Source organism: Nannobrachium achirus (genome assembly GCF_963921795.1).
Source record: "Nannobrachium achirus genome assembly, chromosome: 14".
NCBI lineage: Eukaryota > Metazoa > Chordata > Actinopteri > Myctophiformes > Myctophidae > Nannobrachium > Nannobrachium achirus.
This window is the reverse complement of record NC_137821.1, coordinates 31544897-31616985: the sequence shown is the minus strand read 5'-3', so window position 1 is coordinate 31616985 and position 72089 is coordinate 31544897. Positions and strand designations below refer to the sequence as shown.

At 43.0% G+C, this 72089-nt stretch overlaps 2 protein-coding genes across 5 annotated transcripts; both read left to right on the top strand.

Moving 5' to 3' along the window:
• Positions 1-20682: 20682 nt before the first annotated feature.
• Positions 20683-47737, top strand: per1b (period circadian clock 1b). Of its 4 annotated transcripts, XM_080741972.1 has the most exons (20): positions 20683-20901; positions 30147-30950; positions 32374-32627; positions 33675-33796; positions 35613-35814; positions 36071-36265; positions 36828-36906; positions 37008-37114; positions 37436-37589; positions 37737-38001; positions 38142-38250; positions 38579-38738; positions 39202-39314; positions 40612-40755; positions 41139-41504; positions 41664-42424; positions 42763-42964; positions 44216-44438; positions 45394-45544; positions 46087-47737. In XM_080741972.1, the coding sequence occupies exons 2-20, from the start codon at positions 30523-30525 to the stop codon at positions 46381-46383; spliced, it is 4332 nt and encodes a 1443-aa protein (XP_080598098.1). In that variant the 5' UTR covers positions 20683-20901; positions 30147-30522; the 3' UTR covers positions 46384-47737. The 4 variants fall into 4 exon arrangements, with proteins under 4 accessions (XP_080598098.1, XP_080598095.1, XP_080598097.1 ...); XM_080741969.1 differs by having other exon boundaries at positions 41139-42424; XM_080741970.1 differs by lacking the exon at positions 20683-20901 and adding an exon at positions 27002-27058 and having other exon boundaries at positions 41139-42424.
• A 2433-nt stretch (positions 47738-50170) lies between these two features.
• Positions 50171-69633, top strand: pcolceb (procollagen C-endopeptidase enhancer b; the record flags this gene model as incomplete). Its single annotated transcript, XM_080742137.1, has 9 exons — positions 50171-50262; positions 56874-56982; positions 59794-60052; positions 62879-63003; positions 64540-64676; positions 65306-65967; positions 66974-67057; positions 68489-68659; positions 69503-69633. 9 exons carry the CDS (start codon positions 50171-50173, stop codon positions 69631-69633), a joined length of 1770 nt encoding a protein of 589 aa, XP_080598263.1.
• Positions 69634-72089: the final 2456 nt, after the last annotated feature.

Genomic DNA, 72089 nt, shown 5'->3' with positions numbered 1-72089 from the left:
ATCCAATGCAATCCGCCAACTTTAAAGCCCCTTTTCTCTGAACCTATGCCTTTCTGGAAGCGAACAGCCTCTATTTACGGCCGGAACGGTGCTTTTAACTGACGTTAGCTTAGCTGTAAGCTAGACGCATGGATTACTATGGAGTTGGCGCCATCTGTTGGTGAGTAGAAGATGTTGTTTGTGGAACTATCTGCTGTCTCGCGGAAGTTTTATAGGCAATAATGATTGTAACTTAAGATCCTTGCAAGTTACAACTATGTGTTTTCTTTCATGTATACGGGAAAAAGTGGTAGAAAAGCTATTTACCACTCGGGGTCTGCGCCGAGTCCGATAACACCCGCACTCAGGACATTATGAGAGCATAATGTCCTCTCACTCGGGGTAAATTGCTTACATATCCCTGCCGGCGGAGATATATCTCACACTCCTCCTTTTCCGCTCTCTCTCAGTATAGTATCTCTCTCTCTGACCAACGGCCATCTTGCTACTGCCCTCTCGCTTCAGAAGACAACACAGAAGTGATATTATTATAAAGGTTTTAGAAACCCTGCAGTCATACATTTTACCCAGGCTCAACACAATTCACGGTCAATTAAAAAATAAAGGTCTGCACACTGTGGGCTTAAACATGCTCCCAGTTATGCTTTTCAAATAAAGCTTTGTCTGGCAGCATTTAAGCCAAAGAACTTGGCATTGACTGTGTCATGGTGCCACCCAAGGGAGATGAGTTTAATTATTTACTTCTTAAGAGGTAAGCATTTTATTGTTCATATAGTTTATTTATATAGACAATTAAGTGGCCTTAAAGGACAACTTTGTTTTTTTACAACAAGGGTTCATATTTTAGATTGTAATTAAAGAATATAAAATATGAGAGTTAAAATGTTTTCTATCGTTTTAGAGATTTTAATTATTTTGATTTCAGTGGCTGGGGGCATGTGTACAAGTGGCTAAATATGTCTTTTTACACATGATAAGCCCATTCCCAAGATGCACCACAATCTTTCATGGGCAGATGTGACTTCTGGGGTTACTGTAAATAGCAATAAAGAAATTGCCGGCTTATTGTGTCTAAAAATACATATTTAGCCACTTGTACACGCTAAATGTGCTAAAACGATATAAATGAAGTAAATGAAAACATAAGTTCTGTTCAGATTCACTTAGAAAAGAGATGCCAGCACTCACTTTAGAATGAAATCTTTCTTTTTTTATTTCAAGATGCCCCAGCAGCAGCAACAATCGAACGTTTCGACCCGGGCGTTTCGACCCGATTTCATTCTAAAGTGAGTGCTGGCATCTCTTTTCTAAGTTCATTCGTTCCACGAGCCGTGCACCCAAGACAACTATTTGATGGAACTGTGTTTGACGAGTGCTCCTCTCTCTCTCTTCTAAACTGTTCAGATTCACTACACCTTCGTTCTGTTCGGGTCATTTTGACCCGGGGGATATTTGGTTTAAAAAAAACAACACTAATATAAATTTTAACTTAACAAATCATCATGATACATTGACTCAATACCAAACAATTCATATGATATATATGGTAAATGTTTGCATTTCTGCTTTGCTATATCATATTAAACACTGAAAGAGCTAGGCGGGTGAGGGTGAGGAGGGGAGGGGTGAGGGGGTGTAGGGTGAGGGGGTGTAGGTGTGTGTGTGTGTGTGTGTGTGTGTGTGTGTGTGTGTGTGTGTGTGTGTGTGTGTGTGTGTGTGTGTGTGTGTGTGTGTGTGAGGGGGGCGTGAGGGAGATAGGAGGAAGGGGGTGGAAGGAGGTGACTGTGTTTGTGTTAGTATACATGCTTTCTTTTATTTCTGTGCATCTGGGGTGGCGGGGGGGGGGGAGGGGGTAGTGGGAGGGAGGTGGGGTTGGGTTGGGGGGGTTAGAGGGGAGGGGGTAAGGGTGAGGTGAGGGGGGTTGGAGGGGGGAGGGGTCGAAGGGGTTAGGGGGTGATTGTGTATCTGTGTTTGTACATGATTCCTTGTATTTCTGTGCATCAGGGGAGGGGGGGTTAGTTGTGGGGAGGGGGGGGGGGGGGTGGGGGAGGGGGGGAGGGTTCGGAATGGGGCTTTGGAAGGGGGGTGTTAGAAGTGGGGGTGACTGTGTGTCTGTGTTTTGGCATAATACTGTGTATTTCTGTGCATCTGTGCTTCCGGGTCAAAATGACCCGAACAGCACTAAAGGTTCAAAAAATATGAGGGGGGTGTAGCATGGGTGTAGTGCAAAAATATTTTTGTTACATGTTCATCTCAGAAGAATCTTTAAGGCCAGTGAGTTTCAGGTGGAAAAAAATTAAACTTCTACCTTTTCCAAATGAAAATGTAAAACGGGTCAAAATGACCCGAACAGCACTTAAGGGTTACTCACTTTTTCTTTTCTCTATAATTACAATCTAAAACATGAACCCTTGTAAAAAAACAAAGTTGTCCTTTAAAGGAGTAGTTCCCCAAAATGACTTTTTTCCCTATTGATTACTCTTGCCATTAAGACTTGAGTTCAATAATATATATATATATATTTGTATTTGTCTTAAGTCAAAGATGTGATTAATAGTAAATTTACCCCCACTGATTCCGGATGGGGACACAAATGCATGGCCCTGAATGGAGACCCAAATGCATGGCACTGGATGGAGACCCAAATGCATGGCACTGGATGGGGAAAGGGTAAGTTTACTATAATCAATGTTTTGTCTTAGGAATGCAAAAAACTAAAAATATTATTGAACTGAAGTCTCTATGGCGTGAGTAATCAATGGAAAAAGTCATTTGGGCGGTGAACTACTCCTTTAAAGAGATATTTCACTTTCAAAAAAATGTTTGGTCATTTTATCATCTAATCAGGCTTTTGTGAACACCCTGGACAGATTTTAAATTGCTTGATTCAATATTTAGATATTTGATATTCATTTTATCACTCAGACACACTCCCCGCCTAGGGCCCCTATACAAACCCATTCTAACTTCAAACGTCAAACCATGATAGATTCATTAAAAACACCCGTTATTTTTTTTCTGGTGACTCATACTACCCTCCTATTACGTGATCTGACCGAGATCTGAGTGAACCTTTTTTCATTTATTTATTTAGGGGAGTGGAAATTAACACGAAATATCTAAATATTGAATCAAGCAAATTAAAATCTGTCCAGGGTGTTCACAAAAGAGTAGACGATACAATAAGAAAACTTTTTTTTAACTGAAATATCCGTTAAATTCATCTTTTCATATCAGTTCTGCACTACCTTGCCAGTGCAGTAAGTGCATGCGAAAAAGAAAATCACTGATAAATGCGTTTAAAAGTTGCTGATAGCTAGAAAAATGATCACCCTAGCCTGGATGAGATCATTACCACCTACAATTGATCAATGGCACGCGAGACTGATTCAAGTGTACACTATGGAAAAGATCACTGCTAAGCTCCAGATGAAGTTCGATGTTTTCCTTAAGAACTGGGCCCCGGTAATATGTTATCTGAACCTCCCTGTATGAATGTAAATGTAGTTGCCATGCTATTGTGAGATTTTGAGTGTGTGTTGTTCTGATTCCAAGTTTATGTCCTGTTTGATTGATTGATTGAAGAATTTATTAGAAGTTTGCAATAGAAAAAAGTACAGTTTCATGACAGTACAAATCACTGGTACAAGGTCAACTAAAAGGAGATCCTAGAAAGCCGAGGCTTATTTCCACAGGAACCACACTTTAAGTATCTCATATAACATTGAAAGACAGACGGATAGAACATAGTACTTTATCTAGGATAATATCAGTTTCAAAAGCATAACATCAAATACAAAAGGCAGAATACAAAGAAAAAGGGGGGGGGGGGAGCATGGGGGCTTAGTCTATTTACAAGTCACGGGTAGCTGCTGTCTGAAGGTGACTTTTCATACCAATTTTGAAGGAGGCTAGGGATTTGCTCTCCTTTAGGGCTTGTGGAAGGGCGTTCCACATGTTGATGGTATAGCAGGAGAACGAGTTAGCGCCTTGTTTAGTGTTAAATCTACGCTGATGATGATTAGTGGAGCTGCCTCTGGTGTTATGATCGTGAACATCCTTGACCTTTAAGAAGTAGTTTGTCAGGTACATGGGAATCTTGGAGGTGTAGTGTATCTTGTACACCAGGCCCATTGCAAGATGCTGTACTCTGTCAGCTACTTTGAGCCACCCCACGCTTTCGTGGTGGTGCTCGGTAAGGTGGGTCAGAGGAGGGAGACCAAGCACAACCCTAATTAGTTTGTTTTGGGCTGTTTGGAGCTTTAGCTTTAAGGCAGCTGGGGCGTCGCGATACCAGACAAGGACTCCGTAATCAATGAGGGGCCCAATAAGAGCACCTCCTAGTGTCTTTCGGGATTTAATATTGATCAGTGGGGCAACTCTTTGCAAGAAGCGAATTCGTTGATTGACTTTATTGATTACCTTGGTGGTCATTTTTTCACTGGATAGGTTAGCCTCCAGGATGCAACCCAGGTAGCAGATGTGGTTTTTTCTTTCTATCACAGTGTCACCTACTTTAATTGTGAAGTTCTCAACTAGGCTAAGTTTCTGACTAGATCCAAAGAGGATACATTCAGTTTTGCCTAGGTGAATTGAGAGTCTGTTGTCATTGAGCCAGGTGCAGATCTTGTTAAGTTCACAGTTAAGGGCCTTTTCAACCTGCAAAATGTCTCTGCCTGAGACTAGGAGAGCCGAGTCATCCGCGAACAGAAACAGATTGCAGTCACAAGCAGATGACATGTCGTTTACGTATATTAAGAACAACAGTGGTCCTAGTATACTCCCTTGAGGTACTCCACAGTTTACTGGGAGGGGGGGGGACAGGGTTCCGTTGACTTCCACCATCTGTTCCCTCCCCACCAAGTAAGAGTGCATCCATCTCACTGCTGTGCTATCAAGACCAATAGCTTTGAGTTTTTCAATCAGAATAGAATGATCGACGGTGTCAAATGCCTTCTGGAGGTCCAGCATGACCATGCCGCAATATTTGCCATCGTGAATTTCACGTTTGATGTAATCATTCAAATAGATGAGGCATGTATCTGTGGAATGGGACTCTCTGAAGCCAGACTGGAACTCGTAGATCAGTTTATTCTCTTCAAGATATTTAGCCACCTGTTCATAGACAATTTTTTCCATTACCTTAGAGATGGAACTAAGGATTGAGATTGGCCTGTAGTTGCCAGGGTCAAGTTTACTGCCTTTTTGTGCAGGGGGGTTACCTTGGCTAATTTGAAGTCCTGGGGGACATAACCCTGCTTGATAGATAGATTAATAATATGGGTAATGATTGGGGCAATGGTGGCAGCTGAGTCTATGAGAAATTTGGGGGCAATTTTATCATGGCCAGCGGCCTTGAATTGAGGTAGGGTGCGCAGTTTTTTAAACACTTCATCAGTTGACACCGTGGCAAGTTTAAAGTTGTCTTTGCATACCCCAAGGTTCCTGTAGAATTTCAAGATGTGCCTAACACCAAACAGCCCAGATGGAGCGGGCAGTTTATTGACCAGATTTTTGGCCATGGAGGTGAAGTAGATGTTGAGATTTTTGGCTACATCAAGACTATCAGTGAGGAGGGTTATGGGAGTTTGGATGGATATGTTGCTGGCTATGGATCTGAGTTTAGCACCACAGCCTAGCTGGGTTTTAAATAGCTTCCATAGGTCTCGTGGTTTGTGGATGTTTTCCTCAACTTTCTCATCCAAGTAGTTTTTTTTGGCAGAAAGGATTAAGGAGGTTGTCCGATTTCTCAGTTTATTAGCCTCTAAACTGACTATTTCTAATTTGGCTTTAAGGTGTTTATCGGGGCCTTTTTTGAGTTTGTGATTATATTTGCGTTTCTCAGAGTATTTTTTGTCTCTGAGTTTCATTGATTCACAGATTTCCGAATTCCACCATGGCTGTGAGCGGGCTTTAACCCTGACCCTACGCAAAGGAGCCACTTCGTCTAGGGTAGTGTTGAAAATGGATTTAAAGCCTAGCCAGGCTTCATCGACCTGAGTGCTAGCTAGTACTGGGGACCAGTCAGATTTCTCCAGTTTGTGGTTAAAGGCTTCGCTAGAGTAGGTTTTGAGGTTTCTAGCTTCAACTGTTTTGTGGCCGTCAGCTTTGGACTTATGTATTTTGCGGGTGCAGTAAATGATATCATGGTCGCTTAGACCACCACATTCAATAGTCCCCCTCGCGGAGACTTTAGATTTGTCTGTGGTTACAATGAGATCTATGGTGGTTTGAGAGTTATCTGTAACCCTAGTTGGCTTGGTGATGAGCTGAGTGAAACCCTGTTGATTACATAGCTTATTGAACTTTTTGAATAGAGGAGCTTCTTTACGAAGCATGTCTATGTTCCAATCGCAAATAATGTATTTTTCAACATTGTCCACCGGTGCAAGGCTCTCCTCCAGTAACTCACAGAAATCATTTTGGTCGGGCGGTCTATAGATGGCACCGATTAGTATGTTTTTAGCTTTCTTAAGAATCACTTCCACCCATACAGTTTCTAAAGAGCTGTGTTGTAGGTCAGGGCGGGGGATATACTTAATACAGTTATGAACATACATGCATACACCACCACCAAATCTGTTTCTATCAGATTTGGTGGTGTCCATGTTATTTCTTCCAAATTCCGAAATTGTTTTATTTAATGTTTGCCGATGTGTGTGTTTTGTGTTTATCTTTATTTTTATTTTGCTTTTATGTTATTATTATTATTTGTGGATTATTTGCTGATAACTTGCTGATAACTTTGTGAATGTTTATGGAGACAGAATGGCAAATAAACACCTTTTGTTCAAAAAAAAAAAAAAGAAACTTTGGCTTTGTAGGGCAGAGTTTCTGTGACCTAATATTTATGTAAGTATTTCAAGGGTTGTCTTGTATAGACATCCGGCTTTGTTTTGGTTTTCAGAGGGCATCAATGACGGAATACTTCCTGCTTCCTATTACTCAGATATATCACTGGTTTCCCAAACACTGACTCGGGACTCGGGTCTCGGACACATTTTTATGGATGCCTTCATTCTTTTGTTTCCTACATTTTGTTTTTGAAGCGGTGAAGGCCGCTTCCAAGGAGTGGCTTTGTGTGTCCCGTTCATGTCCATGTATGGTCATTTCAGTCCAGAATGAACAGGTTTTATCTGTCCGTAAATGTGTGTCCCATGTGTGTCCCCTCATGTCCATATATGGTCATTTCAGTCCAGAATGAACAGGTTTTATCTGTCCGTAAATGTGTGTCCCATGTGTGTCCCCTCATGTCCATATATGGTCATTTCAGTCCAGAATGAACAGGTTTTATCTGTCCCGTACGTCCAGAATATGTGTGTAGTGTCCGTCCCGGTCTGATGATTGGATGATTAAAACTGTCCAATGAGACCATACTTTGAGGATTGGTCAAGCGGCTTCACATGACAATCCAGCCCTCCAGATATTTCATTCATTCATTCAGAATTCTGAAGCTCTAGAACACAAAGAATAAAAGTTCACCACTTCACTTCGAACCGAATGTACAGAGTTCATAGCTCTAGAACACATTGAATATATTAGGACTACTACAGTAGTCCTAATATAGTCAAGCTTCACATGACAATTTGGCTCTCCAGACAATTTTATAACAGATTCACCGCTTCACTTCGAACCGAGGTTTGATTTTTAATTATTTGCACCAGCAGAGCGCACAGTACTACCAAGGAGTTTTTAATATATCAAGACAGGACATCCTGGTTGGGGCCACTAGAGAGCGACATGGTACACAAAGCCTACAAATAGCCTCATAAGTGGGCGCTGGCGCAAATCTCTGGAACGCTGTGTTTACTGGTGCTATAGATCCTGTGAGTGTTGCTGGGACATGAGAACGGTCATTAATAAAGTAGATGTTCTCCTTATTCGTAGTCTCTGAAAAAAGCCAGCATGAACATTTTGGGAATATTTTGTGGCTTGTTACGATCGGGTGCAATATTTAGGAGGCGGAAGCAGGTTGGAGTCCATTAATTTGTTCTAATGGGAGAGTGAATGTGAACACAGCTTCTGAGGCGCCATTCTTTATCCAAGAGTGCCTCTCTCAATACATAATTCTAACCTCTCCATCGGCAATAGTCAGTGGTGTGTTACTGTGTTCTAGAATTCCCCACACTCCCGCGCCCCCACCGTTGCGCTCAGGCTGGGTCACCGGGAAAACCGCAGTCATGGTGATGACAGTGGTGAGCGCCATGGTGCGCTCTGCTGGCGCACAAGTAGGCCTTGTATGGCCTACTTGTGCACAAGATGCAAGTTAGCACCTCAACAGACTGCAGTTCTAGTTATTACTGCAGTATTTTTGTGATTTATGCAAATGTAGTTTTTAGGATGTACTACTATATTAAAGTGTGTATTAAAGCAGAATTATTTTATGCAGTCTTTACTCTGTATACAGTATGTATAGACTAGCCTTACTTATTTACTTAAGGCTATACTTACAGTATTCTTTCTTTCTTTCTTTCTTTCTTTCTTTCTTTCTTTCTTTCTTTCTTTCTTTCTTTCTTTTGTGACCAACTGACCATTAAACTTTTGAACCAGCAACAATGGGAACATGTAGAGATGCAATAGCTAGACTGAGCCTGCAGATGGTGCTACTGGTCAAGCCAAAAGAAGAATAAACAAAAGTAGAAAATCATGACTCCAAAGCCATTTCCATATTATTTACCCTGAAAAGTGAAAAGACACGTGTTGTAGTAATTCAGCTCTAAATGCACCTATTGATATAGCCTAATCTTTCATATATACTTTGAACTTCCTTTTCCTTTTTCAAACTGAGAATAGGACATTTTATGTTGCTCTGCTGTACAATGTCTAATAATACCACAGCACTCATGAATGTGTGTGTGTGTGTGTGTGTGTGTGTGTGTGTGTGTGTGTGTGTGTGTGTGTGTGTGTGTGTGTGTGTGTGTGTGTGTGTGTGTTTCCTCTCCATCCTCCTCTATCTCTCTTACTCTGTCTCTCTTTCTTTTCCTCCATGCAATGACAATGACATTCCAGAGTGCATGTCACTCTGGAATCTCACAATGTGTCTCACATGAAGTAAGACAGGACATTATTGACATTCACTATCTAGCAAGAGATGACGCAAAGAAGACACACACATATGCACACACACAAACACAGCTTCCACTGTCTACTCTTCATCAACAGTTTCCACCCACTATCCTTTAACTCACTGACTGCCAGACTTTTTAATTCCTCAAGAACACTTGGTGCTTGTCAGGGTGGGAGGGGTCCCCAGTTAAAATATGATTATTTTGGGGTCGCGCCCCGAAAATGAGAACCACTGTGCTAGAATGGGAAAATAATCCTTGTCCATACACGACCATCCATTTGAAAGATATAGAGGCTCCCGCATCAACCTCGCGTCCAGCCCCTCACCACGTTTACTTTACTCATCAACAGAATGTTTCGGGTAATTCTTCATTATAGTGCAGACATCTGCCATCTCTAATAGGTACTTACCATTTGTAATCTAAATGATCCATACTTGTTGGTAGGGCAGCTCTGTGGCTTCAACACTTTCTGAATAACCTAGCATCACCAGACTCTCCACCTCGGAGGAAAGCCTGGTATAACAGGCCATGTGATCCGGTCTAGGTGTGGCCTAAACCGAAAAGAGGAAGACCCGACGCCTTATGACTACAACAAGCTACAACATGACGTAACATTATTTTCGCAATAATACAAATCAATTTGTTTATTCTCGCTAGTCGCGGTACGAGTTAAAATAAAAGATCTAAGGAAGGAAAATGAGCCTATTTGTTATAGTGTGGAGTTGTCAGGCACCAGCAGTACAGACATAATGGTTTCAGGAAGGACATCATGAACTATACCTGTAAAACATGCATAGTAAGCAGTGGGCAGACCCGGCAGGCCGCGCTCACACATGTGCGTCACGCATCATCATCTTATCGTCTGAGAATGGCCACTGGGGACGCCGTACTAATGCATTGTCAATGGAAGGTTGTTTGGTTTTTTGTCGTTGCCGTGTCTCTAGCTCAACCGCAGCCTGTACGCTCTTGAAGAGACACGGCAACGACAAAACACCAAACAACCTTGCATTGAGAATGCATTAGTACGGCGCCCCCAGTGGCCATTCTCAGACGATAAGATGATGATGCGTGACGCAGATGTCTGTACGGCGCCGCAGAGCCTATAGACGGGTTTCTTGTTTACAAACATTGAGACTAAATGCACAGGTGACTGTATCATGTAATCAGTCCGTCCAATCCCCAAACCTGTTGTTTTGGGGAGCGCTGGTTAAGCCTGGTTTCATTGGCTAATTTTGGTACCGAATCAAACGTGACGTGGACCAGAAACCCGTCTATAGCTGGCAAACTTAGGTGTTCTGCAGTAATACAGTCCAAGCCACTTGTTATTGTCAAGCCTTGTTATTGCCGGCTTGATGGCAGCAGAAACATCAGCTGACTTGACTACCATGTTTGCAGAAAGGTCATTATCGATTACCACTGCCTTGCTTTTAACACAATTTAAGAGATTACAGTGACGCTCGCGCCACAATCTAGCAACCTTGTCTTGACAACAAACACCCTCAATATCAAATGGTAAGGTTTTATTGTTATTCATACCCTGGCCCTGACCTCTTTCCACCAACAAGTAGTTGCTTTTTGCAGCATTCACAAAGCGAATCAGCGCTCATTGTGTTCTCCTTTGTCTTAATAAAACAAGCATAAAAAGAGCATGAATACATTTAGCATTTGTTTGTTTTTACACTAATTCCACCCCGTGTCTAGGCCTACCTGCCTCAGAGTTTAAAAATCACACTGGTGTGAACTGAGCGGTGGAGGCTGCGTGTGTGTGTGTGCGTGTGTGCGTGTGTGCGTGCGTGCGTGCGTGCGTGCGTGCGTGCGTGCGTGCGTGCGTGTGTGTGTGTGTGTGTGTGAATGTGAGTGTGAGTGTGCCTGGCCTGAGGCTGAACAACAGCGCCCCTCCCTTAACATGTGTGGTCAGAAAGGGTATTGCAGGCTACATACAGACAGACAGACAGACAGACAGACAGACAGACAGACACGCACGCATACACACACGGCCACGTATAGGAGACGGTGTGACCACCGCTCAAAAACCTCCCTGGCTTCAGAGTGTTGCTCAGAAAACCTTGTTCTGATATTTATAGAAGGGCTCACTAGAGGCAATTAAAGCTGACACAGTGTTATCATACATGCATGGCACACAGTTTAGTAGCACAATGTGGGTTTGTACAGTTCATATTTAAGCACATTAGGGAATCGGAATCCCTAGGCAGGTCTATATTATTTAATATATTGTCTGACTATTGTCTTTGGTCAGTTTTGTCCAATCCAGCTTCCCTGTGTTAACAGCACTACCACTAGTCAGATGGGGGACATTCTTAATTAATCAACTGAACTGGATCAGAAGTGGCTAGCCCGTACATGATCTCTAAATGAACCAGGCAGGGAGGCATGAGCATCCGCTGTAGACATACAATGATCTATCGCCAAGAAGTTGTATGCCACGCTTTAGCTCTGGTCCATAGCGTTAGAAGGAGATCTCCTTAACTCCTATAATGCTATGGACCAGAGCTAGCCACGATTCACTTACATAAGTAAAGCTGTTATCAGGCAATAATGCTTTACTAGATCAAATTAAACTGCTGTCATTACAAACTCTATCAGATGTTTTGCAAATATAGAATTACTGTCAGATTATATCAGCAGTATAGTCTCCAATGACATAGACACTTGAGTTGTCCTCAATAAAAAGAACGAATAAAAGCTAACCTATGCAAGAATTCATCCTCAGACTTATAAGACTCACAAGTTGTGTAAATATTTAAAATGGTGTAAAAGAAAACTGTATCTCTACACTAACCCAATGGCCCGGTCAACATTAAGTCTTACCACCTTCACCAGTGGGTCATATTTGATATTCCAAAGGATAGCCACTCCACCTGCTATCCTACCTTGTACTATTTTTGTGCTGAGGTCAGTGGTATTTGGGAAAGTTCACGTTATGATATTACTAGTAAGACGCCTCAGGGCGACAGGGCGCGCCAATTGTTGTCCATCTGGCCAGTGATGTATATCGCACCAGTTACCCATATATGGAGACCCCTGCATGATAGTCAACAATGTTATGTCAAAACATGCCCATATATTATGGGCATTCCCAGATATGTCCTTAATATTGATAACATTGGGACAGGGATCTCCATATATGTGACAAGGGAACCAACCAATAGACTGTAAAAATGTGTACTTACTGACTGACTGACTGACTGACTGACTGACTGACTGACTGACTGACTGACTGACTGACTGACAAAGACAGACAGAGACAAGCTGCAACATTTCTCATGGTAAACTGTGAACTTCGGTCGCAATCATGATAACAGTGTGACTGACACACTGGCCTCCTCTGTGCAGATGACTGTTAGCCATCTTCATTATAGGCAAAACATTTCATATTTTCAAGAATAGCTAAAATAGACAATATATAAGCTTTATAAGTTGTGCATTTGCGGTGCATTATTATTTGTTATCTTTTTTCTTGTTTTTATCTTTTGTCTGTTTGTTTGTTGACTCCTCTTACTCTTAGCTGTTCTTTTGTGTTCATTCTCACTGCTGTTCCTGATATGATAGCTGCATTTCCCTCCAGGGAGCAATAAAGGTTTATCTTCATGGCAAAGGAAATGGCTCAGTTCAACACACCAGTTCTGGTCTGACAACTTGTTTTTGGATGTTTGGTTCCTTTGTTGAACCTTTCTGTAGGCTACATATTGCTCCTGTATCAGTTTCCATGGTGTCGTTCATCACTGAGGAATTTGTAATGAGAGGGGGAAAATGCACACATACATACATACATACTTACACATCTTATAAGAGGGTATTCAAACAATGTCAATCATGCATCAATGTACTGGTTTTGTTATTCATTTGATAAGGAGCTTACAAACGTTAAGTTCATAAACACAAGGACCATACAGGGCTCTGTTTTGGCTCAGCCTATACAGAGACGAGGCCAGGTCACTGACACGATGGTGTCAGGAGAATAATCTTGCTCTCAGCGTCGATAAAACCAAGGAGCTGATAGGATTCTGATGTGGAACCAGTCAGTGACTTTGAATTCCTGGGAATACGCCTCACCAGCAGGAACGTGCAGAGAACGTGAGAGAGGCAGGGGCTGAAATTTCTAAAAGGGCCTTTTGGTGAAAATATCGAGAAAATAATTTTGGTACTTGATAACACACTAAATGATTGATACACACTTTCAGGTATGGCATGGAAAGAGGGCATTTGCATTTCTTTCGCCATAGTGAAAACTGCATTCATGGTCTGGAGAGGGCACTTTTTAGACTGATAAAAGGACAGGGGCTCAAGCCCCCTTTTATGTCTATGTGTGCACGTGCCTGCTCACCAGTGGTGGAAAAAGTACTCACATTTCTGACGTACAGTAAGTAAAAGTATCAATACTGCAATATAGAAATACTCTGTTACAAGTGAAAGTCCAGAATTCAAAATGGACTTATGGACGTATTGGCATAGCCTATATACTTAAAAAATGTAGTTATAGTACCAAAAGTAAAAGTAGAAAATATCAGATCTACAAGATCACAATGCGTTGCGACGCGTTGTGAGCTTGTAGATCGTCTATTTTCAAATAGCGTAGGTATAAAATAGGGCTAAAGTGGATTAATGTATGTTTTATATTATCTGCTAGTAACTAGTAACTATTGGTTTTCAAATAATTGTAGTAGAGTAAAAGTATTTGGATCCGAGATGTAAAAGTATTGGAAATTGGAAATACTCAAGTAAAGTACAAATACTTCAAAATTAAGTAAAGTACTTAAGTAAATATACTTACTTACTTTACACCACTGAACCTCACATACATTGTCTCCATAACTTTACAAGATCATGTGTATTTCATCTTGCGTCTTGTCATTGTGGAATGGGCTGGCTGATGATATTCAACAAAGTATTAACATTTATCAATTTAAAAAGAAAATGAAAAATGTATTTGTTGACATCTACCAGTAAGACTCCCTAATCAGGAGATAAGCGACTGTCAGGTGAGGTTGCATACACAAACTTTAGAAGGCAATCGTAGCCAATCAGCAGGGAATATGGAAAATGGGACAGATCCATTGATGACATGATTTTAGAGATAGTGTACCGCTTTGTGTGATTTTAGGCCAAAATCTGTAGGAGCAGTGTCCAAAAATGTGTTTTTCAAAAGGTTGTGATTTGCCATCCAAGGAGTGTGTGTGCAAAGTTTGGCATTGATAGGGCTAACGGTGGCAGAGTTATGACTAGGGCAAAAGTGTGACGTGTCGGACAGACAGACAGACAGACAGACAGACTGACTGACAGACTGACAGCCGGTGGAGCTTTTCATAGTAACTGCGACCTGGCGGTCGCAACAAACCGGAGGAAACTCAATCAACTGATATCTACTGGACTGAACATTTATTTCCATACCTATTAGGCTATATGACATTAGTCATTATTTGTTATTATTATATTAACCCAAAATAATACATAAATAAAGTATTGACATGACATCATACATCCTTATACTACTGTCATTGATATCATGCAGCGTGGCTATAAATTAATGAAATAATACAATAATAATAAAGCAATGTTAATATCTATACTATAATTTTGTGAATGTCTGAGTGTCTGAAACAGCGTTTCTCATCAGTGGCTGGAGCAATTGATCTGAAATCGCATCACAATTAGCATATGAACACACCTGACATAACTGTGAAGCCCGTTTGTCACTTTCACAAATCGTATGCTGTATATTAGCATTTTTATGGTGTATCTACTATCTAACTAACTATTCTGCATCTAGCTTGAGGCTAATCTATTCTGCATCTAGCATGAGGCAACATGTTTAACCAGCTGTGTGTGTGTGTGTGTGTGTGTGTGTGTGTGTGTGTGTGTGTGTGTGTGTGTGTGTGTGTGTGTGTGTGTGTGTGTGTGTGTGTGTGTGTGTGTGCGCAGGCAGGCGGGTGTGTGCGCAGGCGGGTGGGCGGGCGGGCTGGGGGGGGGGGGGGGGGGGGTGGTAGCCATTAAACGAAATGGGTATTTCTTACATTGATGCTCCTACATATTATCATGCAAGCACCAGTTAAAGTTACTTTCCATCCCTCATATACTGTATGCACAGTGCACATCCCATAACCCACACACTGCACATCATTTTGGAGCTCATATCTTTGAACGGGTAAGGGCTAGTTGTTAATAAAACACCTAATAGACGTAATATGCCATTATTATCACTTACAGTATCTATACCTCATATTATAATACCTTATAGCTACAAAGAGAAAGAGAGAGAGTTGTGTGAGCGTGTCTGTGCAGAGAACCGAGAGACACATGTTGGGAGGGTATGCTGTATGAATGTAAACATCATTTAAATTCATGTATCCTTGGAGCGTGCTGTAAACACTGCGATCAGTGCAATGATGACTTCATTTATTTTTGCAACCTGAGCCAGCAGGGGTAGGGCTCGATAAGCATTATGCTTCTCCCTGTCCCCCTTCATCGAATGGACTTGGACTTATTTGAGATTGTACCACATTGGCACCAAATTGAAGTGTTCTTGTTCAAAATTGCACTGTTGTACACATATACTGTAGATATGTATTTGTTTGTGTTCAAGATGTATCAGTCAGATTTTTCATATTCAACTCTGATTGGCTGTGATTGACTTCCAAAATGTGCAGACTCTGTCTGGGTAGCCAACCCGGCCTGGCGAAGATTCAACAGAGCAATACTTTTCTACAGAAAAAAATCAATGACCATACATAAAGCTAGTTAGCATTTGTTTTTGTTTTTAGGTTTTTAGAACATTGATTATATTGTGTTTTTTCTAGATAGATATCCATTTGCTTTTGTTATATTGTTGATGATGTACTGACATATTATCTTGTTTATTATTGTGATGTTATCTGCTTATTGTAAGTCGCTTTGGATTAAAAGCGTCTGCTAAATGCCTAAACTGTAAACTGTAAACTGTGTCTATGTGGCACTATAATAGCCAGAATGTTATTCACAATACACAGCGACCAGATGGCTGCAACTAAATAGCATGATATAACCAGCAATTAGTTCAGCAACATTTCACTGAGTGAAAACAAACCAGCTCTCCCAAACACATGATGTGTGTCCTCCACCTGTGCTAGGAGCAACAACTATGTTGGCACCAGGGACGTGCTGGCCATTGGGAAAAGCGAGACAACTCCCGAACGGCCGGTTCATTCCCGGCCGGTCCAGGCCGGCCATTAGGAAAAAAAATTAAATAAAATGTCGGCCTTCGTTCCATTTTGGGGGCTGGGCGGCCAACAAAGTAAATCGTCACTGTCGGGCAGAAACCTTGTATCTCCAAGTTTCAAATTTGTACATGTTTTCGCAAAGCAAAGCCCTGCTTCATCATAGAAGGCCGTTGCACAAAAGTAGTGAAAACAGCAGATCTACAAGCACACAACGCCTCGCACCGCGAGGCGTTGTGTGCTTGTAGATCGGCTGTTTTCACTAGTTTAAATCATTTTTAAAATGAAATCTAACTCAAAAGAAAAATGAGGGCCTTAGACGCCTTAGAGCTTAACGTGACTGCAGACTGTTTGACCGTCGCTGGTATCGGGAGAGAATTTCCCATAAATGTTCTCATTTCAGGAAATCCTTAGTTGATCCTGAATTGTAAGGCTGGACCAGTCAAGCTCTGAAAAGCATGTGTTAGTAGTCCAGCCTGGCCCTGCATGAAGCTTCCCATTGCAGCATATTCATATTCTTTGACGCGTGTAGCTTTCAACACAACTGAACCTTGGAGTTCAACATTGACCTTTGACCAGGCATCAACCAACATCAAAGAAGTGCTGTGCCGTGGTTTGATCCCACTTGGTAGAAGTTCCGCTTGTAGTTTTCTTTTAGTGTACCAAACAAAAAGTGAAAAAATGACTACTAAGGTAATCAAAAAAAATTAACCAACGAATTTGTTTCTTTCAGAGGATTGACCTGCTGGTCAATAACAATAAAAACTCTAGGGCAGGGGTGGGCAACTTTGATGATGGCGAAGGCCACAATATTTCCACCTTCACTCCAGAGAGCCACATTACATATTGCTACGTCCTACTTTGTCATTCTAGTATCTCATACAAAAGAAGCAAAAATAGCAGATACAAGCTCAAAACGCATCGTATTTTTGCTTCTTTTGAATTGGAATCTATTATTATTTTTTGTTTAGTTTTTTTTGTTGTTTTTGAATTGGAATCCTGAAATGTAACATTTTTATCTAAATTCAAATGCATTTAGTTATATACTCATGTTAACTTTATGAACCTAAAATACAAATACATTGGACATAAAAAATAAAATAAAAAATACATTTTAATACTACTACACTAGTCATTAAGCTACTAATATTGACTGACGGAATTAAAGCAGGTCATGTTTGGAATTGTAATATATCAGTATTCCGGTATCAACCTGTAGGCCGCATTAAGTGAAGGTGGGGGCCGCATGTGGCCCCCAGGCCGCCAGTTGCCCATGTATACTCTAGGGCAGGGGTAGGCAACCTTAGGCACGGGTGCCAACATTGGCACAGGGGAGGGTGATCACTGGCACACTGGCAGTGGCAGAAGTGTGAGAGATAAGAGAGGATTTTTATCTTAAAATCATTGTTTTTTTTTGTTTGTTTTTTTACATTTACAGCAAATTACACCTGCACATAATTCTACATTCATTAAAACTCCGTCTGGGGAGGGAGTCGGGAAGATAGGTGGATTATTGCATTCAATGATCGTGATAACAATGTCCTGCCTATCAAAATATGTTGTTGTTTTGTTTGTTTTATAGCGTGTCATTAAAATGTATGTTGACATGGCACACTGACTATCTAGAAAAAAAAAAAACGTGGCACTTCATTTCAAAAAGATTGCTGACCCCTGCTCTAGGGGGTGCACTCATTCTGCCCCTCTATGACTTTGGAGTCCACTATGTTATCGTGATGCCCCGAATGCCTTAAAGACAAGTTTCCAAACAGCCCAAAACAAACTGATTAGGGTCCTGCTTGGCCTTCCTTCTCGGGCTCACTGCATGCCGTGGCTCAATGTAGCTGAAAGAGTACAGCATCTTGAAATGGGCCTACAAGATACACTACACTGTTAAGATACCCATGTACCTGACAAAATACTTCCTAAACATCAAGGATGCACACAATTACAACACCAGAGGCAGCGCCACAGATCACGTTCAACCCAAATTTGTCTCTAAAAAAGGATCAAATTCGTTCTCCTGCATGTGGAACACTTAGGCGGCTGCCTACAAAACAAAGCCTATACACTTTTTACCTCCCCTTTTCCACTAGAAAGATCTTTTATTTCTTTTCTTCATTTTTCTTTTTTTTTTTTTTCCCTTTTAGCTATTGGTGATATCCTCTGCATATACTGTGCATGTTCTATCTGTCTGTCATTCAATTTTATATGAGATACATAAAGGTTTCCTAAGCCGAAAGGCTTTCATGGATTTTAGTTGAACGTGTACCAGTGAACTGTACTGTCATGATGAAACTGTACCTTTTCTATGCAAACTTCAAATAAAGTCTTCAATCAATCAATCAAAACCACTCCAATGCCAAGTGAAATGAAATGCACACCAGAAAACTGGCGCTGCTGCAACAACCTGCAAGACAACATGGGAAATATACTTTAACATTACTAATATTACAGCACTACTCTCACTAAAACATCTGTAGAGTTTACATAGTTTGGAATATATTCATACAATTTTGCCTATCAATTGATGACACCTTGGTGAACTTTCTCTATTCCCTATAGGTCTATATGTTTTCAATGAGGTCTTGAGGCTCATTCACTATTCAGAGGGCAAATTTTCCATAGGCGGAGGTCTTTTTCAATCATCTTTTCCTAGCTAAATGATCACAGCAGGACAATTTGGTAAGAGAAATGTGATGTTTTACACTGCATTTGTGAATTTTCAGGGGTTAGCTGACATTTGGTGGGTTAAGAGTAGCCACAATCATTGTAGTTTTGTGTCCACAACTGTTCCAATTTGGGCATACATTTTAGGCGGATTTTTCCCCTGGACCCCCCTGGGGCTTAAGAGGTTAAGAGTCTGACACCTCAGCATGCCTGTTTAACTGATGCAGATGTTACCCTGCGCTGTCTATTAGTGTAGGTGCACTGCAGGGTCTTAGTCACTTAAAGTGACTAATTCTGCCACTGCTAACTAGGTCACCAAAGAGAATGTATCTCAGTTTAGCAACTTTAACAGTTATTTCCCCAACTCAGATTTTATTTTTATTTATGTTTTGCAGATTATGATTATGATTCATATTTTTCATGGGGAGTCTTAATTGTTTTTTCCATGAACAATAAGAAACAACAATATCCAAGCCAAGGGAGGATGCTTGGGATGCCTTGGCCCGGCCTGAATAAGCGGTGTACAGAATATGCACACAGGACACTGACAGTGCAGATTGAACTCATGGGCACATGCATCATGTTGGTGTTGGTGTTGCTCCTGTTCCCTACATATGAAGACCTCTGTTTACAGCGAACAACCACCCCGCAGAACACGTGCAGTCAGAAGATGACTGGCCTCTCCTCCTCCTCCTTGTGTGTTCTAGACATGGCACTCTGGTTGCGGCGGAGCGCCATGGGCGCACACGTTGAAACGTGCATGCATGCAGACCTTGCTGCCGCCGTAAATACGGGGATTAACACGCAGTATAATAATGTCACTACGATTTAAACGGGCCCGCTGACAACAATACTACAATATTAAATGCCATGTATTTAAATTTAAATTTCACGGGTCCGTTTAGTTGATTGTGCATTGTTAATTATATTGTTGGTTTAGGTTCTAACTGCTTGAGACTCCGGGTCGTTGTCGTTGCGTTGTTACACTGTTATTACGGTGCTCTCGCACACCACACCCACTGTCAGTGGTGGAAAAAATACTCAAATGTTTTACTTAAGTAAAAAGTATCAATACTGCACTATAGAAATAGCCTACTCAGTTGCAAGTAAAAGTCCGGAATTCCAAAATGACACATCTTTAGAAAATAGCAGATCTCACAATAGCAGAGCTCACAAATGCGTCCCATCGGGATGCATTAGATCGGCTATTTTCAAATGGCCGAATGTATGGAGCTGATTGAAGTAGGTAGGCTCTATGTTTTTTTTTTTTTTTTAAATCAAGGTAACTGTTTGGCTATCTAAAGTTTTCAAATAATTGTAGTGGAGTAAAAGTAAATTTGCCTCATAGATATATAGTGGAGTAGAAGTAAAAGTACAAGAAATTGTAAATACTCCAGTACCTCAACAAATTGTACGGTAGACTCAGGCTACGTAGTACTTGAGTAAATGTAATGCATTACTTGTTTACACGGTACACCACACCCACTGTGCTGCTGTAGTGTGTTTTGGGTTCAGGAACATTCACTGCACAACGTGACCTCCCAGCCGCGTGCTGTTTATAACCAGCCAATCAGAACGTCGTGGGCGCGGCTAGGGAAAACAAGTCTCTCGCCGCCGTCCAATCGGGTTCCTGGCGTCGCTCCGTTCTGGTTCGCACACATGCACACGTGTATCCCTGCGTGTACACTACTGTACTGACTATGTTCCGAACACACAATGTCTCCCCTGGAGTAGAACACGCACAGAACAGACCCACAGACCGACCGCAACATAGCTGTTGACACCATCGTGGACTCAAGACGTTACTGATGCACATTAACTTTATTAAGTGCTGGCTGATTACCTGATTTGCTTGTACTATATTATACATTTGACAATTTACTCAGGATTCTGAAGTTCAGAATCTGAACTTGGACTTGGGACATCAAAGTGGTTGATGGATGGTCACATCAAAGGTAAGGAACAATGTTTCGATCGGTGTTTGTGCTGTGCTGTGCTGTGCTGGCTTGGCGGGTGGGTGGGTGGGTGGGCTGCAGAGTATTAATGCTGCAGTGCAATGAAATACTTTTACAATACAATAATACCAACAAAAAAAAGTCCTGATTTCAAAATGTACTTCATAAATCAAATGCACTGTCTGTCCTGCCATGTCCAAAAACATATGTCCATTTTCCAAATAATAATCGCAGCATGTATTAGTCTACTATTTGTTTGTTTGATTGATTGATTGATTGATTGAAGACTTTATTAGAAGTTTGCATAGGAAAAGGTACAGTTTCATGACGGTACAGTTCACTGGTACAAGGTCTACTAAAAGGAGATCCATGAAAAGACTAAGCTTATTTCCACAGGAAACCATGTATCTCATATAACATTGAATGACAGACGAATATAACACAGTAGGCTACTATGCAGTAGATATAGAGTCTCGAGATGATTGCGTGTCCTGGAGATCTGGGTCGTGCTAGCCTTGGACCAAGGCTAATATCATAGATGTAGCCTATTTTTATCTGTCTGACTTTTACTTTCGTATCATAGATAGATGTGCAAAATGTCAGAATGATACTTTGATAAATGTATGATAATGTAGCATTGGGTCTATGATAGTCTTGATCCAAGGCTATAGAGCCGCAAGAGACTTTGACCAAAGGTTGCACTTGCAACATACCTAAGCTGTGCACAGGCCTATATGTCATGTGGTGTTGTTGTTAGGGTAGGACTATTTGTCACCCTTCATTTGCATATGAAATGTGTCAAATGTGGCAAACAACACATTGAAGAGCCATAACAGTTTTAATTATTCTGATTATTCATGATGATATTAAGTCCTACAGGCTACTAACAGTGCACATTCGTCCCCATACATGCATTTTAACACTGCATTGTTCCACTTCCATCCCTAGGCCTATTTGTTCTCATGAGTTGTCACAGGGCTATTAATAAAAGCACTGTGGGACATTTGTGGAGCGTTTTTTGCTGTTTAAAATGGCTTCTATGGTCTGGCCTATATCTTTTTCTATCCACTAGAGGCTGCACTTGTACTTGTACTTGTGACTGTGTGTGTGTGTGTGTGTGTGTGTGTGTGTGTGTGTGTGTGTGTGTGTGTGTGTGTGGTGTGTGTGTGTGTGTGTGTGTGTGTGTGTGTGTGTGTGTGTGTGTGTGTGTGTGTGTGTGTGTGTGTGTCAGCTTCTTTACTCCTAGTTAATTTCTAGCTATTTTCGTGAACACAGGATTTGTGCATCCTCCTGTTAGAGATGAAGATGCATTATTGCACCCTGGGCCAAGTAGGCCTAAACTTTCCTAGATATCCACGTGGAAACTTTTTGCAAGGATGCTCATTGTATTCTGGTGAATGACCCACATATTGTTATTGTTCTCGGGTATGTATTACTCTTTTACTTGTGCTGAATGCATGGGCATTTCACCAATCAGATATCGTCCTTTGAAATGTTGTTGTCACTGCACCTGAGAGGCTGCTACACTTTTTTCATAGTCACATGTCACATTGTATACAGGGCTTACAGGCTGTCCCTGTGGCCTATATTGAGAGTTGTCAACACTATACAAGATGCCATCCTTGAGTGTTGTATTTGCACACGCCAGGACAGCACATAGATGGTAAGCCCAGGGATTATTATGAGCTAATTGTTTGTGTATCAACAAATTAGCTACAGTATGAGCAATAGGCTATAGTAACACACACATGCAATAGAAACATCACCACACACTGTGCTTACTCCCCTAGGATATTAATGTTATGATCTGCAATACATAGGACCCCAATGGAAACAAGCCCTCAGGCCTTTTTGTGTTATTTTTCATATTTCTCACTCAATGCCTCGCTTATGCTAGATCACCCTGGCGTGATCACAGTAGCCTTGATTTTACACTTGGAGTTGGATGAAGGTCTCGAACCAGGCCACGACAGCAACCAGGCTACCACAAGAATTGAGTGGGAGAAAAGGCAAAGGTGCCACTGGGGTGTGCATGTACACTACACAGGTTTACATGTCTGGGACTGACTTTGACAGAGGAAACACTCGTTCCCAGTGGTATGTTGAAATGTGAGCATTGCGTTTGTTTGTGCAAAACGATGCCTTGGCCAGCCTTTGTTTGTTTACAGCCTTGACTCTTTACAGTACGGCTGGGTTATCTCCCAGCCGTTTTACAGTATAGCTACAAGAAAAGTGCTTGCATTTTTACTTGCTGCATAGAGGGACACAAGACATCCAACATAAGACTCCACTTCACTGCAAGCCAAAATTCAAGCTGACCTAATTTTCCCCAAGAGAGGATACTGAAAAGAAAACAAGGTTAGCTAGGGATAAAATAGGAGGAGCCAGGGGCTACAGTGAGTTCAGCAGAGGACAACTGTATGTGAGTGATTTACATTAGCGATTCAGGGTCTGGAACCAGGCTACCAGCCCTATCATGCTATACTGTTGCACTTAACAATATGTTTGTTTTTGTTTTTTGCCTTGCGGGCTATTATCTGTCATAGATACGGCTATTGGAGCGTATGTTTTAACATGGGACATGGGTCATTCAATAGAGTTTGATTCAGGTAAACACCCACAGAAGAGCTGATTTAATAAGCAATTCTTTGTGATGAGATGAGATGAGATGAGATATACTTTGTTATCCCTGAAGGGAAATCGAGGTGTTACAGCAGCATAATGTGCTAAAATAAATAAATAATCAGGCAAACAGACAAACAGAAACACATGGACATATAAACACATAAGACCAGGGCCGTCAAATTTAAATTCCAAGAGAGGATGCTGGAAAGAAAACAAGGTTAGCTAGGGATAAAAGAGGAGGAACCAGGGGCGACAGCCATAGAGTTCAGTAGAGGACACCGGTGTCTGACCCAGCCCTATATATTGAATGACCATATGGTCATTCAATGTGATGTATTATTCCCAGCTAAACACCCACAAAAGAGCTGACATGGCATTTTAAATGTTCAAATTCCACTCATTACTACTATGTCTTAAAATCCTGTGCTATAAATGAACAGTGGTGGTGTAGTTAGTTATGCATAGACCTATTTTCATACTGGGTTTAGTTTGTAGCCTAATCATGTTGCTTCATGAACCATGATGATTCAGCATATAAAACTCTCTCTTTGACGATAACTAAGAATCTAGGCTAATCACGGGCGACCCATTTCATCCAAGAGTAGGAGAACGATCTTATAACTTCTCTCATTGACACCAGAGCTCATTTTAGGTGTCGTCATGCTTTCTTGCAGATCTACATGCTCATAACACATCACATTGCAAGTCAACGCATTTTGAGCTTAATTGTAGATTTGCCATTTTCGCAAATGGTTGTAAAGTTAAGAAAATAGGACATAAGAGTGCTTAAGCTCATCTTCAGATTTATTTTTCTCTCTCAGGTTAACCACTTAAGCCCAACAGTATTATGTTTTGTCCTATGATGGTGCAATACAACCTAAAATTCGCAGCATCACAATGTGTTCAAGCTTGCAGATATGCTATGTTTGCTTTTTCTCGCCAATGTAGGCCAATGTGTGTGTTATCACTGCTGTCTCTACTGTCTCACCTGCCAGTGAGGTGCCCCCACCGGGAGGATGTAGAGCCTTCGCTCTACTCATCCCGCCTAACTCTCCCTGCTGACAGGTGCCGCAACACCCCGTAGGATTAATTTACGTGCAGTGATATCACCCTCCCCGCCTGTCTTCCCTACCCTGAACACGGGCCAATTGTCTTTGTATGTATAGATGCTTGATAGAGCCAGATGCACCATAGTGGATTTGAACCCACAAGCTCTGTGGTGGTGGGCAAAATACATTATTTCTGGAAAAGATTTGCTTACAATGACATGCCTGTAGTTAAACTGTAGTTATCACTCCCCACAAGTAATGAAATAACCTGACTTAAAGGGATATTTCACTTATAACATGTTTGGGGTAATTCTAACGTCTACTCAGGCATAAGGAGACCGTAGGTTTTCAATTCACTTTTTTCATTTCTTTTTTAGATTTTTGGGGGGAAATGAAAATAATAATAATAATAAAATATAAATATAATAAATAGGCCTATATAAAATAAATGAACCAAGAACAGGTGTTTTCGATTAATCATGGTTAAAATGGTTTGAAGTTTATCAAATATCTAACTACTGAATCAAGCAACTTAAAAACTATCTGGGGTGCTCTTTTATGCCAGAGTAAAACAACCAAATATGTTCAGTCAATCCAGTCAGACGTCCATTCACAAAAAATGTACTGGCATTACCCTGTGTCAACATCTCAACTTCACGTTTTTTAGCCTCGTAAACCAGACTCAGAATATGATATGTTTATTGTCATGATGAAGGTTTACACAGGACAGGCGTAAGAGTGTGAAATTATTTTCACCCTTTTTATTAGATAAAGAAAAAAAGGAAAAAGGCAGATACAGGACAGCAATATCAAATTAAATATACTGTATATTATGGTGTGTGTGCCATATATTACAGTCTTGTGGAAGTAAGGCAGGACTTGGCAGCAGATATCAGACATGTAATAGTATACGTATATACTGTACTGTACATATGTGTCAAGTCTTATTTTAGCCCCTGAAATGCACCCATACATTCTTGGAAAATCGTACCTCCGTGCTATTTGCAAACTGTTTATGAAGTATTCAACCAATCAGTCAATCAATCAATCAATCAATTGATGAAATGCATCCATTCATGTATAGTGCTAGGCTTTTTTTTATTTTATTATTAAAGCTTGGAACTAAACTGTAAACTGTGCCCAAAGGAATTCTATACTGAGTCATCCCATGGTAATTGGGTGGGAGCTTTGCCTTCATGTGTGATGCGTAGTACGTAGTAGAGTACATCATGTTCTGTTCTACATATAGGCACGCTGCACACATAGGATGTACACAGTAGGATCAGTACAGTCTATGGCTATGCCCTGGCCCCTGGGCGCACCCACACACACCACTGACACAATGTACACAGCAATGCATGTGGTCTCCTGCACTGCCTTGCGTTCCAGTGTTCTACTTTGTCATCCAATGGGAGCGGAGCATGGCTAAGCGCTTGTCATTGGCCAGTGGTGTAAAGTAGCTGAGTTACTGAAGTACTATACTTACGTACAGTTTTGAGTTACTTTTACTTTACTTGAGTAGGCCTATCTCCAATTTCCAATACTTTTACTTCGACGCCACCACATCTCAGAGGAGGCAAATTTTATACCTTTACTCCAATTATTTTAAAATGTGAATTACAGGTTACTTTTAGATTTTGATTTATCACCACAATACATTAACAACTCTGTATAATACATTTCTGACATTTGAAAATAGCAGATCTACAAGCTCAAGTGAGCTTGTAGATCTGCTATATTTTCAAAAGATGTGCACACATTTGAAAACTTGAAATGGGTGAGGAGTTCTGCATGAGGAGTACATTTACTTTTTTGGTAGGCTAGTACATTACTACAGTACCTGTACCTCTGGTACTTTAAGAACATGTTGATGTCAATACTTTTGCACTTTCACCCATAAGTAAATTGTGAATCCACTTCTACTTGTAACAGCAGTATGGATATACAAAGTGTGCCTACTTCTTCCCCACCACTGACACACAATGTACATACAGCATCAGCATGTGGTCTCCTGCACTGCCCTTGCGTTCCGGTGTTCCAATTCTCGCGTCCAATGGGAGCGGAGCATGGATACGCGCTCGTCATTGGTCCAGCGACGTCGGCCAATCGGCGGCGGGCGAGGCTTGCAGAAAGCACAGCCGCGTACACGTGCTGCCTGCCTTGTGTACGTTCTACGTAGTACATACAGTACCCAATGTGTGTGTGTGTGTGTGTCTGCTGCAGCTACAGCACCAGATGACATGTTCAAAGCAGTCGCAATCTCGCTCTCAGCGGCAATAGTGATCGAAACGGACATTCTTTTTTTGATTACCGAACGTATCGTTTAAAACCACGTAGAGCCGGAACAACCAAAGGGCCTTTCTTTTACGGAACCGAAGGGATACTAATAACGAGACAAAGTGGAGTAGTCTGTCCGCGTTTATGCTGCTGAAGCCGCGACACTTCACTACTACAGCCAGACAGACGCCCGTCTGCACACCGTGGTAGGGAATGATTGCTTAACACAAATGTAAAATTTTCGTGGCATTACGATTTGGCATTTGTGTGATCAGTGGTTCTCAAAGTGGGGTCCGGCCGACTCCGGCGGCGACCCTCGGGGGTCCTTGAGGGAGTTCCAGGGGGTCGACCCAGCTAAATGTTACTTAGGAACCAAACCAAATGGACGTACAGTTTGTACAATAACATCGATTTTACAATATAATCGGGGTCCCAGTCCCAGCTATTAGAAATTAAATGGGGGTCCGTAGCCTATTGCATGTCGAACTGTGTGTGTGTGTGTGTGTGTGTGTGTGTGTGTGTGTGTGTGTGTGTGTGTGTGTGTGTGTGTGTGTGTGTGTGTGTGTGTGTGTGTGTGTGTGTGTGTGTGTTCTCAACCATTAAAATCGACTCTTATAACATATCTTTTCAAATGGGGGTCCGCGGGCTACTAGGTGTCAATTTGGGGGTCCTTAACATGAAACAGTTTGAGAACCAGTGATGTACGGCTATGGTTGTGCAAATGGCCAGTGGGGGAAAGGAGCGATCCACTATGAAATGCCATTCTCACTGTCAATATCATTGTAATAATAATAATAATAATATATCCAATAATAGACTTAATTCTTATGAATTGACTGCTTGGTTTATGGGTTGATTTGTGTTAATCTTTCTTAATATTACGATCTTGCATTGGGATTTATTATAATAGATTACTAATACTCAATCTACGTCTCACACACACAGGAGTATAGCCTAGAATTCATTGTTTAGTTTAGGGTGGACTTAACCTTATGAAGCCTCATTTTGAATTCTTGGTTGCATGCTGGTGGTGTTCCATAAAGTAAATAGCAGATCTACAAGCTCACCATACATCACAATCGTGACAGGTGGTGAGCTTTAGATCTGCTATTTAGTGAGCACTACACCGGACAATGCAACTAGTATAAATGAGGCTTGAAGACAAGTAACAACATTGTCTGCCAGTGCACCTGCCATAAACCTGGCTGTTGCTGTTGAGTTAACAACCCTCAGCACTGCAGTGCTTTCAAGAAGCAAGTTGTAACTGTTGTAATTGCAAGTCATTACTCCCTTTATGCCTTCTCCAGCCAGTATGACAACAGATACAAGGTTTTTGATGCTCTGATCTATATATTCTTAATGGCCAGTAGACCTGCGGCAGTGTGCGCTCACCAGCAGCATTGGACCAGAGCCTAGATGTGCGTGTGTGTGTGTGTGCAGTGGATGAAACATTGACAGTGTTTAAACACGATAAGATAAAACTTTATTGATCCCCGTGCGGGAAATTCATGTGTCGTAAGTAACAACAGTAGGCGTGAAACGCTTCATAGGTGGGTAAGGGTAGAGAGATACGGTCAAATAAAATAAACAGACAGACGGCTAGACATTGCAATTTGCACTTGGTCTGGCTGAGTTGACATGTGTATATTATATAATGTTGACTGTGTTTTTTTTCCCCTGCAACACACAATGGCCCTCCTCTTAGTTCTTGATTAGAAGGCGACAGTGTGTTTGTATAGGACGTGTGGTTTTAGTGAGTGTGTTTCCTGTGGATGTGGGAGAGAGGGGCCATGTCTGGTCCATGCATGGGTGGCCCAGCGCAGGCCATAAGATGAATGTTCCGTGCATGGGTGGCTCAGTGCAGGCCATGACGTGGGTGGTTCACTGGGGCAAGGATGGCATATCCAGGTATTCTATTAGCATGAGCAGGCCTGTCTTCCATTGGCCCGGCCGGGTCTCTGGCGTGGCCCGTGGAAGTATGCATGGCTGGCAGTCTGTCGTGAATGATGCCCAGTCACAGCTTGCCTGCAGCCATTACTTGGCCATCTCTTTCACCCAGCTGCGCCTCGCACACAGGGCAAGCCATGTGCTAGCCTATCTGACTAAACGTTTATATACAGTATACTGTATATACAGTATATCATGATAGCAATTTTAAGTAATACTGCACAGCTCTACATTAAAATCAGGTGATCCAGGCTAGATGCTTGCCATCACAAAATTACATATACCATACATACATTAGTCAAAGCTGTAATGTACAGATGCTAAATGAACAACCTGGCAGGAAGGGGATACGTTGATCTGGCGTTATACTGTAGTAGTGGAGGCTGAGGCCTCGTCTCCTTCTGAAAGTGGCTCCTTGTAGGGCTTAAAAGCATTACAAGTGGATATATGTTGATTATGTTGTGCCAATTAATAAATAGCACTTGACATCTTGATATCTGTGTGTGTAGTCGCCAGATATACAACCTCTGGGGATTACGTTAAAAAATATATAGCCCCTTTCCTTCCCTCTGTAGGCTTATTTTGACTGTCCTCTTAATACAAGTGTACTTACCTATGAGGACTAACAGATACCTATCTATATTCAGATTTAGACATACATGCACTTGCTGCATGCAAGTGATGGCTGAGGGATCTGAGTGTTTGGTTTTCTTTTTTGAGCGGTACTAACCGCTCCTACAGCTCCTCTGTACAGCCTGTACATCTGGCTTTGTCTGTATGTACAGTATGTACGTATGTATGTATGTATGTCCCACACTTGGCTCATTGGCCAAGCTTTCCGGGACGCTTAATGAAATGAACACATAAAAGGCACCGCTCACTTCACACTGGGTGTGATTCTTACTAGACATGTGAAAAAAGGTCTAACAGTTGGGCGCCAGGCGCACATGCGCTCGCACATGTGCTTGCACCCACTCCCATCCATGCTGTGCTATTAGGTGCCAAAATGAGACCGTTGCCAAGTATCAAAGGCAGAGGCTCTTGAGTGTGTACTTGCAAGGGAATTGTTTTGCTAATGTTTGCTAAATGTTTACTCAATTTAAGAGGTGAGGTTCTGATTGAACTGTATGCTCTTATTGAAATGAAGGGAAATGTCAAGACAAAGATGGATGTACAGAAAACATTTAGAGGGAGGATGTGTCTGCACATATTTAGAAGAAATAAATTGGTCTATTATTAATTAGCTTTGCTCCACAGGAAGTATTGAACGTAACCATTCCAACAACCACTCTGAGAAGTTGTGTGTACCTAAGCATGATATTCTATTCTCTTTTTCTCTCCCATCAGGTGGCCATTAACAGCTCAGGCAAGTCAAGAAGGCAAGTCACGACGAGCCCATCTCCAGCCCATCTGTCAGAACACTTTTGCCAAGACTGTTTCATGAGCAGAAATTCATTGGAAGCCACTTCTTCTATTTGGAGGATTCTGCTGTTTTGTTCTTGAAAGACGGCACTGTCCGAGAACCCTCAAGAGGAGGGTTGTCATTTTTATTTCTCATGAGAAATCATGGTTTTCTCTCCTTTAGCTCTCTTCAATAATCATTATCAACCAGCAATTATGACAGGCCTGTGTAGACATATTAGTCCCACCTAAAGAAGTAGACCTGATATTGCTGTCGCCGTCGTTCCTCGCCTTAAAACCACCAGTTTTGTCCAACTCTAGTATGAGTTATGACAACTCCAGTTCGGCCCCTAGCAGCAACACTCGGGGCCGAGTGACGAGGGCAAGCGAGAAAGAGAAGGAGAAAGAGAAAGACGTGAGCTCAGGTGGACCCGGGTCCCCGAACAACAACATCGGCGGCCAGCCTGGCTCTATCGTTGCCATCCGGGAGCATGGAGGAGGAGGAGCAGGAGGGGAAGAGGCGAGAAGTTCCTCTCCCAGCGGAGCGTCTGGGTCCGTTGGCTCGTCCAGGGACCAGAGGGGGCCCACCTCGGACGACACGGACGGCCTCTCCAGCGGCAACGACTCTGCGGAGAGGGAGAGCGAGAGAGGTATGGAGCGGGAGAGCAGGTCTCGCGGGCACCAGTCCACGCACAGCTCCCACAACTCCTCAAACGGCAAGGACTCTGGCATGATGCTGAGCAACAAGAGGTAAGAAGAATACATCTTCGTCAGCGTTGTTGGATGGAAACCTTGTATGTTCAAAACCGTCCGTTTTGTATTTATCATTTAAAAAAAACTATTTAAAATAGTGAAAATAGCCGATCTACAAGCACACAACGCCTCGCACCGCGAGGCGTTGTGTGCTTGTAGATCGGCTATTTTCACCAGCTTTGTGCGACAGTCTTGTATGGTGAAGCAGGGCTTTACTTTACGAAGAAAAACATACACATTTGACACTTGGAGATACGACAGTGACGATAAGGTAGATTGGGTTGAAGGAAAAAGAAGTGCACACATGAGAAAGAATCTCTCTCTCACTCCCTTTCTCTCTCTTTTGCTCTGTCTCTCTCTCGCTCATAAACACGGGCGCGTTGTGAGCTTGTTTGGCCAACAAATGTTATCAGAACATGGACGCTAGGTTTAATTTTTGTTAAGAACCCATTGAAAGAAATGTACGGTAAGCCAGCACAAAGGATTCACAAAATTGAGGCAGTTCTGTACCTCTGGTGCTTAATCCTCTTATATAACGTCACCTGGAGACATTTAATGGCACCTCACCTCCCAGTGACTTGATGCGCCTGCTGACACCCTCTGACCACTCTCACATGGCAAAACCATTTAATGGCACTTCACCTCACCTCCCAGTGACTTCATGCGCCTGCTGACAAATGTGCGCTCTCCCTCTGACCACTCTCACATGGCAAAACACGCATCATGATGGCACACAAACCACCTCAGTTACTAAGCAACCACTGACACGAATGAATCAGTGCCATGTGTCCATTTGCAGAGAAATGTAACCAGTGTTTTTTATTCTTTTTTTAATGATCAGAATTATCATAATAATGTGGAATTGAAATTAGTTGATTTAGACTGTTGATTAAAAATCACGTGCCCACCTAATTGATAACATCTCACTCTGACCGTTCTGACAGCTGCTCTGACTGCCTTCTTTTGACAGAGAAATCAGTGATTACATAATAAAGAACCTGTGTTTAAAAAAGCATATGGTGTAGGCATGTGTGGAAACCTTATGCAGAGCATATTCAAAGCTTCAAACATTGTCATTTTTACAATCTATGGACTATGGAGACTTTTTCTATGATATCAACAGACTAAACCAAAGGGCTATGAAATATAACATGGCATATAACCAAGAGGCTTTGTACAATTGCATTATTTGGGAGGTATTCATTAACACTTAAACAAAAATGTCAAATGCAATTGTTGTTTGATTATATGATTATTATAAAAAGTGTTAAAATAGGTCATTTTACATCATCTAGTGCCAATTCTGTTAATTCTAGGGGCTCTCAGGGTTCCTTGAGGGGGCTTAATAGGTCTATATCACTTCTGAACTCTGCTCTGTGTAGTTGCTTGTGTTTTAAAACACTGGTCCTCTTCTTCCCAGCTCCAACTCCCAGAGTCTCTCGCCGCCCAGCGGCTCCCTGGCATACAGCCTGCTGTCCACCAGCTCGGAACGAGACCCCCCGTCCACCTCGGGCTGCAGCAGTGACCAGTCGGCCCGCGTCCAGACCCAGAAGGAGCTCATGAAGGCCCTGAAGGAGCTCAAGATCCGCCTGCCCGCCGAGCGCAGGGGCAAGAGCCACTCCAGCACCCTGGACGCCCTCAAGTACGCCCTGAACTGTGTCAAACAAGTCAGAGGTGAGAATTCTTTGTCTGAAGGTTTATTCAACAAGGTTCACCTTACCTCAACTAAGAATGAGGGTTACGAGGGGACAACGAATGACAGGCAGCATTGTGATCCTAAGGCCAGCTGAGTAAAGCTTGGCATACATACAACAACAAGTTTCACCTTACTTAAACTAAGAGTGAGGGTTGCGGGGGGACAGGAAAGGCAGCGTTGTTGTAATACTAAAGCCAGAGTAGAACTTGGCACACTTACAACACAGGTTTCACCTTACTTCACCTAAAGAGTGAGGGAGGTTACAGGGGGACAGGAAGAGGCAGTGTTGTTGTATCTTAAATCCAGAGTAAAACTTGGCACACATTCAACACAAGTTAGTTTCTTTACCTTACTTAAACTTAAAGAGAAAGGGTTACGGAAGGACAGGATGAGGCAGTGACGCTGTAATCCCATGGAAGGGAAACACACACACACACACACACACACACACACACACACACAGTTCTTCTGTATATGTTGACTTTAATAATCAAACGCTGATCTTTGTCTTCATACAGAAGTCCTAATATAGTGAGCAATTATGAATGAAAAGCAGATTGAGATACTGTAACTTGAATTGGAACACTAATTGGAACACATTGAAGTTCTCTGTTTTAATTGCAACAACGTACCACTGTACTAGGGTTTGGTTTAGAAACACAATGTTTTTGGTTTCAATGGTGGGTGAAACCTGATGCTAATTACTGTACATGGCTGGTGCTGCTGTTGGGAGCCTAACATAACCTAAACCCTGTGGCAGATCATTGCCCTGTACAACCTTTGCAGACTATTATTAGGATGTTTTGCCATCTGCATTTATTATTACTGTAATTTGTAACACATCACGCACCGCAAAGCGACATGTTGTGAGCTTCGAGATCAGCTGTTTGCTATGTTTGAAATCTTTTGAACCAACAAGTATAAAATAGAGCTTAAGTGATTCAAACCAGGAGGAACCAGGGGTGTGTTTGTATCATACAATGTAAATGAAAGTGCGAGACTGATTGTGAATACTATTTCTCCAGCCAACCAGGAGTATTATCACCAATGGAGTGTGGAGGAGTGCCATGGCTGCAGCTTAGACCTGTCCACCTTCACCCTTGAGGAGCTGGACAACATCACTTCTGAATACACCCTCAAAAACACTGTAAGTTATGAACATGTCACTACCGCATATGACTCGACAAACCGGATCCCCCACTAAACCTGGCTGAGTTCCAGCTCAGCGCAAGGGGAGTTCATTCTACGGAACAAGGCAACCTTACAGTGTGAAAGCCTTTGTAAACTTGCCCTGTTACCTCGAACGACCTCGCCTCGCCATAATTGTTACGCAAAACCTTTGTCAAAGATGACCTAATGGAAAAATAAAAATACATTTGAATAGTACAGTACTTGACAGCCAGGTCCATTTACAGTTTGTGATTGTGTTCTTCATCAAATTAATATCTCAGGAACTGCCATAATATTCTGTCTGTGGAATTGGGCTCACGGCAATAAATGTCACCGTGACCAAATGGACCATAACAATTTTAACGTTGCTCATAAAAGCCACTTAAATTCAGCTATGTGAGAACAGGGAGGGCACATGCCTGACCCATTTCCAGGCAACCATTTTTAGTATGCTATCTACAATAACTGAATAAATAAAGGAAAAAGACTGTGGGGAAGACACTCTTAAGTTTGCAGCCAATACATTTTCCAAAGCGATTATCATCATTATACATATGCATTTGGGCCATTTTGAAACAACCAGTGGTCACTTTGTGCCTCAGCCACACACCTTGAGAAAAGTATGTTTGAATTGCACCTTATATTGCTATTATGCTGTGTACCTTTTGGCCTTTTATGTTCTGAACAATTTGTTTTTGCATTACGTCTCTCTTAATACTGTACATCAATGGTACACTACAGCAGAGATTTCAGTGTTGTGGAATATCCTTTTTAGTTTTGAATAACATATCACGCACGTACGCTGCAACCCGAGTGCAACCTGATCCCATCCACTCAGTACTAAAACAAATGCAGGAGTTAAAGTGACAGACATTCGCTTGTGCCGTTAGTTTGTTTTTCAAGAATGCAGCTGATAACAGGTTCTTCTCGCGTCGTCAATGATGTCAACCTTGCATCGCTGACGTGTTTGATAAAGGTTAACCACTTGAACCCCAAATAGTCAGTCTGTTTGTCAAATTGTGCAATGGGCCACTCTACAAACTCACAATGCGTTACGCCATGATGCGCTTGGAGCTTGTAGATATACTATTTTCTTTTTGCCTATTTTTGTAGAATGTGTGCCCAGAATAGAGACATTAGAGTTGATTTGGTTAAAGCAACTCAACTGCACCACTTAGTGGCCGTGGTCCCTTATTTTGTTTGGACAAGAATATAGTCAAACACAGCATTGTTTTATAGTGAGTGTGGGAGAATTGATAACAAACAAGAGTAAAAGCAGTTTTCTGAGGAAAACAGTGAGGGAACACACTGGAGCTATTTTACAAAGATAAGACAGGAACATGCTGTGTGTAACAGGGCCAAGCTGTACCCAAAACAATAGATACCAGGCCTGCCATCCAGGCACAGAACATCATGTTCTTGATGCCAAAGGAACATCATGATAACAATTTATTGTGTAATTCTACCATGATTCTTCCACAACATTTGACAAAATCACATTGAATAGTTAGTCACGGTTACATGTAATTGAATAATTAATGTCACAATTATTTCACCTGATCGCAATTATTTTAGCTATTCGCATTTCTTTTCCATTTCCGATTTACATTCACACTTTTTCAAATGAGCAAAAATAGCAGATCTACAAGGTCACAGCGCATCGCGGTATTTGTGTCTGACAACTAATCATCAGCTAAAATTCCATGATGGTGACAGCCCTATGAATAGCTCGACATCATCATCATCATCCGCGCTGGGTCTCAACCTGCGTCCCCCTCTGTCTCTTTCTCCAGGACACGTTCTCCATGGCCGTGTCCTTCCTGACAGGGAAGGTGGTGTACATATCACCCCAGGGCTCGTACCTGCTGCGCTGCAAACCCGAGCGCCTCCAAGGCACCATCTTCTCGGAGCTGCTGGCTCCCCAGGACGTGAGCACCTTCTACAGCGGCACGGCGCCCTGCCGCCTGCCCCCCTGGGCCACCTGCATCGGCTCCGGTGAGAGAAAACACTTACATTTTGGGTGCCGATTTGGGAGGAGCAAACCTATACATCTTTAAAACTTCACTGCGGGACTTCATCTGTCTCATTTTAGATGTTGCTATATTGTCGCTGTAGTTGTTAGATTTTTTTCACCAATACACAAAAATCTCTTTCAAGTAGATCAGCGATTTCATAGAATGTTCACCCCAGGATAGGGATGCCATGGTTAAATGAACACTCTGGATGTACTAATCATATCTAACCCCCTCAGTCTCCCCTCCAATGGACTGCACCCAAGAGAAGTCCATGTTCTGTCGTATCGGCTGCGACCGGTCGCAGGGCGGGGACCTGCGCTACTACCCCTTCCGCCTCACGCCTTACCAGCTGACCATCAGAGACTCTGACGCGGCCGAGCCACAGCCTTGCTGCCTGCTCATCGCCGAGAAGGTCCACTCTGGATACGAAGGTAATGACGCTTAGAAAAGAAGCACAGTGTTGTTTGTTATGTTGTACAGTTATGTCAATGACCGAGTGTGTTCAGACCACTGTTGGTGTCTCTACTGATGTCGTAACAGAGGCTAAAGGCCCATTCCCACTGGGCCAGATAACAGATAAAAAAATCTCTTTCTCCAGATATTTTTCCATTCAAAGTGGATGGTAGATACAGATACAAAAAATATCTACCACAGATATTTGCCACAGATACTTTTATCTGTGGCAAATATTTTTTTTTATCTGTATCTACCATCCACTTTGAATGGAAAAATATCTGGAGAAAGATATTTTTTTATCTGTTATCTGGTCCAGTGGGAATGGGCCTTAAGGCAGTGATGTTTTTGCAATTTCCACTTTGAAAATCACTGCCTTTTAAATCCTTTTAAAGGATAGGAAAATGGGGGATCAGTTTAACTTAAATGGGAGATTGTTGGTGTCCCTATTTAGGGGGGCATGTCGTTTTTGTCAGCCACAAGCCAATGATTGGATGTCAGTGGGAAAGAGTTTAACAGTTGATTGTGCCCTTCTTCTAGCGCCCCGTATCCCCACAGACAAGAGGGTCTTCACCACCAGCCACTCGCCCAGCTGCCTCTTCCAGGAAGTTGACGAGAGGTCAGTACTCCCCGTCGATCGGCCCGCTGCTTTACTACAACGACGGCATTTCGCTGTGACGTTGTGTAACATTGTACTTTGTATTGTGCGTGCACACACAGAGCGGTGCCGTTGTTGGGATACCTGCCTCAGGACCTCGTAGGAACCCCCATCCTGCTCTACCTCCACCCTGAGGACAGACCCCTGATGGTGGCCATTCACAAGAAGAGTAAGTCTTACCGTCTGTGTGTCTTAACCCATTTAGGCCTAGAATTATTGAATGCTTTAACCAGTGAAAAATAGCAGATCTACAAGCTCACAGCGCGGCACCGAGTGCCGCGCTGCGAGCTTGTAGATCTGCTATTTTTGAAAAAAGTAGTGAAAATGTGTGATACGATTATCGTGAGTGTTTTGTATCACGATAAACGATAATGATGATTATCGTCCCATCCCTAATCCCTAGGAGCCCTCCGCTGTACTGCTCTCTCTCTCTCCTGTACTCCTACGCTCAATAATGTTCTCTCTGTGTCACCTCATCTTGTCACCTCAGTTCTGCAGTTTGCAGGCCAGCCGTTCGACCACGCGCCCCTGAGGATGTGCGCCCGCAACGGCGAGTACCTGACCATCGACACCAGCTGGTCCTCCTTCGTCAACCCCTGGAGCCGGAAGGTGGCGTTCATCGTGGGGCGTCACAAAGTCCGGACGTAAGCTCCCCCTCCCCTCACTGCTGTGCTCGAAAAAATTAGAAACGTGCAGAAACGTGAAAAAACACAACGTGCTTTTGGGGTTCAAGGATGTTTCAACCTTTCTAATCACCCACCTCTCTTCCCTCCGGCGCCTCGCCTCTCCAGGAGCCCTCTGAACGAGGACGTCTTCACACCGGGCTGCGAGTCGAGCCGGGTCACCACGACGGAGATCGTCCAGCTGAGCGAGCAGATCCACCGGCTCCTGGTGCAGCCGGTGCACAGCAACAGCTCGCAGGGCTACAGCTCGCTGGGCTCCAACGGGTCCCGCGGCTCGCGCTGCTCGCACCAGCAGCACCTCAGCGCCTCCTCCAGCGACAGCAACAGCCCCACCATGGAGGACGCCATCGCCGCGGCCGTCTCGCACAAGCCTGTGAGTGTACAAAGCATCAGTAGCTATACGTACGTCAGGTCGCATAGTTATTTTGTGCTTGCGTGACTTAAATACCAGAGAAGGTTAGTTGAATGGAAAACGTGGTCTTGACTCTTGAATTGCTGCTGTGCTCTTTGCAGATGACGTTCCAGCAGATTTGCAAGGACGTTCACATGGTCAAGACAAGCGGGCAGCAGGTCTTCATTGAGTCCCGCAACCGCCCACCGCTCAGAAAACACGCCAACACAGGTACAAGGGACAGGCAGTTACATATCAATGCATTTTGGACAGGGACTTTTTAAAGAATGGGTTCATGTTAACTAAAATGTTAACATAGCTAACTTAATAGGTGTAATAATAGATGACTAATGGACTTAAAAGGCAACTCTATAAACCCAAGCTTTTACAAGTAATTTGTCATTGCAAATGCAATTTGTCTTTAAATCCACCGACTGGAATGAATATCATACGTTAGGTTCACGGTACCACAGCACAGGCCTCTCTGCTTTCTCCCTGCTTTCCTCAGCGAACCATTTACTCAACTGAACAACTGCCATTTTCTCCCCTACCTCTCCAGGCACAGCCAACGGCCTCAGAACCACCAGGATCGATGCGATCAGAGCTCTACCCGAGCTGCCCTGTCCGCCCAAAGACCTGATCCCCGCAGCGCTCGTGCCAAAGGACTCTCATACTGGCTACTCCTACCAGCAGATCAACTGCCTGGACAGCATCATAAGGTAAGGCGTGCACACCGGTTCAGATGACCAAGTTACGTGGCTAAATGCACAACCTGAGATGAAATAATACAAATGTTGTAGTAGGGCTATCGATTATTTTCTTAGCGATATTGATTACTTTGTTGATTAATCGAATAATCGAGAAGAGTGTTTTTTAAAAGATAATTTTTTTCAATGACTCGTTATATTGTCATTGTGAAACACGTGCTCACAATGTATCGTTGTGCGACGTGTTGTTGAGGCACATTCTGCTATTTTCTTGAATCTTGAATGCACAAAATAAGGATAGATTATTAATCAATTGTTTTTTTTAAATGATCATAAATGGATTACAAATTATAGTAATCAATTAAATCCATTAGGTTGATTGATCGATTGATTGATTGATTGAACTGTTACACCCCCTAGTATTTTGCATGTCCAGCTTTTCACCATCATCTGACCCGGGCGTGTGTGCTCTCAGGTACTTGGAGAGCTGTAACGTTCCTAATACGGTCAAGAGGAAGTGTGGCTCCTCCTCCGGCACCTCCACCTCTGATGATGACAAGCAGCAGGAGTCCAACGGCAGCAACAAAGGTAGCTTCTATTCTTACATCTTATCACATGTCATTACCACCTGCCTATTGTACTGGCTTGACCAAATTGCCCCCTATTGGTTTTGTATGGCCCTCGTCACGGCCAACCCCTATTGGTTGGTCTTGGGGAGGGCGTGTAGACATTAGACAAACAACGTGTCTCCTCACATGGAGTGTCCAGCCGACAAGTGGTGAGGTTCACCGGTAGCAGCTTCCCGGACAATATAATGGCAGCTATATTTAGACACACCAAACGGGACACCTGTTTTAGTTTAGTTTATACGTTTATTTTATTCCATTCAATAAACATACTGAATTTCATACACAAAAAAAAGGGTTCGACTGAAGCCTAAGCTTATTACTTTTACCCTTTTGTTGTTTAAAATAATACACCTTGTCAAAGTATTCAAACACATCGATTCAAACACATCGATTCATGTACATTTTCATTCGACAATACAATATCCAAACTTAAATAAAATTAAATAAAAACATGTTTTCTCCCTAAAAATAGTAATAACAATAATAACAATTTTAATAGCAATAACAAATATTACATAATTAAGTAATTTAACCAAGAATCCCAATAGGACTTGATCGTCCTTTTTACTCTGTATAGTTATCTCTTGCTTTGTGTTTAAAGTAAACAGTTTCTTAAACGTACCCATATGTATGCATCCTGTAGCTGAATAGATAGGAGGCTTCTTGGACACTGGACAAACCTGAATGAAAACCAATCCTGATAGCATTCCATATGAAGGACCGCCGCAACATATTAATATTGGTTATTTTTGTACACGTCCGACTCCGAGCCAGTCTGAACCCATTCACTGAATTTAGATGTCACCAGGACGTATCAGTAGGCGGAGATCACTGATCGCCTGGCTTAGTGAGATGATTAATACATAGTTGGTTTTCCCACATAAAAAGAGAAAGAAAGGACAAAAAACTTGAGCGGGGCCACATCTACTCTTTCTGTCTGGATTCATTAATATCAAACAAGATGTGGGTCAGTCCCTCCCTCCCTCTCATGTGAAGCAATGTCTGTTTCTGATTACGGACAGTGATATGACACAGGGCTTTGTGACATACCAAATGTTTGAAAGTTTTTAAGGCAGTTCACAGACACCTTCTCTACTGAAAGAGGCTTTCAGGGGCTTTCAGTAGAGAAATAAGGGGGGGAAACACTCTAGTGTCAAATTTCACACAGATGCAAGTCAGTATAGTTAAGGTCAAACCTTTTTTGTGAAGAGTTTAGTTATTTTTTTGACTTGAGCTGGCTGTATGATTTTCTGCAGGCGCACCGGTGAGCCTAGGGCGGGAGCCGTCGCCTCTCCCTCCTCTCATGGGCAGCAAGGCGGAGAGCGAGGTCTCCGTCACCTCGCAGTGCAGTTTCAGCAGCACCATCGTGCACGTGGGAGACAAGAAGCCTCCAGAATCAGGTGTGCAACAACGCTCAGCACACCTCCTTCTACCGCCACCGCCAGTAGTAGGCCAGTCAATCTTGAAGCTAAAAAAAGGGCCTGACCCAAAAGAAATTGCAATAGTAATCATTCAGGGTTTTTTATGATCCTTAGGGTCATCCAAAAACATGTTAAAAGTTTCCCATTATATTCTTAGTGGATCAAGCTTTTAACATGTGTTTTGGATGACCCTAAGGATCATAAAAAACCTTGAACCATTACTGTTGCAGTTTCTTCTGGGTCAAACCTCAGATTGACTGGCCTATAGTGTGAAACGCCCAGCTCAATTTAGTCACTCGTACTTATAATTGACCGCCGCTGTTTTTATTCATCGGTCATCTTTTCTGTTCCGTTCATCGCAGACATCGTCATGGAGGAGACCCCCTCCACGCCCACGCAGGCTCCCGCCGCCGCCTCCGCTCTGACCGCCTCCTCCAAGGTGCTCAGCCCTCCTCCGCGTCCCCTCGCCCTCCCCCCTACGCCGCCCCCTCAGTCGGCCGCCGCCCCGCAGCAGCCGGAGAGGGACGGGGGGTGGAGGAGCGGAGGCGGAGCAGGCAGCAGCAGCAGCCGCTTCGGCCTGACCAAGGAGGTGCTGTCGGCCCACACCCAGCAGGAGGAGCAGGCCTTCCTGGACCGCTTCAAGGACCTCAGCAAGCTGCGCGTGTTCGACCCCACCGCCTCCTCCACCGTGCGCTGCCAGACCACGCCCTCCAACCCTCTGGCCAGAGGTAGGGACACGGAACAGCTCTCACGCAACAACACACCACACCACACAACAACACGCAAGCGATCGGCGCAACAGGCGCTCCTCGCCCAAACCTTTTCGGCATCGGGAGCCATATTGCCTCCGAGTGATGTCCGGCCTTTCTTTCGTCTGTCTTCCCCAGGCGCGCGGTGCTCGCGCGACTACCCCGGCGCCAGGAGCCGCAGCAGTGCGGGCCGCAGGCACGGCCGCGGAGGCAAGAGGCTCAAGCACCAGGAGACGTCGGACCAGCACAGCTCCATGGGGCTGAGCAGCAGCCTCACCGCCAGCGCCGTGCACTCCCAGCCTCTGCCGCTCACCGCCGGCGCCCCCACCACCTCGTCCTCGTGGCCCACGTCCGTGGGCTCTCAGGCCAGCCTGCCCTCGGTGCCCTTCCCCACGGGCATGCTCCCCATGTACCCCATATACCCGCCTCTCTCTCAGCACATGCAAATGGCGGACCCCACGCGCTTCCCCATGATGGTGGTGCTGCCCAACTACATGTTCCCCCAGATGGCCCAGCCCGGCGCCGCCCACGGACACTTCTACAACCCCAACTTCCCCTACCCCGTGCCCACGCTGCCCGCTCCCACGGTCATGCCGCCCGTGGCGGCCCACCCCATGCCCATCCCCGCCACCCACGTGGCCACGTCCCGCTGCAGCACGCCGCAGTCCTGCAGCCAGGCCCCGGCCGAGCGCGACGGCGCCGAGTCGCCCCTCTTCCAGTCGCGCTGCTCCTCCCCCCTCAACCTGGTGCAGCTGGATGAGGCGCCCAGCACCACGGCGCTGGCCGCCGCCGCCTCGCAGCAGGCCACGCCTTCCGTGCAAGGGGCCGGCGCCGGCGGGCAGAGCTTGTCCAATCAGAGGGGCTCCACGGACGCCTCCAAGGAGAACGAAAACGAGAATGTGAGTAGGGCTGTCACGATTATGACATTTTACATGACGATTGATTGTGACTCAAATAATTGCGATTAACAATTTAATTGTGTTTTTCTCGTTGACAATTACATTTCTTGTTTGGCTTTAAGGCTTTGAAGTTGATGTATGACGGATAACCTATATATACAAAAAGAAAATCACTGTGACATTTATTTTCTTTTTTTGTTTGGTTTTTGGTGTTTGAAACAAAAAGCTTTTTGTTAAAAAGTTACCCAAGCTCTATTTCTGTTGCGTCTCCAACGTTATGTTCTTCGGGGCTCTCCTCCTCACGTTTTCCCCTTTCCTTTGTGTTTTGTTTCCGCCAGGGCGAGGCTAACGAGTCCAACAACGACGCCATGTCCACGTCCAGCGACCTGCTGGACCTGCTGCTGCAGGAGGACTCTCGCTCCGGCACCGGCTCGGCCGCCTCCGGCTCGGGCTCCTCGGGGACCGGCTCCTCGGGGACCGGCTCTTCGGGGTCCGGTTCCGGTTCCAACGGCTGCAGCTCCTCAGGCACCAGTGGCACCCGTAAGTAGACTCACTGACACACTGCAGCATACTGCGTTCACCCATTTAGGACGGGAGCGCATTATTACTTGAACCATTATTTTATGCTTTAGCTGTTGAAAAATAGCAGACATACAAGCTCACAGCGCGGCACTGAGTGCCGCGCTGCGAGCTTGTAGATCGGCTATTTTTTGAGAAATGGTGAAAATGTGTGCAAGTCTTTGAATATTTTGACCTGACTCTATAAATGTCTACTAAATCCTAACGGGTTTCTGAAAAACCTATGTTTCTATGTCATTGGTGCTCGAACGTTTTCATGTCAAGGACCCCCAAAATGATATGCATCTCGAAATATTTAGTTCCAGCAGATCTACACGCTCGCAGCGCGGCACTCGGTGCCATGCTGTGAGCTTGTATATCTGCTATTTTTCAATAGAATAAAATAATTCCAGGTCTTAACACCTTGGTTTTCCAATAGGCTCTATGCAAAGCATCCATATTGTAAAGAAATTGGGCCTCTTGTCTCGAGTTCGGGTGCTGATATTGTGAATGTTGGCTCACTGGAAACACTCTGCTTCAAAGTGTCTTGAGGGGGGGTTCCAAATGGCCCCTTATGGGTCTGTCCTTGAAATTAAAACATTTGAGAACCACTGTCTTACACTAAATGCAACAGAGCCTTCATTGGTATCATTGGTAACGCCATCTTCAGACTCCAGGGCACTATGGGCATTGTGATCCACATTTCGTTATTATATCGACCTCTCACCCTCTTTTAGCCTTGATTCCACAAGTTACAACTGTTCTACGTATGACCATCTAAAGAATGAACTAGATGAGAAAGAAAAGCAAACCAGCTCTTTTAATGCGCAGAAGAAAAGAAAGAACACATTCTAAACGGATGTGGAGAGATCAACACAACAGTTAATTAGTAGTATTTGCAGTGTAGCATATTGAACCCAATAATACATGTTTAGTTTAGTTTATTTGATCATCTCACATACATGTATACAAGTCATACATAAGGCTTAAAGGATACAACGACAAATATTTAATGCAGTTATCATGGAAGTATTTTATTTCTTATTACAACACACTGCTTAGACGTCATCTGGGAGTGGGGGTGCTCTTATTCGTCATCCTTAACAAAGAAACAAGTGAAATAAAAACATGGCCATGCCATGCCTTTTACAGACTTGCTTTGCCTCATCTTGCCTTACCACTAGATTGAGACACATCTAAAATGTCACCGTTTCACCTCTTTGTCCCTTCCAGGGAGCAGCCAGAGCAGTCACACCAGCAAGTACTTTGGCAGCATCGACTCCTCCGAGAACGACCACTCCCGCAAGCAGCCAGCAGGGGGCAGTGTCAGCACAGGGGGCAGCGGCGGGGACTCGGGCGAAGAGCAGTTCATCAAGTGTGTCCTGCAGGACCCCATCTGGCTGCTGATGGCCAACACGGACGACAAGGTCATGATGTCCTACCAGCTGCCAGTCAGGTGAGACCCCTGAAAAACACCTACAAATGTCTTCTAAGTCCCAATTGTTTTCTGAAGAAAAAGAAAATGATGTTTCTTTAGCTATGTTAGCAAAGTTTTTAATGTCAAGGACCCCTAGAATTATATGTATTTGACCCGCGGACCCCCGTCTCAAAATATTTAGTTCCAGGAATATATAAGAATATATTCAAAGATTTGCATAAATGTTCATTTTTCGTTTATTTTTTATATCTGCTCAAAGTATAACAAATAATGGTTAAAGTGGTTACTTGACACAGATGCGTTTCCGGTCTTAAAGGAACACCGTAGTCGGCATGTTTTAATGGCTCACCTGCTGGACATAAGATAACTTGAGTGGAAACCTTCTATAACATCCCAAAACTGTTACTTTTCAGTGTATCCAACGTAGATATGTTTATTTAATCACAAGCTCGTGCTAATAAAACATTAAAACAAAGCAGAGCAATGAAATGTATTTCAATAAGGATGTGAACACCTGACCTAACAGTGGTAACGGTGACAGTACCCGTTACCTCAAGAGAAATATATCGTCACTGACGGGCAGAAACCTTGTATCTCCAAGTTTCAAATTTGTACGTTTTTTTTCGTAACGTAAGGCAATGCTTCATCGCACAAGACTGCCGCACAAAACTAGTGTGTTTGCAGATCGGCTATTTTCACTAATTTAAATCATTTTTTCAATGATAAATACGAAACGAACGGTTTTGGACATACAAGCTTTCCACCCGACGACAGCGATATATAGATTCATGAAATTCTTTTGGAAGAAATTTAGAGGAAATAATTGTTGTATTTAATCTTTCAAAACAACCTTCTTTTTTTCCTTTTAAGTAGCAAACCAAAAAAAAGGGGATATTTACTCATGTCGTCCGACCCCACTGAGTTGCCTGAGCGTTGGTGACATATGGTGACATCTTCATCTTCTGTGTGACAGGGATGTGGAGGAGGTGCTGCGTAAGGACCGCGAGCGCCTGAGGAGCATGCAAAAGCATCAGCCACGCTTCACAGAGGAGCAGAAGAAAGAGCTCAGCCAGGTCCACCCCTGGATCCGCACCGGGCGCCTGCCCCGCACCATCAATGTCTCCGTAAGTGTACATAAGACTACTTAACTGGCCAGGAAGGGGTTAGTCTGCCTTGGGAGTCTGAACTGTCTTGTTCTGAGAGTACCTATCTGGTAGCACAGTGGGTCAACCTTTTCAGGCCGTGACCCCCAAAATAATCATATTTGAACTGGGGAAGTTGAACTGAGCTCAGTTGGTCTGTTGTTGAGAGACTACTATGTCAGTGGTTCTCAAACCTTTTCATGTGAAGGACCCCCAAAATGATATGTATTTGGCCACGGACCCCCATCTCAAAGTATTTAGTTCCAGGGACCCCACAGAAGCAACATTTTTAGTTACAACCGTTCGCATTGAAAATACTTATATTCAAAGATTTGCACACATTTTCACGACTTTTTCAAAAATAGCAGATCTACAGATCTACTCGGTGCCGCGCTGTGAGCTTGTATATCTGCTATTTTTCACTGGTTAAAGCAGTCAATAATTCTTTAATCGCGACAGCCCTATATTTGGTTACACATAACTAACCCCCCTTCCCTTTGCCTGCTCCTCTCTCTGTCTTCCAGGCCTGCACAGGATGCAAGTCCCCCCCCGCCGTGCCTCCGGCGCCCCCCTTTGACGTGGAGATCCACGAGATGGAGCTGTGCAGCGTCCTGGACGCCACTCTGGAGGAGTCCGCCGCCGGCAAGGCCAAGAAAACCCCTCCTCCGTCCTCCTCCTCCGACGCCGCTGTGGCGATGGACGAAACCCCCAGCAACGAGGAGGCGGAGGAAGGCGGCGGTGAAGGGGCCAAGAGGCAAAGCAACGACCAGGAAATGACACCCGAGGAGCGACGCAACGCGGTCAGCTCTGACCCCTGCTGAGAGGCTGGCCAAAAGACCAAGGACATTCAGTATTAGTGACCTTTCTCACAACGGCCGCGTTTTCCCACAGACGTTATTTTTACGCGCATCTTGGAAGATATCGCATTGGAAAATGCCATAACCCGCGAAAATGGGAAAACGGCGGGATTCGTTCGGAAGGAGCTTCTCCCCGACACTGGTGTCAAGAAGAAGTGCACATTCCATGTTGACACATGCCTATATACGGTAGATATGTATAGATGGTGACAGCGGACTTGTATTTAATTTGTACAGTTGTTTTATTTGATGCGAGTCGGGCTGACATGTACAATCGGCTGCTATTTATTGGGTCAAGTGACCGTTCAGCTCATTATTTAAAGAGCGAGTTGAAAGACATTGAATGTGTTACAAAAGTGGCACTTTATTGAAGGTGGATATGTCTCTCGGGCCTGTACTCCCTAGGGGGAACAATGTCCCTTGTATGGTCTAATATCCTCTCTGCAGTGTGTTTGTGGGGGGGGGGGGGGTCCTCTGCCTACCTCTCCTTCTCTTGTTGAATGTGAGCCAGGTTATCTGGGTTTAGTGCCACACTCTCATCTGGAACAGATTTTTCATGTTTAAGCTCTGGGAAAGTGTGTAGCCTCAGCCGTATAGATACATTGTACATTGAGAAGCAGGTCGACTTTATTTTGTAAGCATTGTGTATATTTTTATACTCCCTGGCTGCCACTTGTATATGGCGAGAGAAGAAATGCCTGGAAAGAATGGACTTGTATTGTAACAATAAGTGTATGTTTAAAAGAAATGATCAAAACACAACAAGAAAAGTGGAAATCTTTAACCTTGATGTACTATTTTGAAAAAACAATCGGACCCTCCCTTTCCTCCCTGGGAAAAGAGACTTGTAAGACCTCAGTCTTGTGGCGCCACAATCTTATTCCTATGACTGGACAATGGAATGTTTGGACAAAGTGGTTGTCACCTAGAGACCAGACTGACTGGACAGTTGGTGTTTCTCTTCGGCTGGACATTACTTGAGTCGTCGCCACACCTTGCACGATTTGCGCCATGCCTGACGATGGACATATCGCTAATCGCTCACATCAAAAGTATGTGAACACGAACCTGTCTGGAATCTTGGCGCCGATGACAGTTGCCAGAGTCGGCGAGATATTTACCAGGTCGGGGGAAGGAGAGACGGACGTTTGAACATCTGAGAGTGTTTTCCTATCTTTTATTATTCTCTCTCTGTCTCCTCTCTTTCCTCTCTGTGGCGCTGTTCTGGTCATGTGGTGAGCTATGCTTTATATGGCGTCAGTGGTGGTCTGCGACCAGTTTCTAAATATTTTTGTGAACTTTGTAAAAAAAAGAAGAAAAAAAAGGGGAAAAAAAGACAATAAAATGAAAATGAAATGTTTCTGTGTGGTAAAGCCTGGTGTTTTTATTTCCTTCTGTTTGTCGGACTCCATGGTGTTTTGAAATCTCCTCTTGGCCAAGGCTGTCCTAGACTTCGTCACTGTCGGGCAGAAACCTCGTATCTCCAAGTTTCAAATGTGTATGTTTTTTTTTCAAAAGTAAAGCCCTGCTTCATCGCACAAGGCCGTCGCACAAAGGTAGTGAAAACAGTAGATCTACAAGCACTTGTAGATCTACTGCTTGTATCTACTGCTTGTATCTACGTGCTTGTATATCGGCTGTTTTCACCAGTTTAAATGCCTTTTTAAAATGATGAATGCAAAAGGAACGGTTTTGGACATACAAGCTTTTCACCCCACAACGACGACTTGTTGGTTGTTGTTTTCCAACAGTTTAGCTGGCTGGCTGGAGAACGTGTCCAGAGGGGAACGGAGGAAGAGAACTCATACTAAACCACAGTCTTCTCTGGCTCTCACTGTGGTTTCTAGCCAGAGTGGTCAGCACCACAGCTTAAAAAAGACAAAGGCATGCCCCTCATTTAGACGCTACGCGCAAACCGGCAGTCTGACTTCGCTGCACATTGTGATTATGACAATGAGGATGATCATGATTACAAAGTATTGCAACGAGAATGCAAGTTATTTCTTCCTCTAGCTAATAAACAAACAGACTTGTTTTTGTATTTTTTTGTAACGTGAATCCGTACCTGGATCCATGTATTTCAAAAAAAACAAAAGGAATGGAATCAAGTTTGGACTTTGCACATAAACCTGTACATGTATTAACACTAGAATCTAACAGCAGCATACTTGGAACCATACATGCTTGCTCTCAAATACAGTCTCTGTGGTTTCAATTAAGACCAGTTTAGTTTTGGCCAGGTTTAGTTTGACAAACTACAGTATCAATACAGTACCCACACTGTATATTCAATTTGTAGCACCAATTGCAGCCAGGGCTTGCCTAAACGTCACCTTCACAGGCTCACTCTACATCAGTGGCTGTGTGTACGCACATACAGTATGTGTTACACGGTTATGCCAAAGGCTGTGAAATGCTCATTATATGTACAACACTGGCACTCTGTCCCTCGTCTGCACAGGGACATACATTCACCTAAATATTCCATTACCTCTTTAACAAAAACACAAGAGGGTCAACACGTGACACAAGCACACGGTTTATCGTACACAGCAATATCCTGACTGTTAATGAGCCCTCACGGGTCGACTTCTACACTCTTGAGTTAAACGAATACTCAGGATTTTACTGTGTACATATTCACTGACTGTACTTTGGGTTGTATAATCCTAGCATTGGGGCCAAGGTTTAGGACACAGTGCCAGGCAGCCAGCATCATGAAAAGAAAAAAAAACCCTGGCGTCTGACTTTGGTTAAACACCACTTCTGTTCAGATTTAACATGAATGGCCGAACGTACGCTACCTTCACATAACTCCTCCTCCCCTCATGCCAAACCCCTTATCCACCCCCACCTGTTTACTCTGAGCCACGGGTGGAAAGTAACTAAGTACATTTACTTATGTACTGTAGAATTTTTAGGCGCTTTTTACATTACTTGAGTATTTCCATTGTTTGATACGCCACTACTATACATTTCAGAGGCAAATATTGTCATTTTTTTTACTCCACTACACTTATTTGACGGCTTTAGATCCTAGTTACTTTGCAGAATTTGATTGTTATTACAAAACGTACACTTAAGCTCCATCATATAATTTGGCTATTTAAAAACAGACGATCTACAAGCTCACACTAGTTACGAAAAGGTTTGACAAATTCTGAAACACTTGAGTTCTTTGAGTTCCATTGGTATATTGGTATACTTTTGAGTATATTTTGATGCCAATACTTGTGTTCTTTAACACAGGTATTGCTACTATTTAAAAAAAAAACACTGCTCTGAGCCCAGGAGTGTGGGCCCTGGGTACAAGGATTCACTTGCGGGCCCCCCATGAATGTTCTTCATAGGGGGAGGGGGTTTAACCCATTTAGACTGGGAACGCATTCTTGCGCATTATTTTGTGATTTAACTACTGGAAAATAGCATATTTACAAGGTCACAGCGCGGCACTGAGTGCAGATCTACAAGCTCGCAGCGCAGCACTCTGTGCCGCGCTGTGAGCTTGTATATCTGCTATTTTGCAATAGCCAAAGTATAAAATAATTAAGGTCCCTCCACCTTGGGCCCTAGTAACTCTGCCCCCCCCCCCCTTGTGACGCCCCTATCTGAGCCTTGCCTGCTCTCCAAGTCTGTCCTGCCTCTCCTCTCCTCCTCCTCCTCCTCCTCCTCCTCTTCTGCTCTCTCCCTCTTTTCCCTCACACACACTCCTCTCTCTCTCTCATCTCTCTTAATCTCGGCAGACAGCAGGATGGAGGGCAGAGTGTGTGTGTGGGGTGTGTGTGTCCTCGTCACCTTGACGCTGGGATGGACCGCGGCTCAGAGTCAGAACAACTTCTCCAGGTAGGGCCATGGCCATTGTGCGGTGTGTGTGTGTGTGTGTGTGTGTGTGTGTGTGTGTGTGTGTGTGTGTGTGTGTGTGTGTGTGTGAGAAAGAGTGTGAGTGTGAGCGAGAGAGAGAGAGAGAGAGAGAGAGACACACACAGAGAGAGAGATATTGAGATGACAGTGAGTGACATATCACCCATGTTTAACTTTATATGTGCATTAGGCGTGCATGTGACCAATTGCCTCTGTGTGCCTCTGTGTTTTAATGCATGCATCCGTACGCATTGCCATGCATGGAAACCAACAGCATGTGCACATCATGCCCACGAGTGCTCTCTTGAAAGGCATTCCCCTGCTGAGCCACTACAAAGGTTCACGATGGAAATGGCATGCGACCATGCTGCTGAGGGCATGCAAGATGTGGTTGATGTGCCATAGTTGTGATGGCACAAATAGTGCGGTGCCTTCTGCCTTGGCAGCGCCGTGGTTAAGATGACATATTTTTAGATGTCGACGGATCACAGAATTTGGTACATTTGGTGCCAGTCTCCAGGTCCACTCCAAGCAGCATCAGAGTATTTTTGTAACCACTTAAACCCTATATACTTTGTTGACCGGGTTCCCCCTGGGCATGGTTAGTTCCCTTCATTGTTACCCCCTCAACACCAAATCTCTTCGTGAAAGTAGCCTTGTGAGTTTACAAGCTCACAAGGCCTTTGTAGATGAGCTATTTTTTGGCCGAATGTTCACCCCAGAATAGGGACACTAGGGTTCACGTGGTTAGAGTGAAATGTGCTGCTGCCTCCGAGACATTTATTCATCATGTATCTCAATAGAAGTCTATTAAGTTACAATTACAGGACCATAACTCTGAGAGCGTATACACAGAACCAAATATACCCTTACAGGTCCATTTGGTTCCATTTGGACGCTCTCGAAGTCCTCGAGGGTCCTCGGGATAAAAAAAAAAAAAAAAAAAAAAAAAAAAAAACGTTTGAGAACCACTGGATCAGTGTGTGTCACTGAAGCTGCCACTGCACCCAGAGAGTAAACTGCACGCGCGGGATATCAGTTCAGTAAAAGCTAAGGTATGGCAACATGACTGGTGTCTTGCACGCGCGCGACAGGCATGATGAATTTATTTTTAAGAAGTACATTTTATGTGTTTCCCCTGTAGCCAATATGGCAGCTACCATACCTAGCCATACCCAATTGACGCCTCTGCGGGATGTGAGAAACAAACAGATGCCTGTGGGCTGTTTTGCTTGGCAGGTTAATGTGGGTAGGAGGGAGGAGGGCCCCTGTCCACCACTATGCTAGTTCAGCCCAATGCAGGCCTTACACTAACAGCACACCATGGCAGCTACAGCACCATTTGGATACATTTCTTTATAGGCAGTCTTTTGAAGAAAATAATTTAGTTTCAGTCATATTTTAGGCATCTGAAATGTTTTAGTGTGCGACTAAATCTACAGTTGATTTTGTTGACAAAACAATTTTGGCAGGCCTTGATGCTGTCATAATGGCTGATTTTACACATGGTTGCATGCTGAAAATAGCCGATCTACAAGCTCACAACTCGTCGCAGCATGACACGTTGTGAGCTTAGTTCAGGAGACGATCACTAGGTTTAGGTATACTTTATTAGACAAGAATGGAGGCAGCAGGCAAGCATCACACAGCATGAACATACAGTGAGCATTGCTATAGTGAGCATTACTATAAAGCAGCATAATATCTATAGCTATGACCTACCTAAATAAGAGCATTAGATTGGCATGGATTCTGCCCTCGGGCCATTTCTCTCTGTCCCCCGATCCCCATGTTGCCATGAGTATCGAGGGCATAATCTTATTACAGCAAGCTATGGCCCGAGCAGAACCTACGGTGGCGCTGGGGTGGTGGCGGGGCAGCAGCTAGCGCAACATGAATGACCTACTGGTAGACCTACCTAAAAGGACCCTGGGTAGGGGCGGGACCCAGTGTCACCATGTGATCGTCAACCGAACTAGCTTTGTTCGCACTATATGTGCTATCTCTCCAGCTATTTAGTATGTTATCCTATCATGACAGAGAACTCACACAGGATAAAGGATGAACAATTGAAAGGTCTTTGTGGGATTCTTTCTTCGGATTGGATAAAAGTGGTACTCTGACCTGAAAATGTATGTTCTGTTTGTTCACTGAAGACCTTAAGGGATGTAGACACACCTGTTACTGAGCAAACAGTCTATACCAGTGGTCTTCAACAGAGGGTCCGTGACCCCTAGGGGGTCCTCAGAGTTACTACAGGGGGGCCGCCAAATCTTTGTGTGATAGGATCGTGTTTTATACTTTAACCACTTGAACCCTAGCATCCCTATTCTGAGTGGAACATTACCCAAAAATAGCAGATCTAAAAGCTTACAATGCCTTGCATTGCGAGGCATTGTTAGCTTGTACATCGGCTATTTTTTGGCAAAGAAGAGCAGACTAAAGTATTTGACGGTTCAAGTGGTTAAATGTCTGACATGATGACAGTGCTTTCTAAGCCGTCTAAGAAATCTATGAAAATCTTTCTTCTGCAACACAATTTTATACAATATGTAGTGGGGGTCCCAGCTAGCTTTATCTCTCTCTCTCAGCTAAGGATTCCCTGGACTGAAAACGTTGAAGACCCTTGGTCAATAACTCTATACTGTATGGCAATGACATTCCAAGAAACTGTGACAGGATCTTTGACCCCCTACCACCTCATCTGTATGACCACGATGAGGACAGCAGGCCACATCGTGGGAGAAGGGGACAGAAATGGAGCCATGAATTCAGCCTTGGAGCAAAAGAAGTCAAAACCCAAGCCTATAGCTGACAACACCACGAAAATGTATTCATTTAAAGGACAACTTAACAAGGGTTCATATTTTAGATAGTTATTAGAGAGAAAAGATGAGTGTAAAAAAAAAATGTTTTCATTTACTTCTTTCTATCGTTTTAGAGATTTTAACGATTTGGATTTGCATGCAAGTGGCTAAATTAGTCTTTTTAGACACAATAAGCCCATTCCCAAGATGCACCGCAATCTTTCATGGGCAGATGTGACTTATGGGGGCTGGTGTAAATAGTAACAAAGAAATTGCTGGCTTATTGTGTCTAAAAAGACATATTTAGCCCCCACCCATGCACTGAAATCAAAATACTAAAATTGCTAAAACAATAGAAAGCATTAAAGGAAAACATTGTAATCTAAAATATGAACCCTTGTTGTAAAAAGTTGTCCTTTAACTCAGGTTTTTGCACTTTCCGTGAGGACTTTTCCTCTAAGTGCAAACTAGCCCTAAAATGTAACCATAAAGCCTGTGTGAGCCAAGCCATGGCTCATGGCTGCATTGTAAAAATGCCCAGAGCTATGTATGAGCTATGAGCCGAGGTATGAGCCATGAGCTATGGCTTGGCTTACACACCATACATTTGGCTCAATTGTACATTTGTACACTTTGTCTTTGACACAGAGTTAAACGAGCGCTCAGGATTTTTTTACTCTGAGGATGGCATAGCATGCATGCTGAAAACCACCATGTAATTTTATTTCATTCCATTCCATATTAATAATCAGCTGGGGTAATTGATGCTGGTTAATTTTCATTTGCTTTGATCTGTGCATGTGTGTGCGTGTGCGCGCGTGCATGCGTGTATATGAGCTTTTTTTCAGAGAGTGTTGTGTCTGCTGACAATCTTTTGTCGCACATAGACATAGTGCAAGTATCTGAATAGGCTATGCCACAAACATGTATATTAACAGTTTTATTGGCCTGGATAAGCCACGCTTCACATTTGAATACTTCTATTTGGATCTACAACAACAATTAACATGCCAGATCCAAACATTTATGAAGAGGGTTTCAAATGATGGCAAAACCAGACGCAGTATGCAGTATGTTTAACATACAGAATAATAATGTGGAATGCAATGATTATGTCCACTCAAGGATAGACAAAGCATCGCCTCTTCCAGATAGAGAGACTGCCAATCGCTGCAGAGACTGAGCAGTACTTGGCCAGTCTTTTTGCAGCAATCTTCTGCAGTCCTCCGAGTTGCAGTCCACGGAGCACAAGCCTGTGGACATGCCCCAGACTTCCAAACACCAGCACATACACACAGTCACACACACACAAGGAAGGAGAGCAAATTGGCCGTTCCTTGAGTCAGAGTACAGAGACAGACTGTGCTGATGTGGTTCACAGTGTGTATGTTGCAGACTGTGTATATTTAAATATTGTGTCTGTACATGCGCACGTTGGTGTGGTTTCCAGTGTGTATGTTGAGAGAGAGAGAGGTTGAGAGAGAGAGAGAGTGAGTGTGAGTGTGAGTGTGAGTGTGTGTGTGTGTGTGTGTGTGTGTGTGTGTGTGTGTGTGTGTGTGTGTGTGTGTGTGTGTGTGTGTGTGTGTGCATGGGTGGTGGTGGGGTCTGTCTGTGTGTGAGCACGTGGTTCCTGCCTGGCTCAGAACTCACATTTTTCAGTTAAACTCCAGTTGTTGTGCTCGCTTTGCGAGTAACACCATCACGAGGCTTCAGTAAATTGCGTTCTCTACCAGCAAAACCGCTGTTAGAGCCAGGGGCGTCACAAGGGGTAGGAAAGTGGGACTGAGTTACCAGGGCCCAAGGTGGAGGGGCCCTAGTAACTTTAGCTATTGAAAAATAGCAGATATACAAGCTCACAGCGTGTACACCGAGTGCCGCACTGCGAGCTTGTAGATCTGCTATTTTTGAAAAGTCGTGAAAATGTGCACAAGTCTTTGAATATATGAATTTCTTAAGTGAACATTTGTAACTCAAATTTTGCTTCTGGGGGGTCCCTGGAACTAAATATTTTGAGATGGGGGGTCCTTCACATGAAAAAGTTTGAGCATCACTGACATGGAAACATAGGTTTCTTGGCACACATTTTCACGATTTTTCAAAAATAGCAGATCTACAAGCTCGCAGCGCGGCACTCGGTGCCGCGCTGTGAGCTTGTATATCTGCTATTTTTCAATAGTTAACATTCATGGGGGGCCCGCAGTGAATCCTTGTACCCAGGGCCCAGAATTTGGTGTGACGCCCCTGGTTAGAGCTCTCAGTGAGGGGTCAACAACATGTATTGTATACACAAACAAATGCGGCCATGGCAAATTTGATATACATATTATACTAGTGGTTCTCTATTGCAAGGACCCCCTTGTCATTCCCACCGGGCAAAATAAAGATTAAAAAAATCTTTCTCAATTGAAGTGTATGGTATAGCGTCCAGTGTGGACACTACCATCCACTTCGATTGAGAAAGATATTTTTTATCTTTATCTTGCCCAGTGGGAATGATTCTTAACTCTGAGAGTGCCTGTACAAATGGAACCAAATGGATTTGGTTCCATTTGAACACACTCAGCGTTATGGTCATTCGGGGCTATGTCTTTATGTGTTTCTGGTAATATTATTGTCCACTCATTTTGTATGTTGTGGCAAAAAAGAAGAGTTGACAAAAATGTCCATGTCGTAGATTAGAGTTTATCATGATTGATTATGTGTGACGTTATAGAGTAGATCATGTATTCATTGATTATATTAATATCTAGGTCTGTATGATGATACTAATACTTGATAGCTAGGAGTAGAGAGGTCTTCAGTAGGTCTCAGTAACTATTGTTTTGGTAAAGCCTATCTTGTTATGGTACAGCTCGTTCCAGAGGCCTTGAAGCCACACAGTATAACTCTAGGGTCTGACTATTCTTCTTGGCAGAACTCTTTTACCACTGCCCAGAGTGTTAATAGTACTTCTGTCCATGATATCTTGTTGACCACACCACCACCTAATATAATTGTCTTGTCTCCTCATTTTCTCATGATTATTGATTGATCTGAATTCCACCACAGTCCACCACAAGCCAGCATGGTGATGACTCCTGCTCTCAGTCACTCAAGTCACTCCTTTTAGTCCATGGGCCATACGAGATGTCGGTATCGGAAAGGTGGCAAAGGTTATCATGTATTTTTGAAAAGCTCTATATCTGTAGATTATATTTTGGTATGATAACCCTTTCTGAGACACAGCTAAATTGGTGTTATCAGCCACTAGAGTTGGTTCCCATTAACTTTACATTACAGGAAAAAAAAGCAAAAAAATAATCTGCTTTAAGTAGCATATGAGGGGTCAAACTAGGGGTTTTTCATGATTCTGAATCCATTGCAAGCATCTGTTTTGCACAAAAAACATTCCTTGGGCAAAAAAACAGCCCCACAAGACTATGGTTTAGTGATGAAAAGTGATGAGTCATCACTTTTCACACTTTTGTGGTGGCCGTTTTAGCTCAATGAATGTTTTTTATGCAAAACGGATGTTTGCAATGGATTTAGAATCATGAAAAAAACCCTAGTTTGACCTCTCATATGTTACTTAAAATGTTTAGCTTTTTCCCCCCTGTAATGTAAAGTTAATGGGACACCAACTCTAGCGGCTGATAACACCAATTTAGCTGTGTCTCAGAAAGGGTTATCATACCAAAATATAATCTACAGATATAGAGCTTTTCAAAAATGCATGATAACTTTTGCCACCTTTCCGATACCGACATCTCGTATGGCCCATGGACTATTTTGCCTTCTTCTCCACAGGCCTGTGTTCTACTGTGGAGGACACCTGGCGACAGACTCAGGCTTCGTGGCCAGTGAGAGCTTCCCCAGCCACTACAAACCCAACAGCAAATGCACCTGGTACCTTACAGTGAGTGAGTCTCACTAATTGACCTGCAACCGGTGACATGGACATGAGCATTTCATATCTCGATATTTATGCCAAATATTTCGATGTTGTTAATACATACGATATTACCGCACACATTTTTTCATATTCAATATTTTTAAGTGTTATTAAGTGATATTGCAACGACACGATAACGATATATTGTGCAGCATTTGCACATCCATTGTTAACCACTTGAACTCGACAAGCTCAATGCCATGCCTTGGGAGCTTGTAGATCGTCTATTTCTGCCAAACATTCTCCTATTATGATATATGCCTGGACGGGACGCTAGGGTGGTTAATTACGTGTCTTTGGCGTGGATGTGATGTAATGCACAAACACTGGTAAGATTAGGGGTTTGATTCAGACTAGAGACATATTCACTTCATTGTTCCGTAAGGGTGGTTGGGATAAAATGCTTCAGCAGACATTATGCATGGGCCTAAACTGTAACCTGTAAATGTAAGCGACTAAGCGTATCCCCACAATCTGATGCTCCTTGTGCCATCCTGCTCCTTAAAATAAGTGGTTTGCAGAGGAAGAGTAAACTTAGTGTACGTACAAATATGGACTATATACTAATACAAATATGTATGCAAGTATATAAAGAACGTACTACACTTCTGATTTTGTATCTATAATATTGTCGTTAGATGTCTGCCGCCCTTACACCAAAGACTTAAGTGATTTGAACCACATCGACATTGAAAAGCTGCTAAACAGCCATAAAAAGCATGCACATCCTGAGCCATAATAGGCTGGGTGCTGGACTAAAGTTAATCAACAATAAAAGAAAGAAAAATTCCGCACACCGATTTTGCTGTTCCCAGTATATGGTTTTTACTTAGGTAAGGTTACCTAAGTAAAAACCATATACTGGGAACAGCAAAATCGGTGTGCGGACTTTTTCTTTCTTTTAACCACATTGACATTGCCATACAGAGCTGCAAAAGCTTAAGGCTCTAAAAGTTAAATAAAATTGTTAATTAAGTACCATCATTAAAACTTAAGGTTTAAAACAATCTGTCTATTAGAAATTGTATGTGATGTTGACATTATGATGTTGGCCTGAGGGTGGTGCTAAACGAAAGGTCATGGGGTCACCCAGATCAGCAGGTTTCATCCTCCAGGGAGCTTTACTAGCCTCTAGAATGTAGCATACATATTTCTCCTTGAATAGGCATAACATGCTCGCTACACTGCTGAAAATCCCCTATGGCTTGGAAAGAGAGGAGAGGGGAAACCAGGTCGCTCACACCCCAAAACACGCTCACAATAATTTCTTTCCGCCGACCTCACGCCGACCGTCTTGAGGATAAGGTTAGAAATAACTTTAGGGTTAGACATAGTTTTACTGAGGTTAAGATTAGATATAGGGTTAGGTTTTGGCACCGTTTTACTGAGGTTAAGGTTAGGAATATGGTTAGGTTTAACCGTTTAGTTTAGCCTAGAGGTTACGTTTAGGAATACCAGGCAGAGGCCATTCTACCGCTCCCACGGAGGCGACTGTGTTTTGGGGCGAGCGTTTCTCAGGAGAGGTACTTCCACTTCAGGCCAGTCAATCTGAGGTTTGACCCAAAAGAAATTGCAATAGTAATGGTTCAAGGTTTTTTATGATCCTTAGAGTCATCCAAAAAACATGTTAAAAGTTTTCCATTTTATTCTTAGTGGATCGAGGTGAATTCAGGGGGTTCAAGTTTGGGTCCCTTCAGGAAAAAAGACCCCCCAAAAAGTCTTCTTTAAGTAGCATGTGAGGGGTCTAACTAGGGGTTTTTCATGATCTTGAATCCATTGCAAGCATTTGTTTTGCACGAAAAACATTCCTCGGGCTAAAAAGGGACACCCCAGAAAAGTGATGACTCATCACTAAACCATAGTTTTGGGGGTCAGTTTTTAGCCAGAGGAATATTTTTTGTGCAAAACAAATGCTTGGAATGGATTCTGAATCATGAAAAAACCCTAGTTAGACCCCTCACATGCTACTTAAAGAATATTTTTTGAGGGGTCTTTTTTCCTGTATAGTAAGTGAAGGGACCCAAACTTGAACCACTTGAATTTACCTTGATCCACTAAGAAAAAAATGGAAAACTTGTTTTTTGGATGACTTCTAAGGATCATAAAAAACCTTGAACCATTACTATTGCAATTTCTTTTGGGTCAGGCCCTTTTTTTGCTTAGATTGACTGGCCTATATAAACACCCTCATTGCTTCTCCTGACCAGGCACGTGCACACATAGACATCAAAGGGGGCTTGAGCCCCTGCCCTTTCACCCGTCTGTAAAAAGTGCCCTCTCCAGACCATGAATGCAGTTTTTACTGTGGTGAAAGAAATGCAAATGCCATCTTTCCATGCCATACTACAGAATTTAAGAGAATTGCCTTGTCCAAACTTTCCTGAACTTGGCATTTAATTTTATGTAAGAATTATCCTCTATCTGAGTAGAGATCCATGCCGTACGTCACATCTCCAGTTTTGGCTAGATTATGCTTAGTTCAGTGTGGTATCAAGTACCAAAAATAGCCGACCTCCAAGCTCACAACGCGTCGCAGCGAGCTTGGAGGTCTGCTATTTTCGATATACTCACCAAAAGGCCCTTTAGAAATTTCAGCCCCTGCCTCTCTCTCTCTGCCTCTAACATTCTCTGCATGTCCCTGCGGCTGCTCCTGACACCTCATATCGTGAACCAAAAACAACATGTATTCAATAATTGAATAAAATAAAAAATGCAATAATTCATTCATACAACCACTCAAACTTTGGACCTTTTTTACCATCATGTTCCTTGCAGGTGCCGGTGGGCCAAGTGGTCATGCTGTCCTTCCGTCTCTTCGACATGGAGGCGGACCCCACCTGTCGCTACGACTACCTGGACGTGTACAACGGCCACTCCCACACGGTGCAGAAGCTGGGCCGGTACTGCGGGACGTTCCGTCCGGGGGCGCTCATCTCCACCTCCAACACCATGATGCTGGAGATGGTGTCCGACGGGAGCACCGGGGGGAGGGGCTTTCTGGCCTACTTCCAAGGAGGGAAGCCTCACGTGGAAGGTGTGGACACCTGCACGCGCGCACACACACACACACACACTCATGATAAAACTCAGAAATTCAGAGGAGGTCGACCAGGGACATGCTGGGCCCCTGATTCAGCCCGGGAAAAAGAGTTGTAGAGGCCCTCATTGCGTGCTATAGAGAGAGCGCTGCTGCTGCTCAAAGATTTGCCATTTCAGATAATGACAAGTGACAAGCCAGTGGGCCAATTACATGAGTTATATTTCGTCATTGTCGGGTGGAAACCTTGTATGTCCAAAACCGTTTTAAAAATGATTTAAACTAGTGAAAACAGCAGATCTACAAGCACACAACGCCTCGCATTGTGTGCTTGTAGATCTGCTGTTTTCACTACTTTTGTGCGACAGCCTTGTATGATGAAGCAGGGCTTTGCTTTGCGAAAGAATTTACACATTTGAAACTTGGAGATACGAGGTTTCTGCCCGACAGTGACGATTTACTTTGTTGGCCGCCCAGCCCCCAAAATGGAACGGAGGCCGACATTTTATTTTATTTTTTTTCCTAATGGCCGGCCTGGACCGGCCGGGAATGAACCGGCCGTTCGGGAGTTGTCCCGCTTTTCCCATTGGCCAGCACGTCCCTGGGTACTGAGGCAAGGTCTGTCTGTCCGGTTCTTCCAGTGGTGGAAATAGTACTCACATTTCTGACTTAAGTAAAAGTATCAATACTGCAATGTAGAAATACTCTGTACAAGTAAAAGTCCGGTATTCAAAACTGACTTGAGTAAAAGCACAAAAGTATTGGTATAAAAATATTCCATTTCACAAGTTTTCAAATTTATAGAAAGTGTTTTGAAAATAGCAATTCTACAAGCTCTACAAGATGCGACGCATGGTGAGCTTGTAGATCGTCTGTTTTCAAATGGCCAAAGTGTATATAGGGCTGAAGAGGTTAAAGGAGCTATAGTCAACTTTTTCTTGAAAAACGGATGCTAAAATAAAAATAATGTTTCGAAAATATTTTATAAAAAAATAAGCTTCATATATGTGTTTCAATTAAAAAATGACCACAAAAAGCGTAAAATAATGATAAAATAATCATTTTGGCCCTTTGTTTACATTTACAGGGCCCGTACTTTGTTTACATCCTAGTCTGTAGACTAGGATGTACACCTACAATGAAAAAGTTGACTATAGCTCCTTTAATGTAATGTATGTTTTGTAATGAAAAGTAGTAAAAGTATAATGTTTGGATCTGAGATGTAGTGGAGTAGAAGTAAAAGTATTGGAAATTGGAAATAAAAAAAGTCTCAAAATTGTACTTAAGTACAGTACTTAAGTAAATGTATTTAGTTACTTTCCACCACTGGGTTCTTCCTTGTAAAATACCAGTACTTTGATTGTACTTGTTTGTTCACATATTGTTTCATTATAAACTGTCTCATCACGTATATAAAATGAAAAGTCAATCACAGAGCGAGTGTATGAGACACACTGCTCTGAAAGTTTGTTTCAACCATTTATTGCAGTGGTTTTCAACCAGTGGTCCGGGGACCACCTTGAGGGGTCCTTGAGGGGGTTCCAGGTGGTCCCCAGCGAAATGATGGAGAGTTGGTAACCAAATGGACCCTTAAATGGCCCGAGAGTGTAACATGAAACCAAATGGACCTGGTTTCATTTTAAGTCCTCAAGAGGTAAATTATTGTTACACATCTGCATTACTTAATTTACAAGAAGTCTACACAATTAGACAATCTAGAAGAATTGTTATTTAAATATTAAATATTAAATGTTTTGGGTCTGAGAGGTTACATCTCATCAAATGGTGTTTCGTGGCTCAAATGCCAAATAAATAATTGACCTTCCATCATAAGGTTGAAAACCACTGATTTATTCCATACAATGCTTTTCATTGTCACGTTATGCTTCACGTAAGGCTGCAGCATACTTCTTGTGGAAATGAAGTTCAAGGCCATAAGAACAAAATTACGTAATTGCAGAGAAACTGAACAAAAACATTATAATACATTGTGTGATTGGTCAGAAGTTCAAGGTCCTTGTGATTTTTTCAATCTGCCAGCAACATACTGTACTGACAGCTTTGAAGGATGTTTGGCACTACAAACACAACTAGATGACACACTTTGTCCACTGAAGAAATGGCAAAATATCGGAGAAAAATAGATTTATGTTAAAGCACATAGAAGATTCATGAAAACAGAGAACTTGTGCAGTTCCCGCACGCCGTAAAAATTGACTTCTTATGAAGTATGCTGCCAGCTATTTACTTGGTCGAACAACCGCGCCGTAAGACAAATAATGATGTATTTCAGGGGTCTTCAACAGGGGGTCCTCAGAGTTACTACAGGGGGGCCGCCAAATCTTTGTGTGATAGGATCATGTTTTTTACATTAATCACCGGAACCCTAGCATCCCTATTCTAGTGGAACATTAGCCAAAAAATAGCCGATCTACGTTGCGAGGCGTTGTGAGCTTGTAGATCGGCTATTTTTTGGCAAAGAGGTTTGGTGTAGAGGGGAAAAAGAGCAGACTAAGTACAGAGTGAAAGGTCAAGTTTATTAAGTATTGACAGTTCAAGTGGTTAAATGTCTGAAAACACAAATTGACATGAATCCAAAATACACTGATGATCGTGCTGTCAAACAATGAAACTATATGGAATCTATGAACAGGTCGTGGGGGTCCCTGCTTCATCTCTCTCGCAACTAAGGGGTCCCCGGCCTGAAAACTTTGAAGACCCCTGATGTATTTCATTGTCATTGTCTTAACGACGCGGTCTTTCAACAAAGTAATCGCCTTTAGAGGCAGCCGTTCTTCCACCCCAACCCTTTCCATCCCATAGAGAACCAGTTCTGTGGGGGGAGGCTGACAAAGGAACAAGGCTCGGTCAAGACACCCAACTGGCCGGAAACTGATTACCCAGCAGGCATCAGCTGTTCCTGGCACATCTCCGTGGAACCAAGCAATGTCAGTCAATGACGATACGGCGTACGCCACCTTCTCTCTCTCTATCTTTCTGACTGGACAAAACGTCTGCTCATGCTATCACACATTGACATGAATTGCCTCGAAGCTTTAAAAATGATTGAGATGTGCAGTGATAGAGCACCGCAAAGTCTGTCTGACGTCATTTACTTATCCTACCTGGGTTTTGTATTTTTCCCCCCATTCTAAAGTCTCACAACCTTTTTCATATCACGTAATAAAAGAATCTCAACGGTTTGACGCATATGGATATGAAGAATGACGAATTCGTTATATTTTCGCCAGAAACAGACTGTATCAAATATGACTGACCGACTATCGTAAACGATACAGAGCCACCTCCCCGACAATATCGCAGAGACAGTGTTGTTTTTGGACCACGATTCTTATATGAGACGATTTTAAGATGGCCCAATGTTATTCTCCATAGATAAATTACCAGGGGATGAACGAGTGACGTCAGGACTTTGCTACTCTATTTGAAAAGGTGTTTTAAAGCGGTGGTTCTCCATGTCGGTCCTGGGGCTCCAGAATACTGCTGGTTTTCACTCTAGCTGGCTAATTGACACCTGAGACACCAGTTGAATGCACTTGACGTGACAGTCTGGATCCTCATGAATTAAGCAATAGACTTTGATCTCTGGGTGTGAGATTCGTAAAATCAGGTGTGTGTTGAATCAGGTGCGTCGATAAATGGAGCAAAGGAAAGAAAATAGGAGCTTTGGGGCCCACGACCGGGAAATGTTCTGGAAGCCCAGTTTCAAGTACTTTAGTACTGTGTGTGTTTGTGTGTGCGTGCATGCGTGCGTGTGTGTGTGTGTGTGTGTGTGTGTGTGTGTGTGTGTGTGTTGTGACGAAGTATGAATGAAAGACCTCATTGAAACGCTAGGGCGTGTTCATGTATGCTAAGAGATTGAACGCAAGGAACGGGTGAAGGAAGAGAGGTAGAGAAAGAGAGAGGGAGTAAATGCCCCTCTGTATTTCTAGAGTCAGGCCCTTCCTCCCTCACCTTACAGTATTTACCACCTTCTCCACAATTCACGAAAAGCAGGGATCAAAGTAAAGGAGGGATAGGCGATGAAATAAATGTTATGTTTCTACGTGACTGCATGTCAGTTATGTGTACACCAATGTGTATTGGTGTAAATTAACCAAGTACATTTACTCAAGTACTGTACAAGGGTGAGGTACTTTTACTTTACTTGCAGTATTTTTGCAGACTATTTTATAGCCTACTTCAGCTATAAAAAAAATTGCCGATCTACAAACTCACGGTAGTAATTTGACATGTTTTGTTGTGAGGATGTAGATCTGCTTTTTATTTTTTTGATATTTGGACTTTAGAGTTTTTCCTTTTTCTACTTTAAGTATATTTTGATGCCAATACGCTTGTCATTTTACTCAACTAAAATCTTCGCTTTTACTTGTAACATGAGTATTTTGCTACTTTTACTTGTGTAAAGAATCCGAGTACTTCGTCCACCGCATTCACTTGTTATACACCGCCTTTCTCCCCAGGTGATCGAAGTGAAGTTTGAGAAGTTGGACTTGGAACCGGATACCTACTGCCGCTATGACTACGTGGCTTTCTTCAACGGAGGAGAACGAGACGACTCACGGCGGATCGGAAAATACTGTGGAGACAGGACGCCTGGGTGAGATGTTTTTTACAACAAGGGTTCATATTTTAGATTGTTATTAGATTTAGAGAAAAGAAAATATGAGTGTTAAAATGTTTTAATTTACTGCCTTCTATTGTTTTAGAGATTTTAGTATCTTCTTCCCATAAAAGATTGTGGTGCATCTTGGAAATGGGCTTATTGTGTCTAAAAAGACACAATAGCCACTTGCATGGATGCCCCCAACCTGGCGGCATGCATGCAAATCAAAATCGTTAAAATCACTAAAACGATAGAACTATATAAAATATGAACCCTTGTTGTAAAAAAAAAACAAAGTTGTCCTTTAATTTAACATTTACATTAACCCTTGAGTCCCTATTTTTGTCAAATGTTCTAATTGTGTCAAAATCCTCCTCTCTCACCCATTCTCTTGCTTCGTGCTACTTTTCTTTTCTGTTCACACCTAGCCTGGAAACCGTATCTGCCAGTGCGAAAAGAAATATTAGCCAATGATATTACTGTGGCCATATGCCATGCTAGTTCACACATCATCCTCTTTGCAAACTCTTCTCCTCTCCTCTGCTCTCCTCTCCGCCGCCACCCTTTCTCATCCCGATCTCTCCTCCTCCATTGCCCATCTCAATCCCTTGTCCCGCCCACAGAACTGTCGTGACCAATGGGAATGAGCTACTGGTCCAGTTTGTCTCCGACCTCAGTGTGACCTCGAGCGGCTTCATGGCCCACTACAACAGCGTGCCGCGGGGGTCCCGGACGCCCACCGCGGGCGGTGACTTTGTCCACAGGCCTCGCCCCGACCCCACGCCACAGAAACCCACCTCCAGACCAGCCAGGCCCACCCCGAAACCCAAGCCGGCCCTCCGACCTAAACCAACCCCTAAACCAGCCACCAAACCGGTGGCAAGGATACCAGTGAAGCCTCCGCCGCGTAAGCCTACGGCCAGGCCCACAGTGAGACCTACGCCCAAGCCCACTGCAGTGAGACCTACGCCCAAGCCCAAACCGGCTAAACCCACGCCTAAACCGTCTGTGAGAAAGCCCACAGCTAAACCCGGACCTAAACCCACAACCAAACCTAAGTTTAAGGCAACACCTACTCCTGGGTATAAGGTTAAAACCACGCCTAAGCCCGCACTTAAGGCAAAGCCCACTCTGAAACCAGGGGCTAAGCCAGTCAAGCCAACTCTTAAGACTATTAAGACTAAAGTAATTAAGTCCACTCCTAAACCTAAGATGAAGCCTAAGGCGACTGCGAAACCTGGACAGGGAAGGACAGTGACGAAGAGGCCTGTCGTAATCAAGAAACGTGAGTGGTTCCGATGTCTGGATGCTGGATGTGGTTACATAACATTTCAATCCTGTCAGGATCTTCCTCAGGACCTTTTCTGAAGAAGAAATCCAACAGGATCGAAACGTTAATAAGCAATAAATAAGTGGAGTTGAGAAATGTAATACCAGTGTTACAAACCTTTTCTACTGAACCATTGTCTGTCCAGCACTTGGGTGAGATTGGATGTACGTTTATTTAGCATGAACACAATGGGCCTTGTGTGTGTGTGTGTGTGTGTGTGTGTGCGTGCGTGCGTGCGTGCGTGCGTGCGTGCGTGCGTGCGTGCGTGCGTGCGTGCGTGCGTGCGTGCGTGCGTGTGTGTGTGTGTGTGTGTGTTATATTTGTACAGTGACTTTCAAAGTGAAATGAATACATACATATCTTGCTGTGTACTCTTCCTCAACCCAACCTGCTCATATTACTCTCCCCCTGCACATACAGCATGTTGCACTTCCTGTTGTATCAGTGAGCCTACAGGGGAGGAGGCCAAACAAGATAAACATTTATTTATAATCACATCACTCGTGCTTTTGGAGGTTATATCAGCACTCCGGCTTAGGTTACAGCTTGTTTCACTGCCTAATAGTGCAATAGAAACAACTAATGCATGAATGTCAGCAATTCATCAGATGCTTTAAAACTGTGAGTGACAGTACATGTAACAAGTCAGTCAGTACCCGTTCGGTTTTTATTCTGCTATTTTCAGAGTGCAAACATAGCAAGCAAACATAAAATGACTTGTATTTTAGTTTCACTGGATTTCTTCTCCACTAGTCCCTCCCTAACATTTTAGTCTAGTTTTTATTTGTTGACGAAATTATCCACAGGCTTCGCCTGTCATAGCTTAGTATTTATTTTAGTTTTCTTCTGTGAAAAAGGTGATTTATGAAACATTCTTTCACATTGGTTTAATGGTTTTAGTCGACGAAATCAACACAGTTCTTATCCAGTGTTTGTTTGTGGGTGTGTGTGTGTTTCACAGCTCTCCCCACTCTGAACCCACTGTGTACACAAGCCTGTAAGAGGATCGGCACCATGCAGACCAACTTCTGTCCTCATGACTTTGGTGAGTCATCTCTTAGACGATCTTCTCAAACCCCCATAAAATCTCTCTCTATTGAATTATTCTGTCTCTTTGAGATTCTTTGAATGAAAAGAAGACAATTTCCTGTTTCTTGACCTTACCACTACTCCATCCACGTGACCGTTTATCTGCTTGTCCCATTGAGTATGTAAAAAGGTAATAAAGTTTTTTTTTATCTGTTATCTGGCCCAGTGGGAATGGGCCTTAATCCTGGCAATGCCAGGTTATAGGGCATACAAGTACAGATGTGCCGTTCAACTCTTCTGTATTTACAGATATTTTCCTGCAAATGTCCTGGAAATGCTTTTTTTCCACAGGTTTCTTTCCCTGTTTGCCTTTCAAATCTTTATGGAGAATGGAGCGTATTTTTTCAGAAACTCGCAAATGTCAAGAAACCACTCCATTCCCATTGAAAAGCAGAATCCACTTTCATGGGTAGATCAAAACTTCGAAGTCAAAGAAGGTCATAAAAATTGCAAAAATAGCTGATCTACAAGCTCAATGTTCTGCAAGTCCCCTCAAAATCTACTGTCTTGCCAATGGCAGGACGTGTGAAGGTTTGAAATGGCACATCTGATCTGTACATCCCCCAGACATGGTGTACACGTACACCCCCTAGACATAATGCTAGAATGTCACAGGCAGTATACTGGTGCCTGTCTAACCCTTGATGCAGAGTACCATTTTTATAGTCTTTGGTATGACGTGGCCAGGGAATGGAACCCCGACATCCCAATCTCAGGGCAGAGACTAACCACAAGGCCATTGAGCTGGTCATGCTGTGGATGAGTCTTATAGACGTGTAGAGTACATGGACTTTCCTGCACTGCCCTGTATATAGCTTTGATTACAATAGAGTCAGGAAACTTTCCCAAATAATGGTGGCTTTGAATTGTGATTCTTTATCTGCTTGTAAAATCCATGGCAGCATTGGCTGGCAACATTAACCCTATCCCTAAGTTAAACTGTATTCCTCCAATGTCTTCATTCCATGATTTTAACCAGTTACTTTCTTATTTTAATAAATAAAACTGTATTTTAATGAATCTGTCATATTATCTGTCATATTATTTGTATTAATGTTTACTAAAATACAATATAAAAAAGAAAGAAAATATAACAAACTATATAAACTAGACCAGGTCAACCTGGTTGTGCCAGACCCCCTGTCTGTCATCATCATTTATGACATCATGCCTTTTGTATGTCATCATCATATATACCCTTTATATAGAAAACCCGGACCGACAGACATTTGCTTATGTAGGTCTACCCATTTCATGGGTCTGGCAAAAACTAAATAAATACAAAAATTAAATAAATACAATATAATATTCTGCCATAATCCTTTTCTTCCCACGGACTTCATCTCAACCTCCACCAATGTCTCTTGTTTTTCTGTTTGTCTTTCAGTGATCACAGGCAAAGTTACGTCATTGACCCCTGGGGCAAGGGGCTGTCAAACAGTGGAAGTGTACCTCATAAAGGCCTATAAGATGGGCCCTTTGAAAATGACCAAATCAGGGCCTGCCACATCAGTCAAGCTGACGTCCTTGTGCAAGAAGTGTCCCGCTCTGCGCAAAGGTAAGACTACGGCGCAAGGCGGGTGCAAACCATGTTCACCCACACAGACATCGTACTCACTTTCCCAGTCTGTTCTTTCCCCTATTCCCCTTAATCCAACTAGAAATAATCAATTATAATAAAATAATTAACCCCCCCCCCCCCCCCAATAAACATAAAAAAATAGCTGATCTACAGGCTCAGAACGTTTGCACATATTTGTGAGCTTGTAGATATGCCTTTTTTCACGTGACAATGTTGTATGAAAAAATACTACTAAGACGCCCCAGGGCGACAAAAGGGAGAGGTCGCGCCACAGTGATGTGGACATCAGGCATGTGGACATCAGGGATCTCCATACATGGGCATAAAAGGGATTTGATCCCCTGGCATCACAGGGATCTCCATATCTCCATATATGGGCATAAACGGGATTTGTTCCCCCTGGCATCACAGGGATCTCTCTGTTAGTGTGACATCACAGTGAAGCCAGAGCGTGATGTCAGAGCGGCAAACCCATTCTGGTAGAGTGGTTCCCCTGACATCACAGTGACATCAGAGCATGATGTCAGAGCGGCAAACCCATAGACCGTAAAAATGTGTACACGACACGTCTAGGCGGACGCGAACAAGCTGTGACGTTTCTCATAGTAAACTGCGACCTATGGTCGCAATTAAATATGGAAGTTGTTAATAAAGAGACAAATCTATTGGATTATTCAAAATAGTAATCAATTGAATAATCGTCAAGAAGATAATCGATAGTTGCGGTCCTATCTCTCACATAAGCATCTACTCACCGCCACTGGCAGTAGCTGTGTGATCTGCTATCACTTCTCATGACATTTCACCGTCTCTGTGCAGGAATGAACTACGTGTTGATGGGGAAGGTGGACGCCCAAGGCAACGGTCTTCTAAGCCCGTCCAGCTTCACTCTCCTCTATAAGCCCATACACACCAAGGCACTGGCCAGCCTCTCCCGCCAGGCATGCTGACAGCACACCAGCCGTCAGAGAGGGGAATCAAGCCTCGTCCTTTCTCAGTAAACCAGTAAACCTCACAAATATGTGTCCAAACACAGCTGAGGGCTAGTCATTGAATTGTTTTTATTTTCATCTTTTTCATTTGAAAGCTGGGAATCATAGCTACAAAATGATATATTGGTTGTGAAGATTGACCCAACAGTTTTGTAGATATGGCTTATAGAGTTATGCCATGCAGAAATACTAGATCTGAGAAATTCAGCCTTTTAGATGAAATGTAACCTGCAAAATGTGAGGTTTCTCTTCACATTCATTTAAAAAAGTCTTATTTACATGCAGAGTTATGCTCTGGCGTTTAAGTGAAATGTAGCCTGATATTTATGAAATGCTTTTGAGGCTTTATCACATTTTAGAAAAAAAAAAAAAAAGTAATTTCAGGGCTGGTCTAAAGCTGTGCTTTCCGAAATGACTGCCCCTCTGCTATGCTGGGTCACATATAGTGATACAAGTGTCATACACCAAATACCATTTTGTTTACGTGAAAAACATAGAAAATCTACATCATCTTCAGATGGTTAAGGAGAAACGTAACGTCCGTTTTTTTATATATATATATCTTGGTTATATTTTATGTGTAAATTATATTTCTGTGATTAAAGGATGCATATCACTGTGAGGGATGTGATGTTGGTCTTTCAGATGTAATACTGTGTTCACTCACTCATTCCTTCCACAGTATAACGTCTGGCCTTCCCGGCATAGGCAGCGAGTATCCTGATTATTTTCTGATCGGGGCACAACAAACGTAGTCTTCCTGACAACAAGTGAAAAGCTTTCCCTGATTGGTCCATGTGTAGACGGTGACGTAGATGCATGCTGCAGCATTTTCAAAACAACAATGGCTGCCCTCACGATGCAACAAGTGTAACAGTTAACGCTCTAACGATAAAACAAGCAATAAGTGCAGTTATTTCAGAGTTGGAATCAATTACAACAATCAAAAAGGACCACGGGGGATGCGCTAGCGGAGTTCATCGGCCGAAAAGACGTGTTTGTTTGCCGTTCTTCCGACTGGCTGAGAGATGTTTTGCTATGCTGATTGGTTAGAGGAGTCTGTCTGTCAAGGCAAGTACTCCCGCCCACTTTTCAAGCTGCCAATAGGCCGAAGGCCAGACGTTATACTAGGGAAGGAACGAGTGAGTGAACGCAGTATGACGTATGGCCCCGCCAGGCTAATACATTTCCACCATGGCAGGATGTCAATTCATCCTGGCACGGAGGAGCCTTCAGTCCTCTGCTGCAGTGGTGGAAAAAATATTCACTACTTATAGGGGAAGACCACCCATTTTCAATATTGAAATATGTCATTAATATACCTTAGAGGAGTTGTGTGGAAATAGAAAAAAACTTCCCCCCCTTCTGTGTTGCCTAGAACTGGAGGATTGATTTTGGGGTTTGTATTGTAAAGTACAATGTGTGATGTCATCAAGTTGTACTTTACAATACAAACCCCAAAATCAATCCTCCAGTTCTAGACAACACAGAAGGGGGGGAACTTTTTTTCTATTTCCACACAACTCCTCTAAGGTATATTAATGACACAGTTCAATATTGAAAATGGGTGGTCTTTCCCTTTAAGTAAAAGTATCAATACTGCAATATAGAAATACTCTGTTACAAGTAAAAGTCCGGAATTCAAAATGTAGCGCCTACTTGAGTAAAAGTATTAAAGTGTTGGCATCAAAATGTAGGCCCTGCTTAAAGTACCAAAAATAAAAGTGCAATATGTTTGAAAATAGCCTATCTACAAGCTTACGAGCTTGTAGATAGGCACTCATTATCTAGGGCAGGTAGGGTTGGGTATCGTCGGCGATACTTTTAATGGTATCGATTCACTGACGTCGATACTATCGAGTATCGGTTCACGTAAAAACGAACGATACCTTGTTTCGATACTTTTGAATGCACCCCTTGCCGGTCGCATCTGTAACAGTTGGGCTACTGAAAGTTTAATGACTGCTTTAGTAGGCTACACTCGTTACTGTGAAAATAGCAGAGAATAGCCTATAATGTTTATTATTATGATAATGATCCAACGTCTATAAAATAGCCCATAGAAAAAGGCAAATAATAATTATAAGAATAAGGGTAATAAGGGTAATAATAATAAATAAAAAGTATCGAAAATGGTATTGAAAAAGGTATCGTATCGATTCCCAGGTATCGAAAAAGCTATCGTATCGATTAAAAGGTGAACGATACCCATCCCTAAGGGCAGGGGAGGGCAACTTTGATGATGGAGAGGGCCACTATATTTCCAACTTCACTCCAGAGGGCCACATTGCATATCGCTACGTCCTACTTTGTCATTCTAGTATCTCATTCAAAAGAAGCAAAAATAGCAGATCTTCAAGCTCAAAAAGCATCGCGCTGCGATGCGTTTTGAGCTTGTAGATCGGCTATTTTGG

Coding starts and splice junctions, on each gene's coding strand:
- per1b (XM_080741969.1), top strand. CDS start 30,523: ATGAGTTATGACAACTCCAGTTCGGCCCCTAGCAGCAACACTCGGGGC. Junction 37,115..37,435: donor GGTGGCCATTCACAAGAAGA/GTAAGTCTTACC, acceptor TTGTCACCTCAG/TTCTGCAGTTTGCAGGCCAG. Junction 42,425..42,762: donor AGGAGAACGAAAACGAGAAT/GTGAGTAGGGCT, acceptor TGTTTCCGCCAG/GGCGAGGCTAACGAGTCCAA.